Source organism: Prionailurus viverrinus, chromosome C2, assembly GCF_022837055.1.
Source record: "Prionailurus viverrinus isolate Anna chromosome C2, UM_Priviv_1.0, whole genome shotgun sequence".
Lineage (NCBI taxonomy): Eukaryota > Metazoa > Chordata > Mammalia > Carnivora > Felidae > Prionailurus > Prionailurus viverrinus.
The window spans coordinates 33,662,981-33,725,683 of record NC_062569.1 but is presented as its reverse complement, the minus strand read 5'-3'; the positions used below and the strand labels follow the sequence as shown (position 1 = coordinate 33,725,683).

Sequence of the window (62,703 nt, the reverse complement as noted above, 5' to 3'; positions counted from 1 at the left end):
AGCAGACTCCAGGCTCTGAGCTGTCAGCCCAGAGTCCGACCCAGGGCTTGAACCCACGAACTGTGAGATCATGATCTGAGCCAAAGTTGGACGCTTAACCTACTGAGCCACCCAGGCACCCCTTTCTATTTCTTATTGATTTATAACGACCCTTTGTATATTAAGGACACAAACATTTTTATTATTTTAGTGTAATTTTTTTCAGTTTCTCCCAGCTTGCCATGCCTTGGGTTTGTTTCTAGACGCACAGAGGGTCCTGGTTAGACTGATGCTGCATTTTTCATTTTGCAGGAAAGAACAATTTTTTTTTTCCTGAGACAGGCAATCTCTTTTGTAAGTGCATCTATCACCTTTAAGGTGATTTTTTCAGGGAATGTGCTAGAGTATAATTTGTGCCCAAGGAAAAGGTTTGAAGCCCAAGCTTCAGCCAGTTCTTGACATGTCAGAGTGCAGGCCACTTGTTGCAAGGTCCTCAGATTTTTCAAGAGAAATCAGCAAACCAGATTTTTATGTAAAATCTCATTTTGACTATATACCTGTCAATCCATCCATCACCACTGTGAAAACCCAACAACATACTTTTGACCTACGATTACCTCAGTTAGCATTTGCGGCCAGCATCCGGGCATTGGGAGATCTGTCCCATACACCTCAGATGCCCTTCTGGAAGCTAGAGCTGGCTCTGGAGCTGGCTTCTGAGGTGTGATGCCAACAGTTGACAGCAGAGAGCACTCCCATGGTGGGCTGCCTAGGGTCTAAAGTCCACCTTCAGTCAGCAGTTGGTCCCACTGCCTCCTGTCACATCCCTAAGTGTAGGAAGGAGACCAGTTGTGACGGTGTCTGTGCTGAGTCAGAGAGCACGTGTCTGTCACTGGCCTGAGGAAGGGGTGAGAGGCTATGGGGCCAGATGAGAACCGCAGGTATTCAGGACCCAGCCTCTTGGTATTCTTCGAAACCTAAAATAGAGCACATAGGAGGCACTCACTAACTCTTGGCTGTATCGAATGTTGAAATGTGGCCCAGGAGGGGAAGGATGTGAAGGTTCCATGTGTGGGAAGTCTTGGTCAGCCAAAGACAGTTTTAGCTTTTGGAATTACTGACAAGGTAGATGAGGCTGTATGTCAAGTTCACTTTCTCACAACAACCCTGCAAAGGAGGGTACCCCAGTTACACAAAGGGGAATTGAGGCTGGTGTAAATGACACATACAAACACACACGGGTACCGCCAGAGCTCCTTTCTGCATACTTCAGGGATCCAGTGGGAAGAGAACTGAGAAACAAATTTTCCAAGCCCCCACAGATTTCAGATTTGTATGAACTCTAGAGGGCACATCACTGACTGCAAGGCCCTGGGCTAAGCCTAGAGATGGCTTAGCTAATTTGGTTCTCATAATGACCCTGCTAGACAGAGTTTATTTTTCCCATTTTACAGAAGGGTTAAGTGACTTTTCCAGGGTTACATAGTTTGGGAATGTGGAAATGTAAATGCATCATTTAAAATGTTTAATTCCAGTATAGTTAACACACAATGTTATATTAGTTTCAGGTGTACAATATAGTGATCCAAAAATTCCATACATCACCCAGTGCTCATCACAAGTGCATTCCCTAATCCCCATCACCTATTTCACCCATCCCCTATCCTCTCCTCTCTGGTAACCATCAGTTTGTTCTATATAGTTAACAGTCTGTTTCTTGGTTTGCCTTTCTCTCTCTCTCTCTTTTTTCCTTTGCTTATTTGTTTTGTTTCTCATTTTTTACAGGGTGTCCTATGCTTATCTTTTTAATGTTTCTTTTTTTTTTGAGAGAGAGAGAGAGAGAGAGAGAGAGAGCATGAGCAGGGGGAGGGGCAGAGAGAGGGGGGGACAGAGGATCCAAAGCAGGCTCCATGCTGATAGCAGTGAGCCTGACATGGGGCTCGAACTCACGAACCGTGAGATCATGACCTGAGACGAAGTTAGAAGTATGACGCTTAACCAAGAGACACCCAGGTGCCCCAGTTTGTTTTGTTTCTTAAATTCCACATATGAGTGAAATCATATGGTATTTTTCTTTCTCTGACTTATTTTGCTTGTCATTATTCTCCCTAGCTCCATCCTTGTTGTTGTAAATGGCAAGATTTCATTCTTTTTTAATGGCTGAGTGATATTCCATTGCGTGTGTGTGTGTGTGTGTGTGTGTGTGTATTTGTGTGTATTTGCGTGTGTCCATCACCTCTTCTCTATCCATTCATCTGTTGATGGCATTTGGGCTACTTCCATAATTTGGCTTTTGTAAATAATGCTGCAATAAACACAGAGGTGCATAAATCCCTTTGAATTAGTGTTTTTGTATTTTTTTTGGGTAAATACCCAGTAGTGTGATTACTGGATCATACGGTAGTTCTACTTTTAACTTTTTGAAGAAACTCCATATGGTTTTCCAGAGTGGCTGTACCAGTTTGCATTCCCACCAACAGTGCACAAGGGTTCCTTTTTTCTCCATATCCTCACCAACACTTGTTTCTTGTGTGTTTGATTTTAGCCATTTGGACAGGTGTGAAATGGTATCTCTTTGTAGTTTTGCTTTGCATTTCCCTGATGGTAAGTGACATTGAGCATCTTTTGATGTGTCTGTTGCCTATCTGTATGTCTTCTTTGGAGAAATGTCTGTTGATGTTTTCTGCCCATTTTTTAAAAGAATTGTTATGCCACCTGTTGTTTTTTATATTTTTATGATTTTTTAAAAATCTTTAAACGTTTATTTATTTTAGAGAGAGAGAGACAACGCGGGCAAGGGGCAGAGAGAGAGGGAGACAGAGGATCTAAAGTGGGCTGTGCACTGGCAGCGGAGAGCTGGATGCAGGGCTTGAACTCACGAACCGTGAGATCATGACCTGAGCCAAAGCTGGACACTCAACAGACTGAGCCACCCAGTTGTCCCCTGCCCATTTTTTAATTGGTTGATTTATTTGTCTGTGTGTTGAGTTTTATCAGCTCTTTATATATTGTGGATATATATTTATCAGCTCTTTATTGAATACATCATTTGCAAATATCTTCTATTCGGTAGGTTGCCTTTTAGTTTTGTTGATTGTTTCTCTCACTGTGAAGATTTTTATTTTGACATAGTCCCAATAGTTTATTTTTTCTTTTGTTTCCCTTGCCACAGGAGACATACCTAGAAAATGCTGCTACAGCTGATGTCAGAGAAATTATTGCCTGTGCTTTCTTCTAGGATGTTGTTGTGTCTTTGACCCTAAAGCCTGTGTCTTTGTCTCCCCTCTAGTAGGTGGCACGAACTCCTGGAGTGAAAAGTGTGCCCTGGCCAAGAGGAAGAGGAGGAACAAGATTCCCCATCAGAGTAGATGGCTTATAGACATCCCTACTGGGTCCTGGTCCTGGCCGGCCAGTTCTTTTTTTCCATTTAAAAAATTGTGGTAAAATATATAGATGCCATAAAATCTACCCTTTTAACCATTGTCAAATGTACAATTCAGTGGCGTTAAGTACATTCAACCAACCCCACCATCCATCTCTAGAACTTCTCCATCATTCCAAATTGAAACTGTACCCGTTGAACAACTCCCTATTCCCTACAACCCCCGCCCCAGCCCCTGGTAACCACTATTCTACTTTCTGGAATAGCTCTATGAATTTGACTATTCTAGTTACCTTGTATAAGTGGAATTATATAACATTTCTCCTTTTGCATCTGGTTTATCTCACCTACCGTAGTATTTCCAAGGTTTATTCATAGTGGGGCATGTGTCAGTCCTTCATTATGTTTTAAGACTGAATAACAGTTCATCGTATGTATGTACTACATTTTGTTCATCCATTTATATGTTAACGGACACAAGTTGTTTACACCTTTGGGCTGTTGTGAGTAATGCTGTTATGAACAGGAACGTACAAATATCTGTTTCAATTCTTTCAACGTTTTTTTTTTTTTTTTTTTTTTTTAATTTATTTTTGGGACAGAGAGAGACAGAGCATGAACGGGGGAGGGGCAGAGAGAGAGGGAGACACAGAATTGGAAACAGGCTCCAGGCTCCGAGCCATCAGCCCAGAGCCTGACGGGGGGCTCGAACTCACGGACCGCGAGATCGTGACCTGGCTGAAGTCGGACGCTTAACCGACTGCGCCACCCAGGCTCCCCAGTCCCTGTTTTAATTCTTTTGAGTATTTACCCAGAAATGGAATCGTCAGATCACATGCTAATTTTATTTTCAATGCTTTGAGGACTCACCATTCTCTTTTTCACAGCAGCCGTACCATTTTATATTCCCACCAGCAATGAAAGGAGGGGTAGGGGCTCCAATTTGTCACATCCTTGCCAACACTTGTTGCCTTACACGTTTGCAGATTGAGACTGGAACGGGAGGAAGACCTTTTAAAAAAAAAAAAAGCCAGAAATCTGAGTCTCAGTAAAGCAATGACTGGCTAGGGATCGGGGACCATATCAGGGGAGAAGGAGTTCTTGGGTCCTGGGTTTCAGAGGCAGATCCACAGGACAAGCTAGAAGGTTGGGGGTTGTGGGTTGCTCGCCATAGGGACTAGCTCTGCAACTGCTCCGGCTTTTCAGCAGAACAGCCTTTGTTGTTGTTGTTGTTGTTGGTGGTGGTGGTGGTGGTGTGTGTGGGGGGGTGGCTGTGTAGACCGGAGCACGTCCAGCCTCCCTGGGCTCCACGCGGCCGCCCTCTCAGGAAGGCCTGGGAGCCATTCTCTTGGATCCTGGATTTTCGCAACGGATTAAACGTGGCATTCCCTCCTTCCCTTCTCCGTAACAACCTAAAAATAGCTCGTCCCGGGGGGAGGCGGATGGGAGAAGCTCCACCCCTGTCTGGGTGGGGTGGGGAGGCAGTCTCGAGAGCGCGAGGCGTCGGAGACCCGGGGGCCTCCGGCTGCTGGTGCGGAAGGCTCTGTCGCCCGCGGGCCCGCAGGTCGGCTGCACGGGGGTGGGCGGCCGGTTCGGTGCCCGCCGGGGAGGGCGTCCGGGCTCCACGACGCTGGGGGAGCATCCCCGGCCAGCGCGGCGGCGAGCGTTCCGGGAACGGCCCCCGGGAGGTCGGGGCGGTGGAGCGAGCCGGGAGGCGGGGCCGGGGCCGGGGCCGAGCTGGGGAGCCCGCACCTCCGGACCTCTGCCGGCTCCGCCGGCTCCGGCGGCCCCCAGGAGAGCGGGGCTGCGTGGGAAAACTATGGCAGGAATTCGGCTCGGGAGGGGTGCGGGTGGGGAGCGCCCTCGCCGTCCGAGCTGTGGATGCCGCGGGCTGCCGGAGGTTAAACATTAGCGACGCCCGGCAGGGGACCAGCCGGCGGAGCTGGGGCTCTGGACCGCCGCTTCCTGCTCCCCGCGTGGGCCCCCAAATCCAGCTCTCTCGGCCTGCCCTGGACCGAGGTACCCCGGGAGGGAAGCAGGAGTGACTGCACCCCCAGGATTGGGCTTCCCTGGGTGGACAGACTTGGATGCTTACTTTTTGAAAAAAGTAAAATGGTTTGGGGGGCTTGATGCTCTGAGTTCTGCAGGTAAAAGGGGATCTTTTGATAATGAGGTGATTTAAAAACAAACACATTGGCATCTTGGTTTGTCCCTCTTGCGCTCTGGGGCTGGAGTTTAGCAGGAGGCAGCACAATGGTATTTTCCTTTTGAAGTCGATGAAGATGAAGTCCAGGGGAGACTTGCTTTGTACAGGACGGAATGAGGATCCAGAAGGGGGTCTGGAGGGCTTGGACAAGGGCTGGCCTTCAGCCAGCACCCTAAGGGCCCGGCCCCTACCTGCCCCTCCATTGTTCACGGAATTTGATTTCTAACAGCACAGCACTTGGAAGAGAAGCCTGGTGAGTGAGGTGCTTTCACTGTGGCCTCTCACACTTTTCATCTGCAGACAGAGTGGGTGGTCTCCCTCCTCTGTCAGGGTCCCTCATCACTTCCTTCTGTCCCCCTGGAGCTGAGGACTGGCCAGTGAGAACAACCCCACTTACAGAAGGCCAGTCCTACAGTCAAGTGGTTGATAAACAGTCTTTTTTTTTCCTGTCTCTGTCAGCACCAGGGGTCTAGAGATATCTTCCTCATGTGGAGATACTTTTGGATACTGTCCAACTTGATAAAATGGTCCCACAGAGGTATATGCTTCAGGTTGGGAACAGAAGCCTGAATTCCTTTGTGGAATATAACTGGCTTCTGCCACAGAGCTGGGGTTTGGTCAAAAGGCCTGTGGCTCAGTGGACACTGACAGGAGCAGGGAAGGGGGCAACTTGGTGGGCTGTTCCGAAACCCCTGGCAGGCCCCTTTTGTAAACGGCCAGTCCTGGTTAGCAGGGTTGACTACCTGCAATGCCAGCTGTACCTAGGCCTTGCGCCTCTAGGGGGGTTTCTGTGGGGGCTCCATGGGAAAGAAAGCGTCAGTATATTCTACACTGGTATTCTTTTAGATGTGAAAAGCAGTAGTGAGTTTTGACAATTCTGTACCTAGGAAGATAGGTCATGTCGGTTTGTAGTCTTCCTCCCTAAAATACTCCTAAGCAAGGCCAGCCAAAGCCCTTCCCCCAATTTTTATTTTATTAAAATTTTTTTCATGTTTATTTATTTGAGAGAGAGAGAGAGAGAGAGAGAGAGAGCGGGGTAGAGGCAGAGAGAAAGAGAGTCACGGAATCCAAAGCACGCTCCAGGCTCTGAGCTGTCAGCAGAGAGCCTGATGCGGGGCTGGAACTCATGAACCTCGAGATCATGACCTGACCTTAAGTCCGACAGTTAAGTGACTGAGCCACCCATATTTTTGACAAAACTATTGGTGCCGTTTTTTAAAAATGCCTCCTTAGAGGAAAATACAGGCTTCCAGTTATGGAGTAAGTCAACAGAATAAAAAGCAGAGCATAAGGGATACAGTCAGTGATACTGTAGTAGATGGAATGGGACAGGTAGTAGCTACTCTGTTTGTATGTAGCTACTATGTATGCTATATTTGTGAACATAGCATAATGGATAAACTTGTCAAATCACTAGGTTGTACACCTGAAACTAATGTGTAACATTGTGTGTCAACTACACTAAAGAATAAAGATAGGGGCGCCTGGGTGGCGCAGTCGGTTAAGCATCCGACTTCAGCCAGGTCACGATCTCGCGGTCTGTGAGTTCGAGCCCCGCGTCAGGCTCTGGGCTGATGGCTCAGAGCCTGGAGCCTGTTTCCAATTCTGTGTCTCCCTCTCTCTCTGCCCCTCCCCCATTCATGCTCTGTCTCTCTCTGACCCAAAAAAAAAAAAAAAAAAAAAAAAAGAATAAAGATAGAAAACTACCTCCTTAAAGTTCCTGGGAATGGAAGCCAGCTGTAAGGGAGAGAGCGGTTCGCTACTTGTTGGTTCTGGGAGTGGGTGCAGACCCCAGGAAGGGCAAGAGGGAGTGGGAAAGGTACACCTTTCTTTAGAAAACAACAGAATCAGGGAATAAGGCTAAGATCTGTAATGATAATGTTCTAGAAGAGCTCTTGAGTCACTCTCATCTCCTTTGGGATCCCCAGGGCTCCCTCGTCTTTGGTGTGAGCATAGCTTGTTTGCAAACTGTGTGAGGGTTTCCTTGGCAGCCATAACAGTGAGCACTAATGACATGCCTGGGCTTCCCAGGGCGTGTACTGCTGAAGGTGGCTCAGGAGCCAGGGCACCTTGACTCTAACAGCTGCTCTTGGCTGCGTTCTTGAAGGAGCAGAAGAGACAGTAAGGTGGCAGCGGCAGTGTTATAGTTAGCTGTCAATTTGTATTAGAATCAGCCATTTGATTGATTTTGTGCAAGTTATCTTTGACAGATTATAGGTGGGCAGGTTTCAGAAGAACCGTAAAGTCTTCAGGAGTTGTTCCTCCATGGGATGGCTGCCTCATGAGGTGGTGAGCACCTCATCACGGTGGGTGTGCAAGGCAAGAAAGCTTTCTTTCTTGGCTGTGGGATTGCCCCAGGTAGAAACCATCTCTTCAGTAATGAAGCAACCTTGGAATGTTAGCATAAATAGCATTCTTTGGGGTCCACTAATGCATGGTATTGATCTAGGATTGGAAGTTTCCTGGGACCCCATCAAAACATCTAGAGACGGTTAACATGGCTTCAGATTTCGTAATGACAGCAAGTCATTTCTGCCTTGTGTTTCTATTTCCAGATGTGGGGACAGCTGTCTGCTGATAACTCAGTCTGGAGAAAGCACTGTGTTCCTGCCTGTGGGGGGTGTGTGGTTTCCAGGTAACCCGCAGCACTCTTATTTGGCTTTGTCTCCTGCCATCCCAATCTGGACGCAAGCTGTGGAGTTGAGTCGTGTTCAGCTATGCTCTGTGGAGATACAGAGAAAATTTCGAGTCTCCGGCACTGGTCCTCTTGTGATTTCCTGTAAAATCTTTCCGTTCTCGGAGATTGGACAAGAGATCTCAGGTACTGTCATTTTCATGATGGGAAGTAATCTACGTGCCATCATCATCATCATCATTGGGAGGTAGTTTGGCATAACTCCAAAGCCTTGGAGTCAGAATTTGATTCGAATTTTGGCTTCAGATTTTAGCAGTTGAGTGAGTTGGGGCAGGTCTCTTAGCTTTTCTGAGCCTCGGTTTCTACATTTGTCAGATGAGGCAGATCAGAGCTACGTACAAGGTTGTATGATGGGTAGAAATAGCAAGGCTGGCACAGTGCCTGGTACACAGAAACTTTGACAGTTCTGTTCAGGTGAATAGCAAGCTGGAGTACAAGTAATATGCTAGGGGTTAGAATACAACAGATATGAATAAGCCCTGGGGGACCTTATAGCTGGGGGAGAAGGGGGGGAGAAGGGAGACAGGAATGTCCTGGTATGGCCTCTCCTTGGTACACCCACTGCACCCTGTCCTAGCTCCTACCCTGGCACTTACCAGTCTGTAGGGTAATTTTTGTGTATTTTTCTGTCATTCTAGAGAACTCTGGAGCCAGACACCATCATTTACTAGTTGTATGAGTGTGGGAAAGTCTTTTGCCCTCTTGGGTCACCTCTGAGTTTCTTCATTTGTACCCTGGGTTGTAGTGAGAACTAAGTGGGATAGTGCATGGTGAGCCTTATAACTGTGTGGAGCACACACTTCCAGAACTACTAACTGGTTTCATTAACAACGGAGGGACTGTTGCCTGGGTCGCCATCAATTCTGAATGCCAGTCATGGTGCCTGGCACTTAATAGGGGCTCAGGAGTCATTTGTTGATGACAGATTTGCACAGCCACACCAGTACAGACCGGAGCGTGGCCAGGTGCCCAAAGGAGTGTACACCCTGCTCTGGGAGCCCAGGGGAGGGGCAGGGAGTTCTGACTGTGAGCCTGGGAGGGATTTATGGTGGCTGTCAGGTGTGAGGAAAGCCTTGAAGCGTGCGTTCATTCACGGGCAGTGGGAGCAGGAGGATGTGGTGCAGGTCCATCTCTACCAATAGGCAGCATGATAGTGGCTAAGAGGTCAGACTCCGTAGCCAGGCTGCATAGGTCTGGATCTTGCCTCTTGTGTCTGGGGCAAACTTCTTTACTTCTTTGTGCTTTGGATAATATTAGTACCCCCTTGAGGGCTTGTCCTGAGGATTACAGGGGTTATTCTTTTTTAAATGCTTGTTTATTTTGAGAGAGAGAGAGCGCACATATGCAAGCACAGGCGGGGGAGGGGCAGGGAGAGAGGGAGAGAGAATCCCAAGCAGGCTCTGCGTTGTTAGCGCAGAGCCTGTCGTGGGGCTCGATCTCACAAACTGTGAAATCATGACCAGAGCCAAAATTAAGAGCCGGATGCTTAACCAACTGAGCCACCCAGGCGCCCCTACATGAGTTATTTTTTATAAAGCACTTAAAAACAGGGCCTATAAATAAATATGCCAGAGATATGAATGTGTGGACAGTAAGTAATATTGTAAGTGGGAGATGCAGCTAGAAAGCTGGTTTGAAAACAGTTCATAAAGGTCTTTGAATATCTTTTTAGGTACTAGAATTTAGAATTAGCCAATGAGGGACACATAAATCCATTTCCATATGGCTGAAGCCCAGTGATGGCTGCCCCTTTTAAGATTTTATTTTATTATTATTTTTTATTAAAAAAAATTTTTTTTGTCGCTCCTTATCAGGGAAATACAAATCAAAACCACACTCAGGTATCACCTCACGCCAGTCAGAGTGGCCAAAATGAACAAATCAGGAGACTATAGATGCTGGAGAGGATGTGGAGAAACGGGAACCCTCTTGCACTGTTGGTGGGAATGCAAATTGGTGCAGCCGCTCTGGAAAGCAGTGTGGAGGTTCCTCAGAAAATTAAAAATAGACCTACCCTATGACCCAGCAATAGCACTGCTAGGAATTTATCCAAGGGATACAGGAGTACTGATGCATAGGGCCACTTGTACCCCAATGTTCATAGCAGCACTCTCAACAATAGCCAAATTATGGAAAGAGCCTAAATGTCCATCAACTGATGAATGGATAAAGAAATTGTGGTTTATATACACAATGGAATATTACATGGCAATGAGAAAAAATGAAATATGGCCGGCCTTTTGTAGCAACGTGGATGGAACTGGAGAGTGTGATGCTAAGTGAAATAAGCCATACAGAGAAAGACAGATACCATATGGTTTCACTCTTATGTGGATCCTGAGAAACTTAACAGGAACCCATGGGGGAGGGGAAGGAAAAAAAAAAAAAAGAGGTTAGAATGGGAGAGAGCCAAAGCATAAGAGACTGTTAAAAACTGAGAACAAACTGAGGGTTGATGGGGGGTGGGAGGGAGGAGAGGGTGGGTGATGGGTATTGAGGAGGGCACCTTTTGGGATGAGCACTGGGTGTTGTATGGAAACCAATTTGTCAATAAATTTCATAAAAAAAAAAAATTTTAACATTTATTTATTTTTGAGATAGAGAGAGACAGAGCATGAACAGGGGAGGGGCAGAGAGAGAGGGAGACACAGAATCTGAAACGGGCTCCGGGCTCCAAGCTGTCAGCACAGAGCCCGACGCGGGGCTCAAACTCATGGATCGTGAGATCGTGACCTGAGCCGAAGTTGGCTGCTCAACCGACTGAGCCACCCAGGCGCCCCTATTATTTTTTATTTTAGAGAGAGAGAGAGAGAGAGCACAAGTGGGGATGGGGGGTGGAGAGACAGAGAGAGAGAGAGAGAGAGAGAGAGAGAGAGAGAGAGAGAATCTCAAGCAGGCTCCATGCTCAGCATAGAGCTTGATGTGAGGCTCAATCTGATGACCTTGGGATCATGGCCTGAGCTGAAATCAAGAGTTGGTTGCTCACCCCACTGAACTGCTGCCCCTTTTACACAGGGTGTGCACTCCCCATTTTGCCACAATCCCCAACACTTCCTAGTACAGTCGTTCTGAATCAATAAATCTGGGGGTTTGCATTTCTAACAAGTTCCCAGATGCTGCTGCTACTAGTTGGGACCAGTTTGAGAACCACTGCCTAATTGTATCTTGGACACTCGAGTAGGGAATCATTTGTTATATTTCCTGCATTTAATGCTACCTTCCTGGCTCTAGGAGAGTTTGGATTTGCAATTTCTGGTATATCAGTATTAGAAGGCTGGATCTAAAGGTCCCAAGAGAGAGATGGGCCAGCAAGAAAGAGATTTGGGAGTGGCTGAGGCTCAGCCTGAAGCAGGCCTTCGGTAGCTGACGCTGTGGGTATGTGTGAGCTCATCCTCTGGGAGAGTGTGCAAGGAGGGATGGGTTGTGAATGAACAACTGAGTATCACGAGGGCATTGCCCACCCACAACTCTTCCCCACGTTAAAGGAAGGGGAAACAGATAGTAACTGTTCCAGGAAGAGGCTAGAAGAAACATTCGAAAAGGTGGGAGAAGTGAGAGAGTTGCTGGTGGAGCATTCTTGGCCTTAATCTTAGAGAGAGGACTGTGGGCAAACCTCTGAGGCTAAAGCTTAAATAGTTAAATGGTGAGCTCTAGGTGAGCTCCCAGTCTGGGGAAGGATAGGAAGCAGGTGTCCAGTTACCCCACGGCATGCCTGGTAACCTGCTGTTGCTCTGAGGCATAGCTTGTTGTGGCAATTGTCTCTGGGGCTGCAGTGACACAGCGGCAGCTTGGAGCTGAGCATGGTAAGTATCATGTCTCCTGTCTCCTTTTTTTTTTTTTTTTAATTTTAAGTAGTGCAACATGTTAAGTAGAAATGAGCTGATCTTCTCATGGCCATGATGGGGGTGCACGTGGCTGGATAGTTTTGGTTTTGGAGTATATTTGGGGGAGGGGTATCTGAGAAAGGGAAGCATGGGAGTTAAAGTGGAAAAGGTGGGTGAGTGGCGGCCTGTGAGCAGTCTTCAAGGCCGGGCTGAGGGGTTTGGACATTGTACTGTGGCAACATGGGGCACGCTGAGATCCTGTGTGGAGGGCGGATGTGTAGTTAATATACCTCGGTAACCCCAGTGCTGGGCACCAGGCCTGGCACCACTAGGCATGCTGTGAATGAGGGAGGGTGGTGAGTGAATGAATGAAGGAGTTTGAGGCATAAGGGGTCATGATCTGATCAAAGCGAAGTTTTAGGACAAACAGCTTTAAGAATCAGTGTTCAGAGTCCACTTTGGAGCCAGATGCACCTCCAACCGTACTTCAGCTCTGGCCCCCTAACCTGGGACAACACTCCTAACTTCTCCAGACGTCAGTTTCCTGTCTGTAAAATGGGAACAGTGATACCTGTTTGTAAATTTGTATGTAGAGGTCGTGTGTGGCACAGAGGCTGGCCCTCGATTCTCCGGGGCCCGAACGTTACTGAGTGCCTTCGCCTTGCACCTCCTCCAGTTCTCAAGGACCCTATGGGGAGGTAGGGCAGGCCATCACGCCTGTCCCTGTCTTTCTCAGGTGAAGGCTCAGGAGGTCAGGGGTCTTTCCTGGAGGCCTTCCCCACCTTGCAAGCCTAGCCCCACCATTCCTTCAAGGCCTTTCTCCTTCATGAGGTCAGTGACCTCTCTTCTGACTTTCTCTTGTGCTGAAAAGTCTCATCTAGAAAGAACTTGATTAAATAGGGTCACCTGTACTTCTTGTTGCCCCTGTCAGATTCAAAGTTCAAGGGCAGAAATTGTATTTTTTTTTTAAGTTTTTTTTTTAAGGTTTATTTATTTATTTATTTATTTATTTTTATTTTTATTTTTATTTTTTTATGTTTTTTTCAACGTTTATTTATTTTTGGGACAGAGAGAGACAGAGCATGAACGGGGGAGGGGCAGAGAGAGAGGGAGACACAGAATCAGAAACAGGCTCCAGGCTCTGAGCCATCAGCCCAGAGCCTGACGTGGGGCTCGAACTCACGGACCGCGAGATCGTGACCTGGCTGAAGTCGGACGCTTAACCGATTGCGCCACCCAGGCGCCCCAGGTTTATTTATTTTTGAGGAAGAGAGAGAGAGACAGAATGTGAGCAGGGGAGGGGCAGAGAGAGAGGGAGACACAGAATCCGAAGCAGGCTCCAGGCTATGAGCTGTCAGCACAGAGCCCGATGCGGGGCTTGAACTCACAAACGGTGAGATCCTGACCTGAGCCGAAGTCGGACGCCCAACCAACTGAGCCACCCAGGCGACCCAGAAACTGTATTTTTTAAATAAAAATTATAAAAGTAATAGATGATGATAGTAAAGAACTTTGAATAGTATGGAAAGGTGGAAAGTGGAAAATCAGTCTTCAGCTTCCATTCCCACTCCCAGAGACAACCATTGCTCACAGATTGTTTATTTTTACGGAAATACCATAGTCTATGCTTACAAAATGTTGGAGATAATGAATCATATATAGGAATCATAAATTAGTATATTTAATTTAATTATTATTATATATGAGTAACAACTTTGAATCATTCATATATGTGTATGTACATGCATATATATTATTTATGTACCATTACCATTATTGATCTGTATAAGGCTTCCCTGTCTATCCATTTCCTATTGATGCATTTTCCATCTATTTATTTATTTATCCCTGTTTCACACCCCATTTCCTTCCTCCTTTATAGGCAACCATTCTAATGTGGGATATATCTATACATCTGTATAGAATATACAGGTATAGATATATCGAATAGATATAGGTAGATACAGATGTGAGATATACATATATTTATTTTTGCATATTATTATTAGATATGATTATATTAATTATCATTCAAGCAGATAGGGATATATCTCTGTGTGTGTATATACATAAACACACACTCATTCTGTATCAGTGCATGAATAGTAGCCTTATTCTTTTTTTTTTAAATGTTTATTTATTTATTTTGAGAGAGAGAATGTGCATGCGAGCAGGGGAGGGGCAGAAAGAGAGGGAGACAGAATTCCAAAAGGCTCTGCACTGACAGTGCAGAGCCCAACATGGGCCTCAATTTCACGAGCTGTGAGATCATAATCTGAGCCGACATCAAGAGTCCGATGCTTAACCGACTGAGCCACCCAATAGTTGCCTTTTTCTTATCAATACCTGCATAGTATTTCATTGTATAGAGATACCATTTGTATCCCCTCTTGTACTTTGTGCTTCACTTTCTTATATTTTTTCTTGTACTTTGCTGTTACAAACAACACAACAATGATGGTTTTTGCACAGGCACCGTTGCACACTTGTATAAGTTTATCTTATACAAGTATAATTCTTAGTAGTGGAATTTTCCTTTTAAAACCCTATTGCTACTATCAGTTTACTCCTTAGAGAGAACAGTTTCTGTGACTACCTAGAGAGTGCAGAGGAGAATCTGAATCTTTTGACAACAAATTGGGCCTCTTTTCTCAACCAGTAGGTTTGAAAAAAAGACCATGGTGGATTGAGCACAGTCTGTGTGCAGAGACATGGCTGCCACATCAAGTGTCCCCATCATTTTGCTCATATCCCACCAGAGAGCATAGTTGTAGGGTCACCCTTTGCAGCTGGGGCCACTGGGAGACGTAACCCACTCCTGTTCCGCTACAATCTTGCAGTTACAGGAGGGAGGACGGGATGTGGGGGAAGTTAGGCGGCTCTGCTCTGTCTCCCACGGCAAGTTATTGGACTTTATCCTGAAATCACTTTGGGTTGTAGAAGGACCACTTAGACATTTGATGGCTCCCTTTGACGAAGACCTCCGGCAGGCACTCTTGCAGTGGACTTCGGTATGGGGCATGGTGGAGGGGGCACTCCATGCCTCATTCCTAACCACAAGCCTGCAAAGTAGGCCCCCTGCTCCCCAGTGGACACAGAAGGCTTCAGGATATGAACCTGTGATCTGAATCCACATCTGTGTGATTATAAGGCCCACACCCTGGCCTTACACCTCTCTCGCCATGCCCGAGCATGCAGGCATACTACAGCTGTTGCACACGTCCCTCACCTCACCCCACTTAGGCTCTTGCTGGCCACGTGTGTAGCACGCGCGGCCACATGCATCTTGCCTAACTTGGACTCTTTTCTCATTTTCCAGGCCTTCTCTCAGCTCCTCTGCCTGTTGCCGTGGCCTTGGTGGCACCCTCCCTCAGTGGTCAGCCCGGGGCTTCCTCAGCCCATGCAGTCCCCTGCTACCACTGCTGAGGGCCTCAGTGGCCCTCCCTTTGGGGCCTACCCACTCCCTACCTTCAAGTTCCAGCCTCGCTCTGAGAGTGTGGACTGGAGGCGCATCAGCGCCCTGGATGTGGACCGCGTGGCACGGGAGCTGGATGTGGCCACCCTGCAGGAGAACATCACGGGTGTCACCTTCTGCAATTTGGACCGGGAGGTGTGCAGCCGCTGTGGGCAGCCCGTGGACCCGGTGCTGCTCAAGGTGCTGCGCTTGGCTCAGCTCACCATTGAGTACCTGCTGCACTGCCAGGATTGCCTGAGCGCCGGCGTTGCCCAGCTTGAGGCCCGGCTGCAGGCCAGCCTGGGGCAGCAGCAGCGAGGCCAGCAGGAGCTGGGTCGCCAGGCCGACGAGCTCAAGGGCGTGCGGGAGGAGAGCCGCCGGCGTCGCAAGATGATCGGCACCTTGCAGCAGCTGCTCCTGCAGACGGGGGTCCATGGCTACCACACGGTGAGAAGTCTTTGCAGGGTGGGAGATAGGAGGTCGCCCGGCCCCTTGGGCAGTTCCACCGCCCTGGGCCCTGGGGTTGCTGGGGGCCATGCTTACTGAGGTTAGAAGCAGATGTTAGAGATGTCTCATCAAGTTCTACACAGTGTGTGTGTGTGTGTGTGTGTGTGTGTGTGTGTGTGTGTAGATTGCATATGTGTGGCAGGTGTGTATATGAAGGATGTGTGTGCATATGTGTGCTTGTGGAGAGGGCGCATGTACAGGATGTGCATGTGTGAATGTATATGGAGGATGTGTGAGTGAATATGTGTGTCTTAACGTGTGAATGTTTGGAGCATACATCTGTGCATGATATGTGTGTGTATGTATATAGAGTATGTGGTGTGTAACGTGCTTGTGTGTGAAAGTGTGTATATAAAGATGTATTTATGGTGTGTGTGAATGAATGAAAGATGTATATGTGTGTAAAGGTGTATGTATTTATGGAGGGCAGGAGCGTATGTTTGAAGGGTTTGTGTGTGCATGTAGCAGTGTGATATGAAAAGGTGTGTGTAAGAGGGGTGTGTGTGTGTGTGTGTGTGTGTGTGTGTGTAGAATTGGTGTGTAGCAAGGGACTGGTATTGCCAGGCCCATTCCGACATGTTCAGCCAAGTGACAGTTCATTATCCAGAGTGGCATTTGAACATTTGCAGCTGCATGGAAAGTGTGGACTGGGGACAGTTGCAGTTTGGTGAATTGTCATGGTGGCCAGGCCCTGTGCCGAGTTCTGAGGGTGTAGGCACAAGTCATGTTCATTCAGGTTTTCAAGAAATTCATAGTTTAGGGGTGGGTGGTGGGACGGAAGGAATATATGGTGCAATATTAATTGAATGGTAATTGGTATAACTAATATAATGTCAATTATGATAAAGAGGGTCAGAATCTTTTAGTAGTAAGTGACAAAACAGCAGTCTGAGTTGGCTTAGGCCAATAAGGAATTTATTGGTTAATTTAACTGAAAAATCCAGAGCCATGGTGGGACTCAGGTATGGCTTGTCCTTGGAATCAGACAGTGACACTAGAATTTAGTTTATCTGTGGCTCTTGGCGACTCTTCCTCAGTGTGGGTTCCATTCTTAGAAAGCTGCTGTCTGTGTGGTAGCAAGTTGGGCCACCGCAATGCTAGCATCTGATTTTCCCAGATTCAAGGCTGGCATGATAGAGGGCCTACTTTGGTCCCAGAAACCTGGCTAGTATTTCACTGTCTCCTGTATTTGGCTGTGTTTGGGTCTCCTACCCATCTCGGTTGGTGAGCTCAGAGTTGGGAATTCAGGGCTGTAACTGGCTTTGGTCTAAGTCACATGTCCCACCATGGAGCTGGGGATTGACCAAAGTCCATGGGTGGAGAGTAAAGGACAGGGTAATTCCCCAGAAGAAAATGGGGGTTCTGTTGTCAGAGGAAGAAGGAGTGGCTACTGTCCTATCATGACTCTTTGACGACACCTTCTAGAAATTGCATCTGTCACTTCTGCTTACATGTCATTGGCCAGAATGTAGTCACATGGCCATACCTGGTTGCAAGGGAGGCTGGAACTTATAGTGTTTATTCTCATTTACGTCATGACTAGCTAAAAATCAGGGTTTCTAAAACTAAGAAAAAAGAGGCAATAGGTATCAGGGGACAGCTGACAGTTTCCGTCACATTTGTGTAAAGATAGACCCTCTTAGTCTGATTGAGTAGGATTGGCCGCCTGCAAAGTTGTGTTGGAAAAATTTTGAAGTTTTACAGTGAAAAGATGATGTGAAAGATTGGTAGGGTCTGAAATGCTTGAGGAGAGTGAAGCAGAATTAGAGATACTATTATTTGCTGTCCTATGCTCTGGTGGTCCTCAGCCCTGGGGTGGGACCTGGATATTGTTTTTGTTTTTTCTTAACTTTTTACTGTGAAAAAATGTAAACATGTACAAAAGAGGGAGTATGGTAATGAGCCTTTATTTGTGCACTACCCAGCCCACTCATTATCAACCCTGGCCAATGCTTTTTCGTATGTTGCCCTACCCACTTACCCCAGTCCTGCATTACATTCGGCTGTATTAGACATATGGTGTTATCTCTAACTATTTCAGTATGGATCTCTAAAAGGTGAGGACTCCCACTTTTAATTTTTTTTTTTCAACGTTTATTTATTTTTGGGACAGAGAGAGACAGAGCATGAACGGGGGAGGGGCAGAGAGAGAGGGAGACACAGACTCAGAAATAGGCTCCAGGCTCTGAGCCATCAGCCCAGAGCCTGACGTGGGGCTCGAACTCCCGGACCGCGAGATCGTGACCTGGCTGAAGTCGGACGCTTAACCGACTGCGCCACCCAGGCGCCCCAAGGACTCCCACTTTTAAACATAGACATAAGACCATCATCACGCCTTTGAAAAACCAACAAAAACTCCTCAGTATCATCAAATACCCAGTCAGCACTCACAGCTCCCCAGGGTACTGGTCGTGTTCAAATCGAATCCTTCATTTCTGAAGCAGCCCAGGGGTCCCAAAGAGATGGGAATTTTGATCTCGGGAGAACCCCAGGCTGAGCTAGGTGATCTGATACCACACTTCCCACTCTTTGCCTTCCGTGCAGTGCCACCTGTGTGACAAGACGTTCATGAACGCCACCTTTCTCCGGGGCCATATCCAGCGCAGGCATGCGGGCGTGGCAGAAGGTGGTGAGTCCAGGTGGCCCTCCTGGGACCGTGGAAGGGCCTGGGCTGGTCTTCAGTGGGTGTGGGGCACATACACCACCACAGCTGCCCTCAGGCCTCATCATCCAGTAGAGGAGGAGGTGATCCCATCGTCCACACTGGGGAGATCCATCCCACATGGGCCTGGGAGGGTTTCTGACAATGTGTGTAGAGAAAAAGGGAGTCAGACAGTGGGTTCCAGTGTTAGCTTTATCCCTTTCTACCATGTGACCACGGTCATTGCCCCTCCCTCTGAGTCTCAGTGGCCTTTGCTGTGAATTGGGCAGTCAAATGGGGTGACTTGGAAGGGTCCTTACCTCCCAACCTTCTGTGAATCTGCTCTTCTCTGATGCTAACTGTGAATGAGCTTAAAAGGGGTTAATAAGCAGTTAGACTGGTTCTTTAACTCTGTATGTACATGAGCTTATTATGACTTAATCACTTTAATTTTATCATTTCAAATTCCAAAAGGAGTAGCAAGGCTGTATGTTTCTCCATAGAGAGATTTGCATACTTTATATCCATTTTTAATGGATGTTAATATTTTAATATGTGACATAACAAATAGCTGCTAACAAATAAAATAAATACAGATATGAAAATATAAATCATACAATATAAATCTAAAAATTCCATTAAGTAAAACCTTTTTCGTATTTTTCATTTTAATTTCCTCTCCAAAGAGCAGACTTAGAGTTTTTATTTTATTTTTTTAACATTTATTTATTTTTTGAGAGACAGAGAGTGAGTGGGGGAGGGGCAGAAAGAGAGGGAGACACAGAATCCGAGCAGGCTGCAGCCTCTGAGCTGTCAGCACAGAGCCCGACACGGGGCTTGAACTCACAAACCATGAGATCATGACCTGTGCCGAAGTCGGACGCTTAACCAACTGAGCCGCCCAGGCGCCCCATAGAGTTTTAAAACAGTACCATTTATCTAGTTGTGATGCATTTATTAGATATCTAATTATTTTTGATTCTACTTTGGAGGCTGCTAAAGGAAAACAGATTTTCTACTTCTTAAATGAATTTTTCTGATGAAAAGATAGGTCTTTGAAGAGATATCTGTATACTGAGGTACATGGCAGCATTATTCACAGTAGCTAAGATGTGGAAGCACCTAACTGTCCACAGACAGATGAATAGAGAAGGAAAATGTGGTCTATGCAAGCAAGGGAATATTATTCAGCCTTGAGAGGAAAGGAAATTCTGTAACATGTTACAACAGGAATGAACCTTGAGGATATTATGCTAAGTGAAGTAAGTCAGCCACAAAAGGACAAATACTGTATGATTCTACTTATGTGATATCTAGAGTAGTCAAATTCATACAAACAGACAGTAGAATGGTGGTTGCCAGGGGCTGGGGGGAGGGAGACCATGGGAAGTTATTTAAAGCATACAGAGTTTTTGTTTTACAAGAAGAAAAGAGTTATGGAAGTGGATGGTCGTGATGGTTACACAACATTATGAATGTACTAATACCTCTGAGCTGTACCTTTAAAAAGGGTTAAGATGTGGGGCTCCTGGGTGGCTTAGTTGTTGAGTTTCCAACTCTTGATTTCAGCTCGGGTCATGATCCCAGGGCCGTGTGCTGAGCATGGAGCCTGCTTGAGATTCTATCTCTCTGTCCTTCTGCCTCTCTCCCCTGCTCATGCACGTTCTCTCTCTCTCTCTAAATAAATTTTAAAAAATGGCTAAGATGCTACATTTTATGTTATGTGTATTTTACCACAATAAAAAAATTGGAAAAAATGCCTTTGACCTGGAAAATTTAAATACAGAAAAGTAGAAAAGAGAAAATAAAAACCATCGACAACATCACCTACTTAGTATTTTGGTGTGTTTTCTGTTATTATTTTCCTGTGTACATATGTAATCATACAGTATGTGGTTGTGACTATTGCTTTAAAAAAATTTTTTTTTAACGTTTATTGATTTTTGAGAAGAGAGAGACAGAGCATGAGCGAGGGAGGAGAGAGAAAGAGAGAGACACAGAATCTGAAACAGGCTCCAGGCTCTGAGCTGTCAGCACAGAGCCTGACTCGGGGCTTGAACTCACAGACCACAAGATCATGACCTGAGCTGAAGTCAGATGCTTAACCGACTGAGCCACCCCGGCTCCCCTATTGCTTATTTTTAATTAAAAATATATCACATTTTCCAGTGTCATTCAGGCATCTTGGAAAACATGATTTTTAATGGCTGAATAATATCCCATCATGCAGCTATCATAATTTATTTCACGATTAAATTATTACATACTTTATAGGGGTTACTCATAAATTTCCTTGTTATAAATCACTTGATCAACATTCTTATATGCAAATCTTTGGGCATATTCCTTATTATTTTCTTAAGGTTAAGCGCTGAAGGAGAGGGAAAATATGTTCTTAAGGCAACTTTTGCTAAATTAATATTCATGACCTTTTTATTCTCAGGCAGATATGGCTCTTCAGATATCTCCACTCTCCTATTTCATATCATCCTAAATCATTTTGTTAACCCAAATTAATTTCTACTGTGTCTAAAATTGCTTCTTTCCAAAAAGTATAGTCTGAGAAAGACCATCTCTCTTTTCAAAGAAAGACTTAGAGTTTTAGATTTTTTTTTTTTAAACGTTTTTATTTATTTTTGGGACAGAGAGAGACAGAGCATGAACGGGGAGGGGCAGAGAGAGAGGGAGACACAGAATCAGAAACAGGCTCCAGGCTCTGAGCCATCAGCCCAGAGCCTGATGCGGGGCTCGAACTCACGGACCGCGAGATCGTGACCTGGCTGAAGTCGGACGCTTAACCGACTGTGCCACCCAGGCGCCCCTAGAGTTTTAGTAACAGTACCATCTATCTAATAGTCACTAAAGGTACTTTGAAAAGTAACAAATGTGGGTGCCTGGGTGCCTCAGTCCCTTAGGCATCTGACTTCAGCTCAGGTCATGATCTCATGGTTGGTGAGCTCAAGCCCACATCCTGTGAACACGAGCCCTGCTTCTCTGTCTCCCTCTCTCTCTCTCTCTCTTTCCCCATCCTTGTTCACTTGTGCCCTCTCTCTGTCAAAAAAAAATAAAATAAATTATAACAATTGTACAAGTACAATTGTCTTTTTCATTGGTTTATCTGTATGTGGTTTAGTTAGAATGTTCTTTTATAATTCATTCTTTTTAAAAAAATTTTTTTTAATGTTTATTTCTGAGACAGAGAGAGACAGAGCATGAGTAGGGGAGGGGCAAAGAGAGAGGGGGACACAGAATCCGAAGCAGGCTCCAGGCCCCGACATGGGTCTTGAACTCACAGACCGCGAGATCATGACTTGAGCCGAAGCCAGACGCTCAACAGACTGAGCCACCCAGGCGCCCTAATAATTCATTCTTTTATTGTTTAATCTTAGAAAGTTTGAAGTATACACTTAAAAAACTTTGGCTGAAAGTTTCCTTCATAATGCATGCTGTTTTTTTTTTTTCACTTGAAACTTACTACTATACGTATTTCTGAAAAAAAGGGAACTTAAAACTACAATTATTTTCACTACTTTAAACTCCTCTCTGATGGCTGTGAGGATACATAGATATGTTCTTTGTATTGATAATCACCGTGTACATGCCATTTGGTATTCTGCTTCTGTTACTCTATCAATTTTGCTTTTACATTTGCATGTGTTAGTACTGTCAAAATAGTTACTTTAAATGACAATAATAGTTCACATTTATTGAGTGGTCATGCCAAGCACTATGCTAAGCACTTTGCACTGTCACATTTCATCCTCATGACAACCCTCTGAATTAGGTGCTGTTATTATCTCCTCTTTCCAATTTGGGGAAACTGAGGGTCAGGGAGGTTATGTCATTTGCCTTGTGGTCAGTATCCAATGGGAGTGGCAAACTGGTCTCAGACTGAGGTGTGACTGATTGCATAGGCGACGAACTGCACTCCACTAACTTTTTGACTTAACCCGGTCACCCTATCTTTGCATGGAGCCCACAGGGAAGCAGAAGCAGCAGGAACAGCCAGTGGAGGAGATACTGGAGGAGCTTCGGGCCAAACTAAAATGGACCCAAGGGGAGCTGGAAGCCCAGAGGGAGGCCGAGAGGCTCCGGCAGCTCCAGGTGGGCACGGAGTGGAAACACCAGGGAGACTTGCTCGAGTCTCATGCAGGAGACCCATCATCCACGGGTGTCTCACAGGACCAGAAGTCTCGCTGATTTCCTGGAGCTGGGAGTCAGAGCTAGGATGGCATCTTCTTGGTTGTGGCAAATGATCTTAGGTTATCTGCAAAGGAAAATCCAGTTGTTTTCCCAGATCTGTATGGCCAAAAGTAGGAGAGAGAATTGCTGTTTTCTGCCCTATTCAGCATCCTCTGAAGGCGTTTGAACCTGAGTGTTAACTTCTTACACTACAATGCTACTTGGCTTTTTGAAAGCCAAGACTGGATAAACTCCAAAGTCCAGTCTCGAGGACATACTTAGTAGATAATTGTAGAATGAAAATCTGTAATCTTGCCTTACTCATTCCTTCATTTCTTTATTCTTCATTCATTTCTTCAGCATCCATTTATTGAGCACCAACTATGCCAGGAACATAAAGAGAGAGAAAAAGATCTCTATTGTCAAGGGACTTTACAGTTCAGAGAAGACTTGTCTCACTCCATGTCCAAACAATAGGAACAGTAGGACGAATTTTCTTTGGTCTCTAGAGTGACTTGCACAGACAAGGGGCCCTAGCAGTTTCTCAGTAAATATTTGCCATGATGTAGAATTAGTGATTCTATTGTTCCTGTTTTTCTTTCCAGGAAGCAGAGATTGCTCGTCAGAAGGAGATAGAAGCTAAGAAAGAATTTGATGAATGGAAAGAAAAAGAGAGGGCCACGCTATATGAGGAAATAGACAAGCTAAAAAAATTATTTTGGGATGAATTTAAAAGTGTTGCCAACCATAACTCAACTCTAGAAGAGGTACCCAACACAAAGTCTTTCAGTGTTCTTTTGCCGAAAATATGTTTATTTGTTCTCAAAATTCATTTCTTCGTTTGTACTCGTTTTATTTCCTCTGCCATTGGGAGCTAATACACTGTGAGGCTGGATATCAGAGGCCAGTGCCAGGGATTGAATCCCTGCTCTATCACATATTGGCTGTGTGACCTTAGGCGAGTTACTTAACTTTCCTGTGCCTCAGTTTCTCTTCTGTACGACAGGTTGCTGAAATGGTTAAATTAACACGTAGACAGCACTTAACATTGTCTGGTATATAGTAGAAACTCCCTAGACATTATCTTTATTTTTGCAAAGGGCTTTCTTTTGTCACTGGATGAGTTATGAGGCAAAGTTTGAATGAATGCATTTTTCTCTTAATGGGTATTTGCTGAGCACTGGCTATATGCTAGGCACCCTGTTGGGGTCTGTGGAGATCATGCATAATAGTAAGATTTACTGAGTGTATTAACTGGTTTCTAGCCCCTGTGCAGAACACTTTATATACATTAACTTTTAATTCTCACAACAACAAAACAACCGTAACATTCTCAAAGTAGGCACATTATTAGTTTATAATTTCTTTCCTATTTTCTTTTAATGTTTATTTCTTTTTGAGAGACAGAGACAGAGTGCGAGTGGTGGAGGGGCAGGGAGAGAGGGAGACGCAGAATCCGAAGCAGGCTCCAGGCTCTGAGCTGTCAGCACAGAGCCCGACGTGGGGCTCGAACCCACGAAGCATGAGATCATGATCTGAGCCGAAGTTGGACGATCAACCGACTGAGCCACCCGGGTGCCCCTGGTTTATAATTTATTTTTAAAAGTTTTTTTTTTTTTAAAAAAACAACACTATTATCATTCCTCCTTTACAGGTGAAGACACTGGGGTTCACATAACGTGCTCAAGGTCACACAGCTACTAAGAGGTAGACCTGGGATTTGAACTTAACTTTTTAAACTTGTAAGCCTCTGCTCTTCTAATGGATATACTGTTAAGTTCATTCAAGAAAACATTATTAAAGATTATCTCTAGACTGTATCTTCCTATATAAACCTGTATGACTGAAACCATATCAGGGAAAAAGTTTTGAGGAGAAATATTTTCAGAATGTATCGAGCTCTTATTGGTCCTTCTAACATCAAGGAGAATCATTTCTTGTTTTTGAAAATGAACTGTCTGCATTTCTCATAGTCATTCCACGTTTTGCTAAAGGAATACCTTGACGACTTTTCCAGAAGGGGCTTGTCATAGGATATGCTTGGAGTCTTGGGTGGTCCATCATCTCAATCTGAGATGGGAAGCCAAGGATAGGGGTGGCTGTGGGGTTGAGATGAGAGCTGTGTGTGTGTGTGTGTGTGTGTCTGTAGTGACTTAAGCCCTCCCTGCAGTGTGGTCAGGAACGATTTGTGGGAGATAAGATGCTTCCCCACCATATGGACCTCATGGCCCTACCCCCCCCAGCTCCACACCCATCTTCCCTGAGCTGGCGTGCGCCCTGCTGACTCTCATCCCCTGACACGGCACTAGCTGACTGGATGTTTGATAGATAGGTATTGATTTGAATTTGGAGTTACTGTTCAGAAGCCACCCCATCAAAGGTCAGAGGGTTACTTTTGGCTAGGAAATTCTAAGTTTTGGTGAGTGAGGACATAATTACCATCCATGGTTTCTTTTTAACTTGGATCACATTTCCCTAAACTGGAACATCATTTTTCTGTTTTTTATTTTTTATTTGTCTTTTCTCTGTAGGATTGCATATGCTGTGTTTTTGTGTTTGTGTGTCTCTCCCTGTCCCCTCTCATGTGACATTTCATTATTTTACTTTTATTATGGGAACCAAACTGGAGACCCAAATTCTCAGTGTATTTGGATAATTACTTTGTTATTTTTTTTTCTAATTCTGGGGAGAAAAAGAGAAGATTTCGGTTAGAGTGAGTGTGAATAACACTGTAAGACAGTCTACCTCATAACACAACAAAAGATTTCCCTTGCTGTCAGGAGGGCCAATGAGAGGGAAATACTTAAAAAAAATTTTTTTTTAATCTTTATTTATTTTTGAGAGTGAGACAGAGTGTGAGCAGGGGAGGAGCAGAGAGAGAGGGAGACACAGAATCTGAAGCAGGCTCCAGGCCCTGAGCTGTCAGCACAGAGCCTGATGTGGGGCTCGAACCCACGAACCGTGAGATAATGACCTGAGCTGAAGTCGGACGCTCAACTGACTGAGCCACCCAGGAGCCCCATTGGGTAGAGGGAAATACTTTTTGAAGATGTTTCTCCTCAAAATGTCCCCCCTGGTACAGAAGTCTGTAAGCTTACTTTGGCTGAGTTGCCTGACTGAAGAGAGATAAGATGTAGGGTAAATCCAGTGGCCAAAGGAGTACCCATTTGAATGGAAATCACCATGCCGGTTTGTCATATGCCGAGAGAGCCAGCTCTCTGGGCATCATAAATATTGGGGTGAAGGCAGAAATGACACACGAGAAGCCGAGGGTTGTGCATACACTTAATAAAGCATTTGGCTCTATGAAAATACTCAAGGGGTTTAGAAATGGTTAACATTTGGACTGGATATTGCTTTAGCAATAGAGAAGAGTTAAAGATTAGCAAGAATGGTATCAGGTTAAACTCAGGGACTTGCAGTTCTTGAAAGCTTTAATGGGTCTTATGAGTTTTGTATAAAATAATAGAGATGGAGATAATTTAATTTTGTGAATACAGCAGTGATTATTTATTTATTTAAAAAAAAATTTTTTTTTTAATTTTTTTTTCAACGTTTATTTATTTTTGGGACAGAGAGAGACAGAGCATGAACGGGGGAGGGGCAGAGAGAGAGGGAGACACAGAATCGGAAACAGACTCCAGGCTCTGAGCCATCAGCCCAGAGCCCGATGCGGGGCTCGAACTCCCGGACCGTGAGATCGTGACCTGGCTGAAGTCGGACGCTTAACCGACTGCGCCACCCAGGCGCCCCAACAGTGATATATTTAAAAATATAGCCATAGGTGGAAAGGCCTCTTCTCTCGGATCCACTTTCCTGTGTCTTTTCCTTCAGATTACACGCAGCTAGCTGAGGAATCATTAGGTATGGGTGATACCACTCCAAGCCACACAAAGCCAGGTCTGGTTGGTGACAACCAGGATTTTTTTGTGGGAGGAGGGACAGGAGTCCTCAGGGAATGGTCCAGAGTACCCGAGACCCTCCCAAAGGCCATAGGAGTCTGATTCTCTTCAGCCTATTTGAGACTGAAGAGGAAAGGGGGCAGCTGTCTAGTGAGCTCCGGATTTTGAATGCAGCAGAATGCTAGTGCTATTGAAATTATGTTCTCAAATTCTGTTCTTCCACGGGAACTTGCTTCTCCTGTGTAAGCACTGAGCTCTCAACCCTGGGGAAGGGGAATGCTCACTTGTGGGTGTGTTTGTAGGGATGTAGATATCTGGTGAGGACAGCTTGGACTTTGTGGTTGGGTAAGGTGTGCCTTTTTGACATTGCTCAAGGTGTAAAAGACAACATCAAGACTAGATCTTCATCTAAATAAAACTGTGTCCCGGCCTTTTCAGAAACTGCAGGCATTGCAGTCCCACAATATGATGGAGTCCAACCTCGGGTCACTACGGGACGAGGAGTCTGAGGAGCGACTCAGGCAGACTCAGGAACTCCGGGCCCTGAAGGAGATGATGGAAATGCAGGTGAGCTAACGTCTCATGCTTTTCCTCTGCCGCCAGCCAGGTTGTCTTCCAACAAGTTTCTTAGTTTCGCCCTGTGGTGTTACGGAAGCTGAAAGACATCAAATTCTACATTTTCAGACCTTCTGCCAATACATGGAATCATGGAATAGGATTCTTAGGCTTGGGGCTGGGGCTTAAGGTGGGGCTGGTGATACAGATGGTACAGTATCAGGTTTGCTTGGGATCTTTTCAGAACACATACAGTTATGTCTCTTATTGGGCGCCTTTACTCTCATTTTGATTCCAACCCAGTTGGAAACAAATCTTCTGGATTTGAAGGTATTTGGGATGGGTCTAGTGATGTGATGGTAAATATTTAACAACGGCTCTCTGCTTTAATAGGTAGCAGTTGCCATTTTCCATGGTGTAGAATTTCCCGCCATCTCTGATTTCGTGCTACCACCGTGAGGTCCCTGGGTATGGCATTGGAGAGGCTGGTGCACAGTCTGCTCTCATGAGCCAGCAGGAGGCGGCTCCGGCCACCCCTGGATGAATCGTGCAATGATGCAGCGAGATAGGGTCTAAATCACTGATAATCCCACGGCAAGGAAGGGCAATGGGGATCGTTACTAAATCAGGTTGTGCTTCTGTTTCTGCTTCTCTAAGACTGTGAAGAAAGAGCTTAAAGTCTAACTAACAGCAGTAAAATATTTCTAGTGCTTGATGTCTCCTTTCACAAGTTTCCCGGTAAGGGAAGCTAATTTTTTTCTATGACCTCTGTTCACATCCTTTTGCCTAATTTTCCTTCCCGGTTTTTGTGAGTTTGTATAACATATGGAAGTGAACCCAGCCCTCTGTTATTCTTATACTTATTTTTCCCTTAACACTGGTCTTTCAATTTTCTTTATCGTGGTTTGGGTCATACAAAATTAATAATGTTTATGTGGTCAAAATGATCAAATCCTCAGTTTGTTTATAGCCACTCTAATGTTTAAAAAGAAAATATTTTTGTGTTTTCTTGTAGTGCTTTTATGGCCTTATTTATTCATTCATACATACCACTTTACTGAGATATGATTGGCATGTGAAAAGTTGTACATGCTTGATGTATACAACTCAGTGAGTTTGGGGATAAGAACTCACCCTTGAAACCCTCACCACCATCAGGCCACAGTCATATCTATCACCTCCCAAAGTTTCCTTCCACTCTTTATTTTATTTTCTTTGTGTGTATGGCAGTAACACTTAACATCAGATCTACTTTCTCAGCAAAGTATACAATACAATTGAGTAGATATTTATGATATGATATTAGAAATTTGCTTTAAAACAACCTAGTCTTGGGGGTGGGAGTAGATGGGGTATAAATAAGACAAGATTTGCCATAATTGCTAATCACTGAAGCTGGGTGGTGGTATATGGGACTCCATTATTCTATATTCTCTATACTTTTGTTTATATGAGAAATCTCCGTAATAAACACTTTTCGAAAAAGATTATCCCAGCGTTTCTCACACACAGAGATATTCTTAGGAAATTGAAAACTGCTCTTTAGAGCTTTTAAAAATTTTCCTACAACTTAAAAGTTATATATACTCAAAAAAAAAAAAAAAACCAACCACACATTACACATACTCATAAAAATCTAAAGAAAGAACAAAAAGAGGCCAAAAGAGAAAAATTTATCCACAGTCCTGACATTCAAAAATATATTCAATTTTAACATTTTGGTGTCTTTCCAAGTATAAGTTTTAGTGATACATTGTGGTGATACTGTATATGAATGAGGAATTTTTTAGCATGCATGTTTAGGTTATAAGGTTTTTAATTCTACACACCCATACATTCAACAGATACCATGCATGTATTATGTACCAGGCATATATATCTTGCATAATGAACTTTGTACCCTTCGACCATAACTTCCCCATTTTCTCCCTGTTTTAACTTCTAGTGATCACCATTCTCTCTCTGTTTCTGTAAGTTTGACTATTTTGGATTCCACACGTAACTGAGATCATACAGTATTTGTCTTTCTTGCCTGACTTATTTCACTTAGCATGATACCTTCTAGGTTCATTCATGTTGATGCAGGATTTCTTTCTTTTTTAAGGATGAATAGTATTCCACTGTATGTATGTTCCACATTTGCTTTATCCATTCATCTACCAATGGATTATTAGGTTTCCCTATTTTGGCTACTGTTCATAATGCTGCAGTGAACATGGGAGTGTATCTCTTTGAGATCCTGATTTCAGTTTTTTTGGATCAATATCAAGAAGTGGGATTGTTGGATTATATGGTAGTCCTATTTTTAATTTTTTTCTTTTAACAACAGGAAAAGCAATCAAGTTTATTAACAAGTATACCTCATGCACACCTGGGAGATACCCCAGGGGAAATGAGTAACTCTATTTTTAATTTTTTGAGGCACTTCCAATCTGTTTTTCATAATAACTGTGTCAATATACATTCCCACCAACAGTGTATGAGGGTTCCCTTTTCTTCGCATCCTCACCAACGCTTATCTTTTTTTTTTTTTTTTTTAAATAACAGCCATCTTGACAGGTGTGAGGTGATATCTCATTGTGGTTTTATTTACATTTCTCTGCTGATTAATGATGTTATAGGCCTTTTGGGGGGAAATGTCTATTCGGGTCTTTTGTCCATTTAATTTTTTTCCCTGCTATTGAGTTAAGTTCCTTATATTTTGGATATTAACCCCTTATCAGATAATATGGTTTGCAAAATATTTTATCCCAAAATATTGTTCTCCTTTTGGGTAGAATGTTCTGTATATGTTTGGTCCATTTGGTCTGGCGTACAGTTCAAGTCTAGTGTTCCCTTATTGATTTTCTGTCTGGATCTCTCCATTGTTGAAAGTGGGCTATTGAGGCCCAATGCTCTTGCTGTGCTGCCATTTTTCCCTTTGGTTGTATTAATATTCACTTTATATATTTAGGTGCTCTGACATTGGATGCATATATATTTACATTGTTATATTCTGTTGATGAATGGACCCCTTTATCATTATGTGGTGATCTTCTTTGTCTCTTGTAACCGTTTTTTACTTAGTCTTTTTTGCCTGACAGCAGTGAAGCTACCCCTATTCTCTTGGTTACCATTTGTGTGAAGTATCTTTTTCCATCCATTCAGTTGCAAGTGTGCCCTTAATGTAAGTCTCTTGTAGGCAGCACACAGCTGGATCTTATTTTTTTAGTCCATTCAGTCACTCTTTGTCTTTTGACTGGTGAATTTAATCCATTTAAATTTAAAGTAATTATTCATAAGTAAGGACTAACTATTGCCATTTTATTGTTTTCAGATTTTTGTAGTTACTTTGTTCCTTTCCTCCTCTCTTGCTGCCATTCTTTTTTTTTTTTTTTTGAATTTTTTTTAACACTTATTTTTGAGACAGAGAGAGACAGAGCACGAAGAGGCAGAGAGAGAGGGAGACACAGAGAGAGAGCACGAAGAGGCAGAGAGAGAGGGGCAGAGGCAGAGAGAGAGGGAGACACAGAATCTGAAGTAGGCTTCAGGCTCTGAACTGGCAGCACAGAGCTCGACGTGGGGCTCGAACTCACGAACTGCGAGATTGGGACCTGAGCCGAAGTCGGACACTCAACCCACTGAACCACCCAGAGGCCCCAGCTGCCATCCTTTTTGATTTGATGGTTTTATTTTGTAGTGGTATGCTCTGATTGCTTTATCTTTTACATATCTGCTGTAGGTTTTTTGTGATTAGTATGAAACTTACATAAAACATCTTCTAGGACAACGGTCTGTTTTAAGCTGATAACAACTTAATATCAATTGCATATAACTACTCTGTACATTTACTTCTCACTTACACCAGCTGGTGTCCAGTTGGATCTGTGGCTGGTTGTTGAGATCCGTGTGCCAGCGCCACAAGCTGAGTCAGCTGTGCTCTTTCCCTCAGTTCTGAGAGGGGTGGGACAGAAGCGGGCCTCCCGGGCAGCATCCTGCAAGGCTGGGGCAGTGGGTGCTCACTCTCTGTCCCCTTCCCCCGTGGGAAAAATTGTGGGCTGAGGAGGTCTCCCTTGGCACTGAGCTGTGCCACCTTGAGGGAGAGCTGATGCAGGTAAAGTGAAACTTCTCTGGAATGCATCTATTCTCAGGTGTTTTTGCTCCATTGAGGTGCTGGAAGCTCTCAGCTGGGTTTGTGGGCTCCCATAAAGGAATTCTCATCTGTGGAGGGTTTGAGAGCTGGAACTTCTTATTGTACGGTCTTGCTGATGTAACTTCCATTTTTTAAGTTTAAATCTTTGACCCACCTAAAATTTATTTTGGTTTAAGATATGAAATAAAGATTCAAGTTCATTTTTTTTTTCTAGGCAGTTTAACTACCTCTTGAACTCCATTTGTCAATAATCTATCTTTCTCCAGACTAAGCTTCCATTTTTCTCCCCCATCTTTGTCTGGGCTTTCTTTCTTCTCACTACTCTGCCTAATTATGGGCCAGTACTTTTTAATTCCTGTTGCTTTATACTATATTTTATTTAATTAATTTATTTTTTAAAGTTTATTTATTTGAGAGAGAGTGAGCATGAGCAGGGTAGGGGCAGAGACAGAGGGAGAGAGAGAATCCCAAGCAGGCTCAGCACTGTCAGCATGGAGCCCGATGCAGGGCTCAAACCCATGAACCGTGAGATCATGACCTGAGCTGAAGTCAGATGCTTAACTAACTGAGCCACCCAGGTGCCCCCCGTACTATATTTTAACATCTAGGGGTAGTTTTGACAAAAGTTTTGACAAACTTTTATCTTTTCCAGAAAACAGAATGGAAGAGAAAAATGAAGGAACTGCAGGGAGAGCACGCAGCTCAGAAGCGAGAGGTAGCCCTCCTCGGGTGGTCTGAGGGAGCTTGGTTTCCTGTGACCTCCTCTCATCCTATGGCACCCCCATCCTTCACCCCTACTCCTCTCGAACTGGTTGGCAGGTATTTTGTTGCTGACACAGTTCCTGGCGGCTGACTCCCCTCCATACAGAGAAGGCCTTGGTCCGCTGCCTAGACAGCAGCCTCCCAGGCCAGGAGTAGGGCCCCCTGGCCTTTTCTTCTGAACCCAACACCTGCTTTACACTGCGGTCCTCTCTGCAGGGACCCCTTCAGGCTCTGCGAGGAGGGTTGTGCTGATACCCTCTGATGAATTGCCTGGTCCTTTCATGTTTGGGCCCTTCTTTGAAACCCCACCCAGGAGAGAAGCAGGTGGCTGTGGACCTCAGCTGTAGTTCAGAGGGAGCCCAAATGGAAGGGCTCAGATACTGAGACCAGGGAACAGAGAGCAGCAGGCCTCAGGCCGAGAAAACAGCTTCTATGAAAACGCCCCTGAGAAGAAAGCAAATTGAGGAGGAAGCCAATTAACAAGAGCCCTATGTTCTGCCTGTAGAAAGCTCAGAAGTTAAAAGTCTCAGATCAGAGGCTGGCACGTGATAGACACCCCCAATTCCTGTAATTTCCATCTTGGTGGTTTTATTTTATTTAAGATGTTTTAAAATGGGCAATACACTTAAATTTATTCAAAAAGCAGAAGAAATATGTTAAGGTACCCTCAGCAAAGTGTGCTGAGATATATTAAGGTTCACTTCCTCCCCATCTCCATCTACCTGCCCCCAAAACCCACCCCACAGCTGACTTTTATTGCTTTCTAGTGTAGTTTTCTAAAGTTTCTTTATGCAAACATAAGTAATATCATCTTCTCTCTGCTCTTACAACAGCATGTGACCATATTTCCTTCACCTTTTGTTTTTACCTAAAAACACAATTTGAGGACTTTTGAATGGCCTCAGGTTATCTGACTGGGCTTCAGTAGGCAGTCACACTGGACAGAGAGCCTTTTTGCCCTGATCTTAGGGGCCTGAGTTCAATTCTTATTTTCCCTTGAGTGAAGCGTGGACAGTAGTCAATCTTGTTAGAAAGCCACCTGTCCAGGTCTGGCAGCCCCCTCCCCTGCTTCAGGTGAAACTCCGGCCAGTGTTTGCCTACAGGTGCAGGCCCTGCAGATCCTGGGCAGCCATAGGTCCCTGCAGACATGTGACTGACTCTCCTGTGCCCACCAGCTGCAGGAGCAGAATGAGAGGCTCCAGGCCTCCCTGTCTCAGGATCAGAGGAAAGCAGCCGCCCAGGCCCAGCGCCAGATCAGTGCTCTCCGTGCCCAGCTCCAGGAACAAGCCAGGCTCATCACCTCCCAGGAAGAGATGGTAGGTCTGTCCCTCTTCCCAGCCAGGCCTCGGTGCCCCTCGACCTCTGCGAGGATCTCCTTCCCTTCTCTGGGACTCACTACTGGCACTGGTCTCATTAGTCAGGCTCATTAAGGAGAGAGAAAGGTCCTCAGGCTTCAGGGGCACAGAATGGTGAGGATGCAGCCTGTCTTTTTCCAGGCCGAAGATGTGCCTGCTGTCCTTAGGGGCTGTGTTACTGGGTTCACACTAAAATCAGAGACCATCTAAGGACAGTCACCTGGTGGATACTTGGCTTAGTACTTCATTTAAACCTCACTCTTCAAGGCAGATATTGCTGCCTCCTCATTGTCACTTGACAGATGATGCAACCGGCTGGAGAAGTCAAGTGCCTGTCTTGCATCCACATCGGACACCCTGTAAGAGCCAGGGGAGGATTCAGCCCTGGCCAGGCAGTGGAATACACAGCCTGTGTTCTTTTCACTGTGTCTACAGACATAATTTCCTACCCAATACCCTTTTCATAAGTGAACACCCTCTGGTGAGGTCGTCAGATAAACTGGTATGATGAGAAGTCACTTACTCACGAATGCCTCTCTCTTAAAACTGGCCCCAAGACTCTGCACCTGTTGCTCAGGCTCAGCTCCCCCTTCTGAGTTCCAGGTCAGCAGAGAAGTGTATCTGTCCTCAGAGGGGCCCCTCTGTGGCCTCAGGTCCTTGCCATGGTTCTGATACCACCCTCCACACAGATTCTCTAGGCACAGCACTTCCTGTCACTATCTAGTTCAGTCTTCTTGTTCCTGCACGCTGGCTATTTGTGCTCTTCTGTTTTCTCAGCCATATTTCAGCCAGGTGTCTAACCCCGTCCCTTGCTGCTTTTCTTTTTACTGCACAGCCCCTCCTCCCACCTCTGCAAACACTTAGCTTCACTGCTGTGGCCACCTCAGGACCAGTCTGGACATCTCTTCCTTCTGTTATCCAGAACTCTTGTTTGCAAATATTTCACTTAGGAGCTCATTGGTTAAACATGGATTTAGAATAGGTTAATAGGGGGTTATTTTTATTGTAAAAGAGGTGACAGTTGATGGCCTTGGTTTAGCAGCAAAATTATGCCATTGGAAATCCAGGCTGTTTTTCTTTTTACCATCTTCAGTGTGTTGACTTCTGTTCTCATGCTTGACTCTCACAATTGCAAGATGGCTGCCATAGCTCCAACCATCACAACCATATTCAATAGAAGAAGTGGATGAAAAGGCCCCTTTATAAGACTTTTGCTTATGTTTTATCAATCAAAGCTGTATTACATGGGCAACTACAGCTGCAAAGAAGGTTAGAAAGCAAGTAATTAGTTTTACAGTCTCTAGAATAGAGGTAGACAAGGGAGGAAACATTTGGAAATGGACATTGGATGTGTCATTCATTGGTAGATAATAAACAACTCAAGCTTAAGCAGAAGAGGGAATTTGTCATTAGGGTAGACGGGGTATCTCACAGAGTTCATGGCAGGAGAGCAGCTGAGCCTGGGAATAAACTGGAACCAGATACATGAATGTGGTCAGGGGTTTTCCTTTGCTGTGTACCTCTGTTCTGTGTATCTGCTGCAATTTTTTTCTTTTATTCTGAAGATCACCTTTCACTTCATATCTGTCCCATGTGGCAAAACAAACAAGCAAACAAGTAAACAAAACCCAAACCAAAACCAGTTGGCTGCCACTGGCTCTTGACTTCACATGTTATCAGTTCAGAGTTCTCCTCCCAAACCTAGACAGTCAGCTCTGTGGGGGATGGGGGGGGGGTCACATACTCACAAGCAGCTGTCCCATGTGCAGCTATGTGGAAGGAGGATGAAGAGGAGGGGGGCCGTGCAGACAGTTTAGTGACTGTCCACATCACTCCTCCTTCCTCCCAGGGGGCACTCAGCTCAGATGCCCCCGTCGTGGGAGGGAGCCTACCTTGCCCTGGTTGTCCACCAATTGTACCAAAAGTATTGATTGTGTCCCTGTCCCCCTCAGCTTGCATGGGGCTCCTGCCCTTCGAATCACAGTCCCTCTCTGAAGGGGGGGGCGTGTTCCCACCAGGGGAAACGGCAGCACGATGCCATGCTGGTTGCTGCCATCCAGCCTTGGTGCCACCCCCTCCCCCCACTTATGGAGATGCTGTTGGGCAGTGTACTTTGAGCTACTCGCTCCCAGGGGGAGGCACGGAAACAGTGGCTGTCCCTTCTTTATGGTGCTAGGCAGAGGCACTGCTCAGAGTAGAGTCCCCTGCTGGCTGTAACCTGCTCTCTTCCACATCTTTGTAGATCCAGACCATGTCTCTGAGGAAGGAGGAGGGTAAGCCTGCATGGGGTGTTTTGTCTTGTCCTCTTCTCTCTCCTGTTCCCCACCAGTCAATTTGGAGAATGAGGGTGGTGGTGGTGGTGACAGCAGCTCAGGGGACATGTGCTGTCAGGCTCTTCGGCTGGGTGAGGGAGGGCAAGAAGATATTTTCTTCTGGGACATATAGGGCTCCAGCCTGCGGTGGATTCTTACCTGGCCTGCTCTTCTCTGTAGGGTGGTGGAGACATGGGGAAGGGTGAGGATCCTGGGGGCAGTGATGGATGGAGCAGGGTTTGGGAAAAGTTTCTTTCTAACTCATCACGTCTGCAGTTTGGACCATCAACTTTTACCTTGCTCCCAGGGGATAGCATGTTGTCCCCAAATCAGTGTGAATGTGGCCAGTTTAGGGAGTATGCTGTCTTCCTCTGCTGTGCTGTGTGCGGGAGTGCATGTGCTGGCCTCTAAAGGGAGACAGTAACCGGCAGGGCACTGCCCCTGCCTGGACAGCCCTGGCCAGCCCCTTATGAAACCTGGCCCTTCCTGCTCCATCCCACTTCTTCTGTCCTAGCTCTTCAGCCTCTCTTCTGCCTTTTCTTGCAAATCCACACGTCTCTTCCCAACCCCTGCCTCTAGGTCAGACGTTTCTTTCCCAGCTTTGCAAGCAGTTCAGAGAAGCACTGTCCCTGCAGCCCCAACCTTCCCAAGGGCTTCGCCGAGCACTTTAGATTCATGGTCTCATTACACTGTCCCCACAATTTAATGTGGGCTGGGCATTATCATCCTCATTTTCTAGATGAGGAGACTGAGGCTTGGCGAGGTTCCAGGACTCCCCGTGTTGTGCACAGCTGGTTGGGCAGGGCTGGACTGTGTGAACTCTGGTCTTTCTGGCTCCACGTGTCAGTGTTTGTGACCATGGCTCCATCCCGGGTAAAGAAACAACTGGAGGGCTTACCCCTTCTTGCTGACACTCATGTCGTGTCCCATGCTTTCCTCTGGGTCAGGGATAGGGTCCAGGGCATTGAGGCCACACTAACTGTTCCTGCTCTTCTCAGGGATCCACAAGGGCCCGAAGGCTATGGACACAGAGGAGGACTCTTCCGAGGAAGGTGAGGTCTTAGTTTCCTTCCCTGGTGTCTAATGCAGGATACAGAATTGTCCTCTTCATTGTTTAGTTTGTGTCTACTTCACCGTGTCTGGCTACTGAAGCTGGGGGGGAGGAGAAGTAGGGACAAGGAAATAAGTATTTCTGAAGCCCTTGTGTGTGCCGGGCACGTTACACACAGGCACTAACATGCGATCTAAATGGTCCACCGATGGGTCAGCGACTTGCCCAGAGTCACAGAGCCGGCAGGTGTGTGGAGGCAGGATTTGGAATGGCATCTGATGCGTAGCCTGTCCCGTGTGCCTGTCTCACCTCCTCTCACCTTGGTCATTGTCTTGTGCTGCAGAGTTAGAGGACTCCGGAGACGGACAGCAGAAGGTGCTGGCAGCGCTGAGGCGAAACCCCACCCTGCTGATGCAGTTCAGGCCAATCCTGGAGGACACCTTGGAAGAGAAGCTGGAAAGCATGGGGATAAAGAGAGTAAGATCCCTGGCTACTGTTGTGAGGGCTGCTGTCTATCATTTAGACACACGATGTTCTTAACCTGACAGATGCTTGATTGCTCTTTACAGTGTAGGCTTATTCGTCTTATTTGTTCCAACTGGGGTGCCTTTCATACCCAGGAACATGAGCCCACACAGCTTCCCCTCACCGCACGGCAGCAATGTGGTCTCTCTTCTCTGTTTCCAGTGGTTTCTTGGGGTGTCACCCTGCATCCTGACCTTTCTGTGCTCTCCACTCATCTGTGTCTATTTCTGACAGAGGGAATTTAATTGGTTCAGTCTGCCCTCTGAAAGGGTTCCTTGGGTGAAGTGTCCATCATCAGTGGCACACGTGGCCACGGCACTCAGTAAGTGGCGGTGGGTGAGGCAGGCAGTGAAAGCTATGTCTGGGACCCTCATGCCCGTGTTTAACCAGAGCATGCATTTTATCATTAAAGGCATCGATGACATATTTTATTAAATAAAAACACTAACCTTTGACTGTTTTCAACTACTGTTCCATCTAACTTTGGCCCTATGATCAGATTTGATTAAAACATTTCTTTCTGGGGTGCCTGGGTGGCTCAATCGGTTAAGCGCCCGACTTCGGCTCAGGTCATGATCTCACGGTTCATGGGTTCAAGCCCCGCGTTGGACTCTGTGCTGACAGCTCAGAGCCTGGAGCCTGTTTCAGATTCTGTGTCTCCTTCTCTTTCTGCCCCTCCCCTGCTTGCACTCTGTCTCCCTCTGTCTCAAAAATAAACATTTAAAAAAATTTTTTAAAAACCCATTTATTTCTTTTTTTAAACTTTTTTTAAATGTTTATTTTTGAGAGAGAGAGAGAGAGAGTGCAAGCAGGGGAAAGAGAGAGAAAGACATGGAATCCAAAGCAGGCTCTAGGTTCTGAGCTGTCAGCACAGAGCCCGATGTGGCGCTCAAACTCACGAACTGTGAGATCATGACCTGAGCCGAAGTCAGATTCTTATCTGACTGAGCCACCCAGGTGCCCCCTAAAACATTTCTTTCTAACCTTGAATGAATCCTTATAGGCTCTGGGTGGATGTCAAAAGCCCAAGCAACTTCCAGTAGGTCTTGGAAGAAAAATGTTTATTCATTTTTAAAAGAGAGAGAGAGAGAGAGAGAGAGAGAGAGAGAGAGAGAATGAGCGGGGGAGGGGTAGACAGAGAGGGAGACACAGAATCTGAAGCAGGCTCTGGGCTCTGACCTATCAGCACAGAGCCTGATGCAGGGCTTGAACCCACGAACCATGAGATCCTGACCTGAGCCGAAGTCAGATGCTTAACCGACTGAGCCACCAGGCGTCCCTGCAGTTCATTTTTCACACATTGTTAGGCACAGAGGACAACCCGTCTGGCATGATGGTGGTTATGAGGTACAAATGAGGTACAAAAGGAGCAAGCTCTGGTCTCTGTCCTCACATGAGTGGGGTGGCGGAAGGGCATGTCCCACCTGAGCCCCAGAAGCTGTGATGTCGATGGAGTTGTGCGTAGCCCCATTGCATCGTCTTGCCATGCACATTTTGATGCAGCTCCCAGACCCTAAACCATTACACTTCCTGCAGCGTGTGCAACCGCTGCCCACCCTGCTCTGACGCTCACCCCATCCTCTTCCAGAAAGCACTGGGTGCTGAGCACAGTGACTCCCAGGCCAGCAGCAGGTGCGAGAGGCTTAGGGGAACTTCTGTCTCCAAAGGGGGAACTTCTGTCTCTTCTAGGATGCAAAGGGAATCCCCTTTCAAACTCTGAGACACCTCGAGTCCCTCCTGAGAGCCCAGCGGGAGCAGAAGGCACGGAGGTTTTCTGAATTTCTGAGTCTGAGGGAAAAGCTTGTCAAGGAAGCCACCAGTAGAGTGAAGCAGAGACAGAGACACATGGCCCCGGCATCCCAGTTGGACAGCGGGGCTCCAGGTGAGCTGGTCAGAGGGCTTGCTTGGGGGCTGGGGCTGAGAGGGTCCAGGCTTGTTTGCACACGAGGAGGGTGTACTTTCTGCCTCCAGCAGGGCATTACTTGAAAGAGCGAGATGGCAGTGTCTTTGCAGGTGACTGAGTCCAAAAGTCCTCTTTTGGGGGAAACAGGGTCAAGGAGTGGGCCCCAGGGTCACCCAGGGAAGCTGGAGGAGAGCCGGCATTAGAGCCTGTGGTTAGCCCTGAGCTTGCTGCCCCTACTTTGCAGGTTTACTTGCTTTGACCGCAAGTTGAACTTTGCTCCAATAGAGAGGAACACAGTTTCTGGCCCTGAAGCCAGGGATGTCAGTGCTGGGAGAGGGCCCAAGGCCTGAGAGCACTGGGGCTGCAGGCAGGGGCAAAAGGGATCAAATGCAAAGTCTGCTCCAGAGCTGTGGGAGGCTGGGCGAGGTCTGCCTGCTGACACACCCTCAGAGCTCAGACTTGGTTCTCTGGGCCGGGTCACAGCCACTGCTTCGCCCCTGGGGGTTGTGACAAGGAAAGGCCGGGGCGGGTGGGGGGGGTGGTTCTTGGGGAGGATTCAAGTGTGTGAGTGGTGGCCCTCCAGTCTCTGTCCTCGGGGAACTGAGGAAGCAAGGTAACTTGTGTTCCTAGGTTTGAGAGCCCCCTGTTTCTAGAGGATTTCCAGATCCACCGAGCTGCTGAAATTAGGGGCCCGGGGGAGGGCTTCAGGGGGTCTGAGGCTGTTTGTGCAGTGTGGTGCTGCAGCTCCTTTTCCTCATGAGTATATACCAGGGGGCTATTGATTCTCTTATCGCCTTGTGTCCAGGCAGACCCAGCCTGAACTCGTCATCCTAACGAATTTCCCAGAGTGTGGACCACATTCTCTGGGGATGTGAGAGATGATTTTAGTTGGTACGTGGACCAGTAATTCTAGAATTTACTAAGGCCGATCCGTGCCAAGCACAAATCCTCTGCTGGGAAACCGGCCCAGACTTGGTGATGATGGGGCCAAGCACAGGGGTGGTGGGTGTGCGGCAGAGAGAGGGGACTGGGAGGCATGGCAGAAGAAGGAAAGCATCCTCTGAGGACAGGCTTCCAGAAGAGGAAAGGTATCTTGCTCCTCCAGGCACCCCCTCCCCTCCAGCCCTTGCTCCTGTGGTCAGAAAACCGGAGTGAGAACCACCCCCTTGCCTGTCTCCCCTTCCCTGGTCCTGGGGCCCTGCTGTCTCCAGGGTATGTCACAGAGGTGTGACGTGAGCACTGTGTTTCCACAGCATTTTGCAGACCTCTCTTTCCAGCTGGATGCCCACATGCTCGTTTTCTACGTCCCACGAGTGCTGCATGAATGCTCACCTCTGGTCTCCACTTAGATTGTGCCTCTTTTCTTTTGGGGCAGAGCTGTGGGATGTAGCAAGGCTGTGAGTGGCAAGAGCCCTGGATTTGGGGTGGCTGATGACCTGGGTTTGCAGGTACCACTGACTTGCGTGGAGCTGTGGGCCCTGAGTCCCTGGATCTCTTGCAGCCCCTGTAAAGTAGGGAAAACGACACTCTCCTAAGGCATCTGGGGCCAGGTGGGTGCTGTGGGTAAAGTGCTTAGCTTGGTGTCTGTGTGCAGTAATTGTAGCTATTCTTGTTACTTTCTGTCAGCGAGTCTGTCTGCTTTACCCTTCTCTCCAGTCTGTTCTTAGAAGGTCCACTTCTGTGTAAGTGCATTCTCTGAGAGCGGTGTATTTCCAGCATTTTTGATCTTGAACTGCAGTAAGAAACACAGTTTACCTGTGACAGTCCACACACGTAAGAGTTTTGTGGGAAAGTACTCTGACACTCTGTGATGCCCTTCTCTTCCCTTCCCATAAAAAAAAAAATTGCCGATCCTGGATACCCCGCTGGGGAATTCGGAAAAGGGAGGGGCTGGGTCTGAGTGCTTGCCTTTATTTATTTTATTTTTTATTTATTTTTTTTATATTTATATTTTTATTTTTTATTTTTATTTATTTTTATTTTTTCAATATATGAAATTTATTGTCAAATTGGTTTCCATACAACACCCAGTGCTCATCCCAAAAGGTACCCTCCTCAACACCCATCACCCACCCTCCCCTCCCTCCCACCCCCCATCAACCCTCAGTTTGTTCTCAGTTTTTAAGAGTCTCTTATGCTTTGGCTCTCTCCCACTCTCTTTTTTTTTTCCTTCCCCTCCCCCATGGGTTTCTGTTAAGTTTCTCAGGATCCACATAAGAGTGAACATATATGGTATCTGTCTTTCTCTGTATGGCTTATTTCACTTAGCATCACAATCTCCAGTTCCATCCACGTTGCTACAAAGGGCCATATTTCATTCTTTCTCATGGCCACGTAGTACTCCATTGTGTATATAAACCACAATTTCTTTATCCATTCATCAGTTGATGGACATTTAGGCTTTTTCCATAATTTGGCTATTTTTGAGAGTGCTGCTATAAACATTGGGGTACAAGTGCCCCTATGCATCAGCACTCCTGTATCCCTTGGGTAAATTCCTAGCAGTGCTGCTGCTGGGTCATAGGGTAGGTCTATTTTTACTTTTCTGAGGAACCTGAGTGCTTGCCTTTAAAGGACTGAGTTCCGGGAGGATTTAGTGGGTCTGGGTGGCCCATGTGGTCCTGTTGCGACCTCTGGTGGCAGCAGGGTCTCCCTGCAATGTTGTCTGCACTCCAGCGGCTGCAGCCTGGGTGGGTAGAGAGGATGGGTGCTCTTGGCGAGGTCAGCCCCTAGCACTACACAGGTATGGTTAAGCTGCTGACAAGCTGGGCCCCTCTTCATTTTTTTTGTTAAGTTTCTTTATTTGTTTTGAGACAGAGAAAGAGAGTGCGAGAGCAGGGGAGGGGCAGAGAGAGAGAGGAGAGAGTGAGAATCCCAAGCAGGCTCTGCGCTGCCAGCACGGAGCATGATGTGGGGCTTGAACCCACGAGCCATTAGATCATGACCTGACCGAAGTTGGATGCTCAACTCACTGAGCCACCCAGGTGCCCCACGGGCCCCACTTCAGACCTGCCGACTCCCGTGGGACTCCTGGAATGATGGCATGACCCTGGAAGACCAGCTGCTCTCCTGGTCTGTGCTAGAACTGTGGGTCCCAGCCCTGAGTCTGGCCAGCAGCAGGACTCCTGCGGTGGGGGCGGTGGTCATATTTGCGCTGGTTATCATGGTATGCTGCGACAGACTGACTTGTCCATTTCTAGTGTGCTGGAGCCTGTCTCTACGTCCTCTTCGGGCTTGAAGCCCCAGCTGCTCATGCCTTGGAACTTATTCCTATCTGTGTTTCTAGTCAAAAGCCAGCAGAACCCACTGGCCATCAAAGAGGCCCAGCCAAAGTCCAGGACGCTGCATGTGGCATTGCCATCTAAGCCAGCAGAGCCACCCACGACAACTCTTCAGAGCCGCAGCAGCCACGGTCCTGGCCTGGCTCCAGTGCCCACCCCTACTCCGCGCCCCAGAGCACGTGGACCCTCCGGCGCCTCTGCTTCCTCAGGGCCCGGGCCAAGGTGAGCCCTGGACTCCGCACTCCCCCTGGGTCTTGGCAGTGGCTCCCAGCCTCAGGCAGCCCTGATCTGGGCTTCCCGCAGGCTTCTGCAGACAGGTGAGGGGCAGAGACAGAAGTGAACAGGAGAAGCCTCAGTTGGGGTCCATCCTGAGACCTCACGAAGAGACTGGGGTCCTTTGCTCCTGGCCAGGACAAACCCACCCCTACCTTCCCCATCTCTTCCTTAAAAGCCTTAGTTGCCACGCCGGAAAGGCTGGGTCCTCATCTTCTAACAAAGTTGCTGGTGTGGCTGCTATGCTCCAGAGTGACTCCTGGCTATCATCTGGGCCCAAGGAAGGAGCAGGGCTGACTTGGGGCAAATCAGACACGCTTGCAAGTGGTGAGGTTTGGCTTCCAAAGCTTTTCTGGCCCACGTAGCCCTCATTTCTTCTTGTCCATGACAGTACACCCCCATTCAGTTCTGAAGAGGACTCAGAGGGAAATTCCGTGCAGCGGACATCTCTCCAGCCCCCACGAGGTCCTTCCAGGATGGGGCCCCGGCCAGAGGACAACTGGGACTGGTCTGACACAGAGACGTCAGAGGGGAGTGCCCAGCCCCCTGAAAAAGGCTCAGGTGGGCTGGCTTCTTCAGGTGAGTGATCTGGGACCACTGAGGTAGCCCTTCTCCAGCCCAGATTTCTTTAGTCCTGGAAACACTCTTTTTCTTTGGGTTCTCTGATTTGGCAACTCATTGTGACTTGGAGAGAATGACTGTCCCTCCCATCAGGTATTTTCCTGTGGTCGCAGAGACAGTAGAAGAAGGATAGAATCTGAGTGAGTTTTATTTTGCCCCTTGTTTTGTCATTGAATTGCCTAACTGGTGGAGTTGGAGGAGCTCACTCCTTTTGTCCTCCACATCCTTACCGTTAGAGAATGAACATGGTGGCCAGACAAATGGAGATTAAAGTGTTGTTCTATTACTGGAGATAGTGCCTAGTAATGCTAAGGCATAGGCTTCCTCTCAGAGCCTGATTGGCTCCTGAGGCCAATGTGGGGACCCCTCCAGCCTCCCCAACCCAGATTCTCACCGTACTTGTGGCTATATGGGGTGGGGTCAGCAAAACCGCAGAGAGGGCTGAAGTATGCCACTGTGGGGACAGTCCAGCTGGCCTCCAAATGCAGTCACAGGTGCAGGGAGCATATCAGAAAAAGAAAGATGGCCCAGGGGATGTTGCAGTCCCTCTGCTTGGCTACTCCAGTGGATAGGAGAGGTAAGAAAGTGGGGGGGGTGCTGAGAGGGTGTCCATGCTCTGCTTGCCCAACCTGGTAGAGGAGGAATGCCTTCATACCTTGCATGAGGTGACGTGTGCCACACACATTGTCACTGATGTCCAAACTAAGTCTCTGACACCTTATGTTACTTGTTCAAGGTCCCAGAACTAATAACGTGAAAAACAGATTCTGTATTATGTTTTTGAAGTTAATGTGTTGGTGGCATTTTTTTTTTTACTTGAAAAATAAATTTTTCCCAGAAAGAACTGCCTTTCGCCATTTTCCTAATTTTGAGAATATCCACACAGTCTTTTATGCTTCTTGAGTTCATTAGTACCCGATCAAGGGGTTGTGGTTACCCAGCCAACTATCGCTGCAGTAAAAGTAGCCTCCAGGGCAAACCTAGGTTACAATGAACATTTTGAGAGATATAGTTGGTTGTAACACATGCAGTCTCACACAAAGAAAGTTTTTGTAACAAAAGAGTAATGAAAAGTGTGGTTTTCCAGCTAACCTTAAGATGGAGGGTGACAGCTTCAGAAGGCACAGTGAACCTTCACTGCAGGCTGACTCATTGCCACCAATGGTCTTAGGGACATAGTGGCATTTTTACAGGAAAGTTCTTTGCCCTTTTCAGCAAAGAGATTTAGCAATTGCACTTAATGAAAAGACATCATAGAAATTTGAGTTAAATGTTATGATTAACTGGAATGAATATATCCATTAAACTTGTCACTTTCTTTAAGATTTTTAAAAAATATTTATTTATTTTTGAGAGAGAGAGAGACAGAGTGTGAGCAGGGGAGGGGCAGAGAGAGAGGGAGACACAGAATCTGAAGCAGGCTCCAGGCTCTGAACTGTCAGCACAGAGCCCGACATGGGGCTTGAACTCACCAACCGTGAGATCATGACCTGAGCCGAAGTCAATTGCTTTAACTGACTGAGCCACCCAGGCGTCCCTAAACTTGTCACTTTCTATCTAACAGTGTACTACAATAACTAATTGAGCATTTTTCTTCTGAAACAACTAAGTCAACTCGCATTCTTTCAAGATTTTCTTTTATTTTTTTCTTTTTATGTTTTTTAAATTTATTTTTGAGAGAGAGAGAGAGAGAGAGAGAGAGAGGATCCGAAGTGGGCTTTGCATTGACAGCAATGAGCCCAATGTGGGGTTTGAACTCATGAATCGTGAGATCATGACCTGATCCAAAGTCGGATGCTCAACTGACTGAGCCACCAGGCACCCCTCTTTTAAGATTTTCTTATAAAACTGCTAATGAATAGGCCTGCAGCTTCTGGCTTCAGTTGAATTTTCTTTTTCTTAATTTTTTTTTAATGTTTATTCATTTTTGGGAGAGAAGAGAGAGAGACAGAGTGTGAGCAGGTGAGGGGCAGAGAGAGGGAGACACAGAATCCCGGAGCAGGCTCCAGGTTCTGAGCTGTCGGCACAGACCGTGATGTGGGGCTCGAACTTGTGAACCACGAGATCATGACCTGAGCCAAAGTCGGATGTTTAACCGACTGAGCCACCCAAACACCCCTTCAGGTGCATTTTCTAGCCAAGGCTTAAAGAACATGGAAATGAAGAGTTTTGTCTTTTCAAAGTCATCAAGTGGAAACTTTGGAATATAAACCCATATCTGAACAACCTGTAAATTCCATGCTCTTAATGGATTCTGCAGAACTTTATCTTGTCCATAGCATATTCCAAGCCTGCCAGTCCATCAGAATCCACCAGAAGTAAATCTTTGGAGAAGTACCGATGGCCACCAGGTGGGGCAATAAGATGGAAAGGTGTTAGAAGTGGGAGTCAGGAGTCCTCTGATAGTTTGGGTGCTGTCACTTGTTACCCACTTGTGTGAGGGGTTTTGGTTTCTTTTCTATAAAATGAGGTATCAAGAGAAGACAGTGAGAAGTGAGGAACACAGTGCCTGGTACATAGTGGCCCTTACTCAACATTTCTTGAGGGGCGCCTGGGTGGCTCAGTCTGTTAAGCGTCCAGCTTCAGCTCAGGTCATGATCTCACCACTTGTGGATTCGAGCCCCGCATTGGTCTCTGTCCTGATGACGGCTCAAAACCTGGAGTCTGCTTTGGATTTTGTGTCTCTCTGTCTCTGCCCCTCCCCTGCTTTTGTTCCATCTCTTTTTCTCTCTCTCAAACATAAATAAACATAAAAGAATTTAGAAAACAAACATTTCTCCAATGAGTCATTGAACCAAGGGCTGTTGGAGCCCCAGACGGCTGCTCAGAGCCTCAGACGGTTGAATCCTACAAGGCCATGGTTAGCTCCCTGCTTCCTGGCCATTCTTGAGATCTGGCCATCCGCCATGGTTTACCATGTCACCAGGAGTCTGTTGATAGTCTTTGTGCCTTGCTTAGCCCCCCTTCCTGCATGGAGTTTGCAGAAAGCCTGTCGGCCCTCAGTCCTTCTGTGATGATTTATATTTATGATATTTCTTCTCATCTCAGTGCAGATGTTGAAGGAGGCCGTGTCTGCACATTAGTCTTGCTTTTCATGTACCAAGTGAGCAGAGGTTCTGCCTCTGCCTCCCATTTGGAGAGAAGAACAGCTTTCTAAGCCTCTGTCTGCAGCCATGTTGTTAAGTGCAGTTATATTTTTAGGATGGTCAAAGCCTTCTTTTTCTGGCACCCATTGGCCTGGGCCTTCTCTCTATCTTCGCCCCTCTTCTTTGTGGTTACCCTTTCTTCTTCCTCCTGACCCTTCTCTACACTCCCTCTGTCCGCTCCAGAGCTTGGTCATGACCTACAAGGATGAGGCATTCATTCTCTGGAGTTCTCCCTCTGGTTGCCTTCCAGGAACCCTGGTGCAGTCGCTGGTCAAAAACCTTGAGAAACAGCTGGAGGCTCCAGTGAAGAAGCCTGCTGGAGGGGTCAATCTGTTCTTAATGCCCAGCGCCGGCCCACAGAAGGCTGCTGTGCCAGGAAGGAAGCCCCAGGTAGGGTGCAGGACTCTTGGAGGTTGCCCTGCCATTTCCCACAGAGCCAGCTCTGAGTTTGGGGGCCTGGGGTGGGGTCTAGTGAGTGTCAGCCTTGACCCTAGTGGGACATCACAGGTGACCTCACTGTCTCCTCTGCCCCTGCCCAGGTGGAGGAGTGGCCACTTTCAAATGCTTTTTTTTTTTTTTTTTGTATCTCTGTTGACATTAAAAAGCCTTTTGGTTCATTATACAAGCAACTGCTTGTATAGGTCGCTTCTCCTGGTCACTCACGCTCCCATTTCCTGCCTCTGACACAGCCTGGACCTGACTCTGTGCCCAGCTGCTGGTACTAGCTGCTCTCCTGGCTCTGGTTCACCCCACCACAGGCTTCGCCCCCTTCCTTCACTCAGCCGAGGCCCCCAACACCAGGCTGAGTGCGGAGCAGACTTCTCCTCAAGGGCAGGCATTGGAGTGGGCGACAGCATATAATGGGAATATTTAGATATTTCATTCTCAATATTCCAGGCCATTCCTCATCACTAAGAATGCCTTGGTGGCCTTGCCTCTCTGAGGCTCTAGCTGCTGTCAGACTTAGAGCTCAGATGCTCAGACTCCCCAAAATTACCGTTCAGACGCCCTCCTCACTGCCTCCGGTCAGGGAATAACTCCCATGTGCCCGTTACTTTCTGGGGCAGAAACATTTAGAGCTCTCGCTACTTCACATTCCTGTATCACCTTTTTCAGTCAAAAAGGTGCCTCCTGGGATGACCAGAGGTATTGCCCTAACGGTCTGAAGTAGTGGGCAATCACTTTCTCAGGAGACCATGTTCTTATTACATAATGTGCTTGGTTTATTATGCAGCCCATGTGCATTGGTGAGTATCTAGTCCAGGTGATTAAAATAAATTTGCCCCTTTTCCCCTGGGGAAAGAGGGTCAATATCCAACAGCAGGCTTAGCCTGCTGCCCTGGGCCCGGGGTGGTTCTGATTGCTTGGCTTTACGTTCTGGGAGAAAATGCACAGGATGTTCCTATCAAAACCCAGGTAGCCCTCAGTGCCAGGGGGTGGGGCACTGAGAGCTCTGAGGGGTGACTGTGGCTCAGGGGTACCCTCGGGCTCTTGCGTTGGCTGCAGCCTAGACCCTTTCCAGGCTGACGGTTCCTGGTCCCCAAGAGCTATCCTCCTGCTCCTTTGGTCAGGGTATTAACCAGCCCCACAGAAGCCATCTGAGGGCCGGTGGGGAGGGACTTTAGCCCCTGCTGCATTCAGGAAAGTCAAGGCTCTGGGCGTTCAGCTCCATCTATGTGGGGGATTGAAAAATCTAGACAAAGTTTAAATAAGAGCAGCCTGATTTGCTGTAAACCTTTCCAAGGAGCTTGCCTTGGTTTGGCCAGTGGAACTTCAGGAGTGTTTGAAATCACTCTGACCCCAGGTCTCTGAAGCAGGTTTTCAGACAGGAAAACATGAAAAAGCAGGAGAAGGAATGTCTCCCAACTGCTTCTTCCAAACCTGCATTTTGTCCCTGTGTCTGTCCAGCATTTTCATCCTCCCTTGTCAGAAGGCATTTTCTTCTCCCCCCTTACTTCCCTGCAGCTTTCAGACGATGAGACTGACTTGGAGATCTCTTCCTTAGAAGATCTCCCCCAGGACCTGGGCCAGAGAGAAGAACTGAAGCCCCTGTCTCGCTCAAAGCCGCCGGAGAAGTTTGGCACCAGCCCTTGGAGCCCTGGCCGACCCAGGGTCCCTGGCTGGTGATCCCACCCCAGAACCTGGCTGGGGCCAGCTCAGGGTGCCCTCCGCCCTCCCCCCCCCTCCCCCCCAACACAAGAGGCTACTAGGCCGCTCTTGTCTTCACCAGTAACTGAGTCTTCTCTGGAGTCTTCTCTGGAAGAGAAGGTCTCTCTGGAGATAAACAGAGCAGAAGGGGGATATAATTTCTCCTCTCTTGCCTGTGAGGAGGGGTCCTGTTTCAGAGCTCCAGGGGCACCTGGCTGGGTGCTCCCAGTCCTATGGTTTGAGAAAGGGTTATAATGAGCCCTTTCCTCCCCCCACCTCCATGTTCACTCCAGACTGAAGGAGCCACTTGATCTTTGTGACGTATTGTCAGTCTGTGGGAGTGCTGTGGAGAGGAGCCTTACTTGGTGTCCTTCTAGGGACACATATGTCTCAGTCAGTCATTCAGTGATTGATCCAAAGTCATTTACCGAGTGCTTGCTCTGGGCCAGGTCCTCCAGGCTCTCCCTACCTTGCTGGGGTGCTGGCAGAGGTGAGTGGGGCAGAAGTACTGGGTAGTAGTCTAGTGACATAGATTAGGGTGTCATGGGAGCATAGTGAGGGCCACCCAGTGCAGGCTTGGGAGATCTTGGAGAGACTCCCAGAGCTGAAGTCTGGCTGTGCTTGCTTATGGGTGGGAGAGAGGGAGGGAGGGTGGGCCGCCTGGCTGGGGCCTCATGCCCAAAGGACCACAAATTTAATCTTTGACATTATTTCTAAAATTAGGTTATATATGTAACCACTGTATTTTTTTTATGTAAAAGGTGTTAATTTATCATATGGAAACATTTAAATATAGCACAATGGTTATAACTCGCTTGCGTTCATTATTTTTGGAGCTTCAGCAGGGGCACAGGGGGGCGAAGGCACCTGCACCTGTGTTGTGGCAGGTGCGGTCCATTGGGATGTGGTTGCCAACGTGGGGCAAGGAGGGTCAGAGCTTTGCTGGGCTGAAGTGAGAGGAAGCAGGATCGGCAGGGAGAGCTCTCCAAAAGCAATGCAGGTCCCATCACTGTGAGAGCAGAGGGAGCAGGAGGCAGGAGCAGGCGGGGAGTGGGGGGGGGCCAGACTGCCGCTTGGGGCTGACATCTCCACCAACCCAGTGGGAGCTGCCGAGCAGGGAGTCCCTGTTGGGCAGAAACGGCCAGGCCCTGGAGTCTGCACCCTCTCGGCCTACTTCATTGCTCGTAGTTGAACAGCAGTGTTTTGCCTGAAGGGAGACCCATACCTGTACCTCGCCGATAGAGGACTCCAAGTTCATCCGCCCACCTAGCAGAGACGATGATCAAGACTTCGAGCATGCAGCAAAGGAAGGGTTTAGCGAGCGGCAGCCAAACAGGGAGACGGGAGGACAAGCCAGAAACCGCTCTCTGAAGGAGGAGAGTCAGGGCAATTTAAAGACAGACTATAATGGGGCACCTGGGTGGCTCAGTCGGTTAAGCATCCGACTTCGGCTCAGGTCATGATCTTGCAGTTTGTGGGTTCGAGCCCCGTGTCGGGCTCCGTGCTGACAGCTTGGAGCCTGGAACCTGCTTCAAATTCTGTGTCTGCCTCTCCCCTGCTCATGCTCTCTCTCAGTAATAAATGTTAAAAAAATAAAGACAAACTACAAGAGGGCTGGGTAAAAAGTTGCAGCTGTACTTACTAGTCTACAGCTGCGATGGGTCGCCTAGGGTTACAGGTTTCAGGAATAGTGTCCCCAAAGTCCACGTCCCCAACACCCAGCCTCGACCACTATCATCAGCTCAACTCACGGGCAGCCTTGCTCCATCCATCTCTTCCCCTGCCTTGGGTCCCTTACCCTTCCCTGCCCTCCATCCAGTCTATGTTTAGCCTCTGGGTAGAGGTGCTGCTACCTGGCCAGGCCTGAAGTTCTGGTGGGAGGAACCAGGGGAAACGAAGGAGGAAAGGCTCTGCAGAGGGCAAAGGGCATCTGGGGGCGGGGTGGGCTCGGGGGCTTGTGGTACCAGGCTGCTCAGCGAGGCCAGAGCACAGCTTGTGAAGGGCCTTATGTGGGACTTGGGGCCAGTGCAGCCCTGGCCAGCTGGAGGGTGAACTCCCTTTGTGTAACTCACACCTTTGAGCAGCTGAGGACGTGTGCAGTGGATGATCCAGTGAGTGCGTGAGGGGGAAAGGGGCAGTGAGTGGGAAGTACGGTGGGTTCACACCCCTCCCAGGATTCTCCCAACAAAGTCATGTTTTCCTAGTCACTGGGTTTGGGCAAGGGACATGTAAAATTATGGTGCTCCCCACCACCTCCTGGTTTCCCCCCACCACCTCCTGGTCTCCCCCCCACCAAGTCTTGGTCTCCTGCAGCCCCGACATATGTCTGATGTCAGCCCCTACATCACACACCTTGGGGGTTTCTGCTTTTTGGCCTCAGGGTGGTCTCTGATGCTGTGGGAGGCGGCATAGTCTTTGCAGGTGCAACCCTGAAGTGCGGGAGAGCTGACACCAGGGCAGCCCATGACCAAGGTGGGAGGGGAGTTGTTGAGTAATCATTCCAGCCTTCCCATGCAGGGGTGGGACAACTCCAAGATTTCTTCCATGGTTTCTCAGCCCCGATGGGACTGAATCCCAGTTGCTTGCAGGCGTTACTCCTTATTAGTGCACCTTTTATTGGCCTTTCTCCCTGCCGTCTAATTTTTTTCACTCTCTCACTTCTGCGTCTTCAGAGCACCTGTGAAATAAATTAACCTGTTCCCAAGTCCTTGCCTCAGGCTCTGCTTTCAGGGGCAAGCCCAAGTGAAATAGACGTATGTGCATATGTGTTTGCATGTGCACATGCGCACTAGTGATAATTACCAATGGGAATGACTCTGTTTCTGAATGTTCACTATTAAATTCTCTGTTTCCAAATGTGTTTTTCTATCTACTTTGGAGGTTAACATATTGGTTTTGTATTTCTATGCTGTTTATTCCTCCCCACTTGCAGATACATTTTAGAATGTTTGGCAAGATTTGTAAGAACTTTGGAACATATGTGTATTAACCAGTGTTCTCCAGAGAAACAGAGGCAATAGGGTATGGGTATAGATACAGATATAAAAAGGGGATTTATGATAGTAATTGGCTCCTGTGGTTATGGAGCCCGAGGAGTCCCATGGTCTGCCATCTCAGGCTGGAGAACAACGAAAGCTGCTGGTGTCAGTCCTGGAGTCCGAAGGCCCCCAAACCAGAAGCTCTGATGTTCAAGGGCAGGAGAAGATAGATGTTCCAGCTCAAGAAGAGAGAGCTGACTCATCCTTCCTCTGCCATTTTGTTCTCTTTGGGTCCTTAGTGGATTGGAAGATGCCCACCCATATTGGTGAGGATGGGTGTTCTTTACCCAGTCTATTGATTCAAATGCTAATCTTTTCCAGAAACATCCTGAGAGACATGCCCAGAAAGACTATTTTATCACCTATTCGAACATCCCTTAGCTCAGTCAAATTGACTGAGATTAACATCATGATATGTAACATATTAAATTATTTTAAAATTATGCAAACAATAAGATTGATCTAGAAAAATTGGAAGACACAGATAATCAAAAAAAGAAAAATAAATTTGAATAACCCCGAAATCCAGAGGCAACCACCGTTGACATCTAGATATACATGCACTGATTAAAAAAATACATATGTCTGCTTCCTAGGATTCCACTATATTTATTCTTCTTTAGCTTGATTTCCCTTCTCGAAAATATATTATAAATGTCCTCACATCAGTACGTACATATCAACATAATTATAATAATGGTCACATAGTATTACAAGGTAAAGATGGCAAAAATTTATTTAACCAGCCATTTCCACTTTTGGCCTTTGATAAATCATGAAATGATAAGCAAATGTGTATATACATCTTTGTGCACTTAATTAAGATTTCCTTAGGATAAATACTTCGAAGTGAGGTTGCTGGACCAACATAATAATGAAAGCTGTGTTATATGCCAGGCACTGGTCCAAGGTGCTTATGAATATTCACTGGTTGAGCCTCACAGCAGTCAGGTGCAACTATTACAGTCATTGTACGATGAGTACATTGTAGAGCAGGTCTTCACAGAACTTTAAGTCCTGTTGCCAGCAAGGGTACGCTAGGGATCTGACCCAGGCCGGCTAGCCCTGGACCCCGGCTTCTGACCGTGTGATTTTGGGGATTTTTGTTACCAATGGTCAAATGCTCTCCAGAAAACCTGAGCCAGTGTAGCTTAATGTTTGCAGTGTTTGCTCATTTGCACATTCCCTTGCCACCAGGGGGAATCGTTCCTCTTTAAATGTTGTGGACAATGGAATGAGTGAGAAATGAAAGCTCACTTCAAAGAAATTGACATTTCTTAGTGTCCTATTAAGATTCTTTTCATTTTCACATCAGTTATTTCTATTTCTGTTTTTACAAATTGCCTGATCCTGGGACAACTGGGTGGCTCAGTCTGTTAAACATCCTACTTCGGCTCAGGTCATGATCTCACGGTTCATGGATTCTGTGCTGACAGCTCAGAGTCTGGAGGCTGCTTCAGATTCTGTGTCTCCCTCTCTCTCTCCCTCTTCTACTTGCACTCTGTCTCTCTCTTGCTCAAAAATAAAACAAACTGAAAAAAAAACTCCAACCCCCCCCCCCCCCCCAATTTTCTGATCCTATTCTTAGCCCTCCCCCCACTCCAGGTGATGTGATTAACTTGTTGATGTATAACCACAGAAACTACTTGGACCTTAATTGGGGTATGTTATGAATACTTCTAAGCAGAATGTCTCATTCCTCACAATTCTTCCTGTTCTGTATTCTCATCAGGCTTTTTTTTTTTTTTTTAATAAAGTGGGAGTATAAACCCCTGGTAGTGATCCAAGGTTCCCAACTTATATTTTGCCAAGTAAGAACATGAAAGAAAGTATGCAACAGTTGGCACGCACTAGCACACTATTATTTTATAAAAGACATCTTAAATACTACAAGAGTCAGATTTGAGTTAATCTTAGAGTAAAAGACAGAACTTCCCAAGAACAGATCATTGGCCTCCCACAAGGACACCCCCCCCCCCCTCATTTTTCTCATTTCTCCTTGGACAAACGAAAACCTGGTTGTGGACTGAAACTGGTCCACCGCCTGGCACTTGGGAATCCCTGCACTAATTTGTATCTGCGGACTACACCAGCTCTTACATTCTATGATTGCATGATTCAATATGAAAAAATTTAATTAGTCATATCTTCTAAAGTAACTTCAAAAATAAGTTTAACTTGGGGGCGCCTGGCTGGCTCAGTTGGAAGAGCATGTGATTCTTGATCTCGAGGTCATGATGTGGTGCCCCATGTTGGGCGTAGAGCTTACTTAAAAAAAAAAATGAGTCCCCTTAAACATATAGGGATGACATTGATCCGGAGTTAGTAATAAGTTTACGGTTACAACATGAAACCAATGAAAATATAAACCCACAGTTTAGGGAGTAGAAGGCGCTTTGGTCTCATGGCTGGAACCTGGTAGTAGTATATAGCTGAGATGAAAATTAAGACCATTTTTCAGCTTTGGAAAATCTAATATGAAATAACATATTATAAGTTGATCTACAAACTATAATCAAACTCTAAGTTGATAGGGAATTCAAATAAACCAACCTCTAAAGCCAACAGAATCTCCAGTGGGATCCTAGCCTTTCTCCCAACCCCCACCCCCGCCCCGCCCCGCTTCTCAGCCAGTTTCTGAGGGGTATTACAAAGACACATCAAGTGTGCTCTAGATTTAGGAGGAAAGAATGTGGAAGGAATCCTCCTGCACCCACATGGCCTGCTCTCCATCTGTTTTCATGCCTGTGGCTGTTACAAATGGCTACAAGTCTGCCTTCCTGCAGGAGACAATGCTGCAGGCTCTACCTTTAGAAGAACAGGCAGAAAAGGGAGCTGCCAGGCGCTAACATTTGGAGGAGGGTGCATTGCTGACCCTTGTATCACTCGAATGTGCACAGAGCAGACACTTGCCATCCCATACGCTGAACTGGGCTGGTTCCAAGTCAGTTTCTGTGCCAGGAGTGTCTTCATACATTGTTCTACCTAATGACAAGACAGTAGAGCTAACCTAAGCAAGGAACCAGAAAGAAAAATATTTCCAAGGGGTAGAGGGTACTTAAAATAAAGATGAAAGTGTGGCGAGTAGAAAGACCTGATCCAGAGCGAGGTAATGATCTGAACTGTCCTGCCACTTCCAATAGCTGGTCATCGCTAGGCTCTTGTGAAAGCTGAAAGTGCATTTCATTCTCATCAGCGGACTGGATAAATGGGTGATCTGAAGGAGCAGAGAGCCACCGCCCACTGCTCATTGATTCCACGATTCTGATCAGTCACACCTTACAGAGGAGATGGGTGAGAACTTGAGCCCGAGAGCTGGTCACTTAGTTCTTTTGCACCCTAAGACTCAACAGCCTTTTTTCGGCATTGGTTCAGCTCAGCAGCCATACAGAGGAAAGTGCTTAGGGTTCCCTGATCAGAAGTGACAAGCTGGGTAAGGCTGCTACTCCTTTGGTTAGATTTTATGCAGGATCAGCCAACCAGCGCCCACCACACGGTGGCGCTGTGGGCCACAAAGCGGATGGCCACACACAGACTAAGGATGTGTGGACTTTGCAAGAGATATACCCAGGGTTCTTCTAGCCTGTACCACCTCTCCAGGGCATGTGGGCAGGACTTGGCAAACTGTCTCATTCAGCTAGGCAACTCCCCTGTGATTGAAACACAAAAACCAAAAAGCAAAACCTTTAAAGATAGGGTATAGAGCAGGGACTTGCTTTCCTGCTTACCGTTATGTTGGCAAAGCCTACCTGAGAGACTCGCGTGGAAAGAATAGTCAACAGATAATTAATGGGTTTCCACACTGTGTGCTCTCAAGGAGTCTCACTGTTAGGAGGCGTTGCTCGTCCTGGGAATAGCCAACGCGCATGGCGATGCCACGCTGCAAAACCCTCATGACCTTGTTGCTTCCTCAGTGGCTGTACTATTTCTCTCATTTTGTTTATGGATACATCGAATTGATTTGTCTATGCCTGCTTCATCCTGTTCCTCAGTCCATCAATTTCTTAGGTGCACCCCATTGTGACTGGATCTCAGCTTTGGCCCGCATGCCCTTGGGTTGCCCTTGAACTGTCCCCTACTCCTCAGCACATATACGTACTGCCAACACCATTGGCTCCTCCACCACCATCACCTCCACTCCCACCCACAAGCAACACCACCATGTATTTGTTCATATAATTCTGGGGATTGCTGCCCCTTTGTGAACACACCTTCTACCATTCGCTTGAGGGGAAAGAACCTGAAGAAGGGAGTCAGGAGCCCCGATTAGAATCCCGACAGCCACAAACATGTTTGGGGGCCTTGGGAAAGTCATGTCACCTTTTGTTTTCTTACCTGTGAAGTCAGGAGGTTGGCAGAGGCGATCTCCCACACTTACAGTGTTGTAGAATTCCATGAACGCCTTAGGCTTTAGAAATTCACTTTTACCTTTAAAAAGGTTAGTCAATTTACTAATTATAACCTGAAAGTCCTTTTGATATTTAAAAAATCCTCTTGCTTTCTCTTTGTTCTTTGAAAATTTAGAGCTGCCTCATTTCATAATGCCTAAAGCCTATATTTATAATCAGCATCTATTTCATGGTTCTGAGCCGTTTTTCACATAATTGTCTTTTTTTTTTTTTTTTTTTTTTGCTTTAGAATTAGTTCTCTTGTGGTTAATGTATAGCAGAAACAAAATGACTTTTGAAAAAGCCCTTTAGGAATTATGGGTTCAGGGATGCATCACTAGGGGCCCACACAGCTCTGGGAAAGACCTGGGTCTCAGGAGGGAAGACAGCCCCCGTTCTGAGGAGAAAGAGGCTGCCCAGGTCAGAGGCAGTGCTGCAGTGGTGAGACAGTTTCAGCCTGGAGGAAGCCAGAAAATAGTAGTCTGGGCTCCGTAGAGAAGGGGATGAGGCTCACCTGTGAGACTGGCAGGGATGGCAGGGCACAGGGAGGGTATGAGCTGAGGGAGGGTACAGGTAGAAGTGCTGTTTTCATGTGGGGCCTTCTGGCCACCCCAGGAAGGAGCATGACCTTACTTAGGACCCACAGGTGAGCAGATCTAGGTGCATTTGCATTTTGCATATAAATTCTGAGAGATCTGAAAAGGTTAGGGAGGGTACTGTGGCAAAAGATGGAATTTTTATTAAATTAGAAATTTTATTTATTTATTTTGAGAAAGAGAGCACAAGCAGGGGAAGAGCAGAGAGAGAGGGAGAGAGAGAACCCCAAGCAGGCTCTGCACTGTCAGTGCAGAGCCCAATGTGGGGCTTGAACTCACAAACCGTGAGATCATGACCTGAGTCAAAACCAGAAGTCGGGCACTTAACTGAATGAGCCACCCAGGTGTCCCCAAAGATGGAACTTTCTATTACTCAAAGTTATAGGGGCTTGGAGCCTCAATAGTTGGAATGTGGCTGTATATGAATGATCACATAATTTCTACTCATCAGCCACTACAGCCTAGGTGGCAAATATACTTGGGTTTAATACCCCATTAACTTGTATATTTTCCTCTTTCTGGAGTGTGGATTCAGGCATTCTCAATACATTCTTTACTCACATAGGTGGTTGCCTGTTTCCATATTGAAGGGGTTTCGCGGTGACAGTCTGACTAGAGGATAAGGCACGTGAAAACCTGTCTTATAGTTAGTTGCACACTTTTAGGGATGCTGTATGCTTTTACTTGAATTGCGTGCCATTAGACTAAGTGAAAATAGAAAATAAGACGATTTCACTCTCATTTTTTAAAAGATAGACTATTTAGGTATGGAATACTAGGATGATAATTGCTTTCCATCTTTACATTAAGACATGATTCCTCTGTGTTCTGGAAACGTCTGTCATTACTCCAAATGCTGTTGCTTTGTAGTCAATCTTTACCTTGATTAAGTTTAAGGTATTCTTTTTATCTCTGTAGTTCTACAAAAAACACAGTGTTTGTAGGTATGAATTGATTTTTGTCTATCCTTACTAGGATAGAGTGTGATTTTAAAATGGAGAATTCATATCCTTTTAAAAACACGTTTAGAAATTGAAGTGTGCTAAATATAAAGATAAATGGGATAATTATCTGGATTTTATAGAAGCAGATCTGGGATATTTTTTTTTCTGTATACGGTTGACGTGGTCCCTATACAAACAAATAATAGTAGTTTACACTGATTGAGCCTTTATTGGATGAGTAGTATATAACTGAGAGGTACTTATTATACAAATGGCATGTCAGTGAGAGTTACTATTATTCCCCCATTTTGGAGAGCAGAGTACTGAGGCTCAGACAGGTTCAAGGTCACATGACTATAAATGATAGAGGTGGGGTTTGAATCCAGGGAAATTGGCTTTGGAAGCAACTGTTTGTTTGTTTGTTTGTTTACTTATTTTTATTTTTTTAAACTTACATCCAAATTAGCGTAGAGTGCAACAATGATTTCAAGGGTAGATTCCTTAATGCTCCTTACCCATTTAGCCCATCCCCCCTCCCACAACCCCTCAAGTAACCCTCTGTTTGTTCTCCATACTTAAGAGTTCCTTATGTTTTGTCCCCCTCCCTGTTTTTATATTATTTTTGTTTCCCTTCCCTTGTGTTCATCTGTTCTGTGTCTTAAAGTCATCCTATGAGTGAAGTCGTATGATATTTGTCTTTCTCTCACTGACTAATTTCACTTAGCATAATACCTTCCAGTTCCATCCATGTAGTTGCAAATGGCAAGATTTCATTCTTTTTGATTGCCGAGTAATACTCCATTGTATATATATATACCACATCTTTACCCGTTCATCCATTGATGGACATTTGGGCTCTTTCCATACTCTGGCTATTGTTGACAGTGTTGCTATAAACATGGGGGTGCATGTGTCCCTTCGAAACAGTACACCTGTATCCCTTGGATAAATGCCTAGTACTGCAATAGCTGGGTTGTAGGGTAGTTCTATTTTTAATTTTTGAGGAACCTCTATACTGTTTTCCAGAGTGCCTATACCATTTTGCATTCCCACCAGCAGTGCAAAAGGGATCCTCTTTCTCCTCATCCTCACCAACATCTGTTGTTGCCTGAGTTGTTAATGTTGGCCATTCTGACAGGTGTAAGGTGGTATCTCGTGGTGGTTTTGATTTGTATTTCCCTGATGATGAGTGATGTGGAGCATTTTTTCATGTGTTGATTGGCCATCTGGATATCTTCTTTCGAGAAGTGTCTATTCATGTCTTTTGCCCATTTCTTCACTGGATTATTTGTTTTTTGGGTGTTGAGTTTGATAAGTTCTATATAGCTTTTGGATACTAACCTTTTATCTGAGATGTCATTTGCAAATATCTTCTCCCATTCTGTTGGTTGCCTTTTAGTTTTGCTGACTGTTTCCTTTGCTGTGCAGAAGTTTTTATTTTGATGAGGTCCCAATAGTTCATTTTTGCTTTTGTTTCCCTTGCCTCCAGAGACGTGCTGGGTAAGAAGTTGCTGTGGCCAAGATCAAAGAGGTTTTTGCCTGGTTTCTCCTGGAGGATTTTGATGGCTTCCTGTCTTACATTGAGGTCTTTCATCCATTTTGAGTTTGTTTTTGTGTGTGGTGTAAGAAAGTGGTCCAGATGCATTCTTCTGCATGTCACCGTCCAGTTTTCCCAGCACCATTTGCTGAAGAGACTGTCTATTCCATTGGATATTCCTTTCCTGCTTTGTCAAAGATTAGTTGGCCATAGGTTTGTGGGTCCATTCCTGGGTTCTCTATTCTGTGCCATTGGTCTGAGTGTGTGTTCTTGTGCCAGTACCATAAGTCTTGATGATTACAGCTTTGTAGTATAACTTGAAGTCCGGGATTGTGATGCCTCCTGCTTTGGTTTTCTTTTTCAAGATTGCTTTGGCTATTTGGGATCTTTTCTGGTTCCATACAAATTTTAGGATTATTTGTTCTAGCTCTGTGCAGAATGCTGGTGTTATTTTGATAGGGATTGCATTGAATATGTAGATTTCTTTGGGTAGTATCAACATTTTAACAATATTTGTTCTTCCTATCCAGGAACATGGAATCTTTTTCCATTTTTTTGCGTCTTCTTCAATTTCTTTCATAAGCTTTCTATAGTTTTCATTGTATAGATTTTTCACCTTTTTGGTTAGATTTATTCCTAGGTATTTTATCGTTTTTGTGCAACCCTAAATGGGATCAATTCCTTGATTTGTCTTTCTGCTGCTTTATTGTTGGTGTATAGGAACGCAACCGATTTCTGTGTGTTGGTTTTATATCCTGCAACTTTGCTGAATTCATGAATCAGTTTTAGCAGTTTTTTGGTGGAATCTTTAGGGTTTTCCATATAGTGTATCATGTCATCTGTGAAGAGTGAAAGTTTGACCTCCTCCTGGCTGATTTGGATGCCTTTTATTCCTTTGTGTTGTCTGTTTGCAGAGGCTATGACTTCCAATATTATGTTGAATAAGTGACGAGAGTGGACATCCCTGTCTTGTTCCTGACCTTAGGGGGAAAGCTCTCAGTTTTTCCCCATTGAGGATGATATTAGCGCTGGGTCATTCATATATGGCTTTTATGATCTCGAAGTATGATTCCTTTTATCCCTACTTTCTTGAGGGTTTTTTTTTATCAAGAAAGGATACTGTATTTTGACACATGCTTTCTCTGCATCTATTGAGAGGATATATGTTCTTGTCCTTTCTTTTATTGATGTGATGAATCACACTGATTGTTTTGCAGGTATTGAACCATCCCTGCATCCCAGGTATAAATTCCACTTGGTTGTGGTGAATAATTTTTTTAATGTATTGTTGGATCTAGTTGGCTAATATCTTGTTGAGGATTTTGCATCCATGTTCATCAGGGAAATTGGTCTATAGTTCTCCTTTTTAAAGGGGTCTCTGTCTAGTTTTGGAATCAAGGTAATGTTAACTTCATAGAATGAGTTTGGAAGTTTTCCTCCATTTCTATTTTTTGGAACATCTTCAAGAGAATAGGTATTAAGTCTTCCTTAAATGTTTGGTAGAATTCCCTTGGAAAGCCATCTGGCCCTGGACTCTTGTTCTTTGGCAGATTTTTGATTACTAATTCGATTTCCTTACTGGTTATGGGTGTGTTCAAAATTTCTGTTTCTTCCTGTTTCAGTTTTGGTAGTGTATGTGTTTCTAGGAATTTGTCCATATCTTCCAGATTGTCCATTTTATTGGCATATAATTGCTCATAATATTCTCTTATTATTGTTTGTATTTCTGCTGTGTTGGTTTTGATCTCTCCTCTTTCATTCTTGATTTTATTTATTTGGGTCCTTTTCTTTTTCTTCTTGATCAAACTGCCTAGTGGTTTACCAATTTTGTTAATTCTTTCAAAAAACCAGCTTCTGGTTTCATTGATTTGTTCTACTGTTTTTTTGGTTTTGATAACATTAATTTCTGAATTTCTGCTCTAATCTTTATTATTTCCTGTCTTCTGCTGGTGTTGGGTTTTATTTGCTGTTCTTTTTCCAGCTCCTTAAGGCATAAGGTTAGGTTGTGTATCTGAGATCTTTCTTTCCTGTTTAGGAAGGCCTGGATTGCTATATACTTTCCTCTTATGACCACCTTTGCTGCTTCCCAGAGGTTTTGGGTTGTGGTGTTATCATTTTCATTGGCTTCCATATACTTTTTAATTTCCTCTTTAACTGCTTGGTTAGCCCATTCATTCTTTAGTAGGATGTTCTTCAGTCTCCAAGTATTTGTTACCTTTCCAAATTTTTTCTTCTGGTTGATCTCGAGTTTCATAGCGTTGTGGTCTGAAAATATGCACGGTAGGATCTCGATCTTTTTGTACTTGCTGAGGGCTGCTTTGTGTCCCAGTATGTCATCTATTCTGGAGAACATTCCATGTGCACTAGAGAATGTATATTCTGCTGCTTTAGAATGAAATGTTTTGAATATATCTGTTAAGTCCATCTGGTCCAGTGTGTCATTCAAAGCCATTGTTTCCTTGTTGAGATTTTGATTAGATGACCTGTCCATTGCTGTGAGTGGGGTGTTGAAGTCTCCTACTATTATGGTATTACTATCAATGAGTTTCTTTATGTTTGTGGTTAATTGATTTATATATTTGGGTGGTACCACTTTGGAGCATAAATGTTTACAATTGTTAGGTCCTCTTGGTGGGTAGACCCCTTAATTATGATATAATGCCCTTCTTCATCTCTTGATACAGTCTTTATTTTAAAGTCTAGATTGCCTGACATAAGTATGGCTACCCCAGCTTTCTTTTGTTGACCATTAGCATGATAGATGGTTCTCCATCCCCTTACTTTCAATCTGAAGGTGTCTTTAGGTCTAAAGTGGGTCTCTTGGAAACAGCATATAGATGGATCTTGTTTTCTTATCCATTCTGTTACCCTAGGTCATTTGATTGGAGCATTGAGTCCATTGATGTTTAGAGTGAGTACTGAAAGACATGAATTTATTGCCACTATTTTGCTTGTAGAGTTGGAGATTCTGATGGTGTTCTCTGGTCCTTTCTAATCTTTGTTGATTTTGGTATTTATTTATTTATTTATTTATTCATATTTTCTCCCCTGAGAGAGTCCTCCTTAAAATTTCTTGCAGGGCGAGTTTAGTGGTCACAAACTCCTTTAATTTTTGTTTGTCTGGAAACTTTTTATCTCTTCTTCTATTTTGAATGACAGCCTTGCTGGATAGAGAATTCTTGGCTGCATATTTTTCTGATTCAGCACACTGAATATATCCTGCCACTCTTTTCTGGCCTGCCAAGTGTCTGTGCATAGGTCTGCTGCAACCCTGATCTGTCTTTCCTTGTAGGTTAAGGACTTTTTTTTCCTTGCTAGTTTCATGATTCTCTCCTTGCCTGAGTATTTTGTGAATTTGACTATG

General features: G+C 45.8%; 1 protein-coding gene across 12 annotated transcripts; it reads left to right on the top strand.

Annotated features, from left to right (window-relative positions):
- The first annotated feature begins 4,804 nt into the window (after window positions 1-4,804).
- Window positions 4,805-49,467, top strand: DZIP1L (DAZ interacting zinc finger protein 1 like). 12 transcript variants are annotated; one of them, XM_047875874.1, is made up of 18 exons: window positions 4,879-4,925; window positions 5,675-5,820; window positions 8,123-8,388; window positions 15,406-15,987; window positions 18,592-18,676; window positions 22,671-22,792; window positions 23,476-23,637; window positions 27,211-27,339; window positions 32,112-32,174; window positions 33,397-33,537; window positions 35,819-35,849; window positions 36,887-36,940; window positions 37,283-37,416; window positions 39,154-39,346; window positions 42,654-42,870; window positions 43,313-43,500; window positions 46,939-47,078; window positions 48,654-49,467. In XM_047875874.1, the coding sequence occupies exons 4-18, from the start codon at window positions 15,487-15,489 to the stop codon at window positions 48,813-48,815; spliced, it is 2,322 nt and encodes a 773-aa protein (XP_047731830.1). In that variant the 5' UTR covers window positions 4,879-4,925; window positions 5,675-5,820; window positions 8,123-8,388; window positions 15,406-15,486; the 3' UTR covers window positions 48,816-49,467. The 12 variants fall into 12 exon arrangements, with proteins under 12 accessions (XP_047731831.1, XP_047731830.1, XP_047731827.1 ...); XM_047875871.1 differs by having other exon boundaries at window positions 4,887-4,925; window positions 5,635-5,820; XM_047875873.1 differs by lacking the exon at window positions 4,879-4,925 and adding an exon at window positions 4,956-5,380.
- The last annotated feature ends 13,236 nt before the right edge of the window (window positions 49,468-62,703 follow it).

Coding starts and splice junctions, on each gene's coding strand:
- DZIP1L (XM_047875875.1), top strand. CDS start 15,487: ATGCAGTCCCCTGCTACCACTGCTGAGGGCCTCAGTGGCCCTCCCTTT. Junction 35,850..36,886: donor GTCTCTGAGGAAGGAGGAGG/GTAAGCCTGCAT, acceptor TGCTCTTCTCAG/GGATCCACAAGGGCCCGAAG. Junction 42,871..43,312: donor TCCTCAGGGCCCGGGCCAAG/GTGAGCCCTGGA, acceptor TGTCCATGACAG/TACACCCCCATTCAGTTCTG.